Source organism: Lactuca serriola, chromosome 8 (assembly GCF_051521515.1).
Source record: "Lactuca serriola cultivar US96UC23 chromosome 8, Lser_US96UC23_V15, whole genome shotgun sequence".
Lineage (NCBI taxonomy): Eukaryota > Viridiplantae > Streptophyta > Magnoliopsida > Asterales > Asteraceae > Lactuca > Lactuca serriola.
In genome coordinates this window covers 276482028-276554116 of record NC_136415.1, presented here as the reverse complement: position 1 = coordinate 276554116, position 72089 = coordinate 276482028, and the positions used below count along the sequence as shown (strand labels likewise).

At 36.2% G+C, this 72089-nt stretch overlaps 4 protein-coding genes across 6 annotated transcripts; 3 read left to right on the top strand and 1 right to left on the bottom strand.

Moving 5' to 3' along the window:
- Window positions 1-2067: 2067 nt before the first annotated feature.
- On the top strand, window positions 2068-5384 carry LOC145065673 (polyadenylate-binding protein-interacting protein 7-like). Its single transcript, XM_079012711.1, has 6 exons — window positions 2068-2401; window positions 2946-3715; window positions 3848-4226; window positions 4345-4415; window positions 4601-4725; window positions 4824-5384. Exons 2-6 carry the CDS (start codon window positions 3026-3028, stop codon window positions 5128-5130), a joined length of 1572 nt encoding a protein of 523 aa, XP_078868837.1. The 5' UTR covers window positions 2068-2401; window positions 2946-3025; the 3' UTR covers window positions 5131-5384.
- A 38730-nt stretch (window positions 5385-44114) lies between these two features.
- LOC145071338 (cyclin-dependent kinase G-2-like) lies at window positions 44115-48442 on the top strand. Of its 3 annotated transcripts, none has more exons than XR_013690404.1 (6): window positions 44115-46276; window positions 47137-47272; window positions 47361-47449; window positions 47533-47546; window positions 47661-47772; window positions 47860-47966. XR_013690404.1 is itself a non-coding variant. In XM_079018239.1 (6 exons), the coding sequence occupies exons 1-6, from the start codon at window positions 44610-44612 to the stop codon at window positions 48138-48140; spliced, it is 2211 nt and encodes a 736-aa protein (XP_078874365.1). In that variant the 5' UTR covers window positions 44118-44609; the 3' UTR covers window positions 48141-48442. The 3 variants fall into 3 exon arrangements, 1 of the variants encoding a protein (XP_078874365.1); XR_013690403.1 differs by having other exon boundaries at window positions 47533-47557; window positions 47860-47884; XM_079018239.1 differs by lacking the exon at window positions 47533-47546 and adding an exon at window positions 48041-48442 and having other exon boundaries at window positions 44118-46276.
- A 13394-nt stretch (window positions 48443-61836) lies between these two features.
- Window positions 61837-65624, top strand: LOC145065629 (4-coumarate--CoA ligase-like 9). Its single transcript, XM_079012659.1, has 6 exons — window positions 61837-62973; window positions 63850-64039; window positions 64155-64300; window positions 64427-64494; window positions 65067-65169; window positions 65250-65624. The coding sequence occupies exons 1-6, from the start codon at window positions 61948-61950 to the stop codon at window positions 65379-65381; spliced, it is 1665 nt and encodes a 554-aa protein (XP_078868785.1). The 5' UTR covers window positions 61837-61947; the 3' UTR covers window positions 65382-65624.
- Window positions 65488-67643, bottom strand: LOC145065630 (adenylate kinase 4-like). Its single transcript, XM_079012660.1, has 6 exons — window positions 67395-67643; window positions 66661-66806; window positions 66393-66512; window positions 66139-66306; window positions 65890-65979; window positions 65488-65779 (listed from the first exon to the last, which is right to left on the bottom strand). Exons 1-6 carry the CDS (start codon window positions 67501-67503, stop codon window positions 65678-65680), a joined length of 735 nt encoding a protein of 244 aa, XP_078868786.1. The 5' UTR covers window positions 67504-67643; the 3' UTR covers window positions 65488-65677.
- Between the last annotated feature and the right edge of the window lie 4446 nt (window positions 67644-72089).

Below are 72089 nucleotides of genomic sequence, written 5' to 3'. Positions count from 1 at the left end.
AATTATTTAATAGTTACTAATTTATGATTGGTGCATACATGCACACAATAGTTAAATAAATAAATAAGGATAAGTAGGTAATTTGATAATTAGTTTCCACAAATAATAACATGTAATTATGGTAACCATTGACTTAGTTACCTAGGTATTTTTATCCCTTTTGAAAACCACAATGACGATCTTTTTTTCATTCTTCACTTATCAAATCCGATCGACACATCCCAAAATCGGAACTCCTCTTCTTCCTGTCTCATCCCTCCGGTCGACAGAAGCCAAATGACTCTTCCGGCGATTTGGGTCTACCCTCCATCATAGTGCGTAGCAGTAGTGCGGCCTGTGTTCCTGCTTACAAAATTATCCCTCAGCTCCATAAAGAAGGTCGATTCCCTGTAGAAGGCAAGTGCAAATTAAAAACCCACACAATACACTTTCCGTATGTGAAATTTACGTTTTTTTGTAGTGTTTTATGTGATTTTGGTTTCTGGTGACCACGGGTGAGAGCAGCTTGATGAATTTTGGGATTTTTTTCATAGATTTTCAAGGTTTGGTTATTGTACTTTACAGGTATAAAAATTTTTGTGTTCAAGCTTCTTTTAATTTTTATTTCCATGTCTGTGTGCAAGTTTTTGTATTTTTTATGGTGTTGGATTTTCATTGTCCACCAGGTGTTTGATAATTTGCTTCACTAAGTTTTGGAATATCTGATTATTGGAGCAAGGTTTCCGTCTTCATGTGTGTGCCTTGCTCGTAAAGATGGTATGACTTGTCAATATGTTTTCTTACTTTTTAACTAAAATTTTTCCAGGTGAAAGGGGGTATTGGAGATATAGTTGAATAGCATAGAGAAATACAAACTCCGAGAAGCTTTTAGGATGTGGGAATGATGAAAGCAAAGTCACTAAAGGTATGCCATTTCCTTTCATAATTACTTAATAAATGATGTTTTATTTATTTATTTAATTTTGTGTGTTTTCTTACATCTGAAAATCTTTGATATATATTCCAAAATTGGGCAGGAATGTATTACATAGAATACACACTTTAAAATCCAGGGGTTTGTTTGAATGTTAGATAGAAATCATTGGGGTGTTTGGGTTTGTTTCATTTGATAGAAAACAATAGTGTTTGGATTGGGTGTTTGACAGGGAAGGGAAGGAAATGAAAAGCAGTTTTTTTGGCTAATATACATATCAGAATGAGCAGTTTTTTGGCTAATATCTATTGGAATGGAATCAAGAATTCCAATTCTGTTGGAATGGAATGACGAATTCCAATTCTGTTGGAATCACAGAAGTTGATGCTTGAAGAATGGACCACAAAATTGAAACGGATCACATTATTCTTTTAGAATGTATTAGTCGTTGTTAGATTTTGATGTAATTATTAACAATTGTTACCCGTATTGTATAACAAATAATTTATTTTTTGTTTTTATTCTTCAATTGATTGTTCAAGAATTTGTTATTCTACAAGAAGTTTTTAAATTCATGATAAAAAAAATAAGTTCAATGATATTTTTATTATTTATGGTTCAAGAATATTTTTATTTTTGAATATATTCATATACATATTCTGTCAGAATGTCCGAATTAAAAGATTTATAATTCGTAAAATCGGATTTTTAAAATTAATAGAATCTATGATTCTTAAAAAATGCAATTTTTCTTTATTAAATCTATATTATTTGACTAAATTACCCTTGTAATTAATCAAGATGATTTTATCAGTTATATTTAATTTAATAATATATATTAACCACTTTATTAAAATAAGTAAATTTGATTTGCCTACATTTATAAATACAATAACATAATAATTATTTTAAACAAAATAACCTAAATATATATATATATATATATATATATCTATATATATATATATATATATATATATATATATATATTATTTTACCGTTTAATTAAATAATATATAATTTTTTAATACTGTACATCAGCTACAGCAGCTCCAAATGCCCTCGAAAGGTCATGATTCATGAACGAAAGGCAAGGGGTTGTACTTGTAGAAGCAATAAGCATGTACCATTTGTACCTAGGCTAGTGCAAGTGGTAGCGTGTCAACGTGTTTATGTGTGGGTACATGGATACTTGGATAGGTTGCTGAGGCTCCCTTCTCTTTATTTGTGGTGGGTGGATATCAGGGTTTCTTCCACATCAAATTATCAAAACCAAAAACACTCGTCAACGAACAGCTCTCATCTTCATACCCTCAGATTCACACATACATACGCGATAACCTCTCCAAAATCATCTCCATACTTCTTATCAGTCACTGTCTCTGCTTTTCGTTTAACAATTTACACATATTCTGTTCAGATTTATCTAACTTCCATCGTCAATGGATCGTTTGTGTATGATTTCGTCGATCCTCGAGCTTCGCAAAGGTATATAATTCAACACATACAGCTTGTATCATGATCAGATCTTGTGGAATCGTGTTAATTGTTTTTGTTTGTGATATCTCTTACTGTTGATGAACCGAAATTGTGGTTTTCGATTAAAATTGTTTTGTATCTGTTTTTCGTTTAGGGTTTAATTCAATGAATTATCAACATTAGTTATTGCAATTTGATTACTTTGTGCTTTGTTATTACATGATTTTTAGTATAATCAAGATCTTAGAAAGTTAGATTTTGGTAGATACGGTCTACATTCAATGCTTTTTGGTTTTGTGATGTTATACATAAACTACATGCATTATTTATAGTAATCTATTAGTTCGGTAATCCAATTTCTTCCTTGAACATTGCAAAAAATGCTGAAGTTTTCTCAAATTATCGACTAAAAAGGAAATGTGTGTAGTTACTTTAATGCTAGTTTTGTATAATTTCTGTTTTCTGTAATTCTTTCTTCATTAAGCCTGTGATCTTGACAAGCGAGTATGAGTTCCTGTGAGTAAATCTGCAGTCTAAAATATCTGTTTTGCAGGATTTGGGTAATGCTGGTTGCAACTGGGAGGTTCTTTCATATGCTGTTAAACTAACTTTATTTTCTTGCCACAAAGAATAATGAGCCTACTCAATAAAGGGGCTTCTGCCATTGATAAAAACCTTAGCACAACAGGGAAGGCAAAAACTTTAAATCCAGATGCTGCAGAATTCGTTCCATTTTCTCTAAGATCACCATCTGGAAACACACGTTCTTCAGACACATCTAATTTTGGCAATTTTAGTGCTTCAACGCCAGGGAAATCAATACTCAAAAGATCAGAATCTTCTGTATCAAATAATTCAGATGATGAAGCCCACCAGTTCTGGCGTCACCAACTACCTGATGATATAACTCCTGATTTCCATGTTGTGGGAGGAGAAGAAGACTCTAATGGAAATGGAAGCAATAGCATTTCCATTTCCATTCCCTTTTCAACTTTGTCTATAATGGATGTCAATGGAAGCTCAAGGTTCCCTGAGCAACATGAATTATCTCCTCATCAAATGAATGGTGGCAGGTTTGGTAATTTTCAGCAAATGCATGGTGATCAGTTGCTTGGTGGGATTATAGATGAGCCACTGCCACCCTATAATGGTGATAATGGGCAAGGGTATTTAGATGATATGCTTAACGAGGGTACAGAAGTAAATTCTCTTGGATTTTTGGCTTCCCAATTTCCAGGTTTTGCAGCTGAAAGTGTTGCAGAGGTTTATTATGCTAATGGATGTGACTTGAATTTGACAATTGAGATGCTGACTCAGCTTGAGGTTTTTTTTTTTTTTTTACTCTAAATAAGAAACTGTGTTTGTTTATCTTTATACAACACTTAGGGCTGTTTCTTTTCTTTCCTCAATAATTGTTGTATGTGTAAAGTGTTTTTGGTTTTGATTTGATTGCAGCTTCAAGTAGATAATGGTCTGAATCAGAATCCAAACTCCAAAGCCTTATCATCACCAAATCTGAGTGCTCTTGATTTCCGTGCACTTTCTCCCACAAATAATCATCACATTGCACCATTTTCTGGTCAACAAAATGTCAACTCTTATCTTTCTTTAGAGAAAGATCTACTCATGTTCAAATCATCCTCCACTTCTCCATCACTTGGAGCAACCGATTTTGCTTCAGCAGTTAGGAAAATGGCATCACAGGATTCGAGTATATGGAAGTATGATAGAAACCCTTCTCCAAATTCCACCATTGGATCAAGTAGAAGCTCTTATTCCAGTGGTTATGGGCCCCGTTCGGCTCCTGTTTGGCTTGAAACTGGTGATGCAGTTGGTAATGTTTTCGTTGAAGTTTAAATAATATTTTTTTTTTTTTAATTTTTTTTTTAGTTTATTATATTATATGGTTAGTTGTGTTGTGTCTTTGTGCTTTAACTTTGTTGAGATCACAGCAAATATGTATTCTGAAATGCGGGGTGAAGCTCGTGATCATGCACGTTTACGCAATGCATATTTTGAACAGGTATTTAACCATTTATATGAGAGTAAATGACCGTTTTACCCTTCAACCGAATAAATAAAACGTAGGGTCTCCTAAGAAATAACTGGTGAATAAGAGTATTTAAAAAAGAAATAACAAGGTTCTGAATGCTACTAATTATTTAATATTAAAAGTTTTTTTTCTTCTTAATTTTGGTTTGAAAATAGGCACGACAAGCTTATCTTATTGGCCAAAAGGCTTTAGCTAAGGAGCTGAGTGTGAAAGGGCAATCACACAACATCCAAATGAAAGCTGCTCATGGAAAGGCTCAAGAATCTATCTACTATCAAAGGTTAGTTTTGTCCAAATACAAAAAAATAAAATAAAAAATGAAAATACAATGCCCTTAAAAAATAAAAATAAAAAGTGGTATTATTTCTTCTCTGTTAGGAATCCGGTAAGTCCAGAAATGCAAGGGAATGGAAGAGGAGGGCAGGAAAGGATAATTGATCTTCACGGGCTACACGTGAGTGAAGCCATTCACGTCCTGAAACGTGATCTGATGACGTGGCGTAACATTGCCAGGTCAGCAGACCAGCGTGTCCAGGTGTACATATGTGTGGGGACAGGCCACCACACTAAAGGGACAAGAACGCCAGCTAGACTTCCGGTTGCTGTCCAGAGGTACTTGCTGGAGGAAGAGGGGCTTCACTACTCTGAACCCCAACCAGGGTTGCTCAGGGTTGTCTTGTATTGATTGCTTCATTGATTCATCAGTTTTTGAAACCCTAAAAAAAGGGTTTAAAAACTCATGTTATTCTTGTATGTATGTATGTGTACATGGAAAAAAGATTAGGAAAAAACTGGAAGTAAGGAGAGAGAGATTAGGAAAAAGGAAAGAAAAATGTATCTGTGTATTATATAAAAGGTGTAATCATGGGATATACAACTATGTTTTGGTAGGGATTTTTGATTGGAGATTTAGTGTAAAACAAAGAGAGTTGTTTGAAATCTAATCCCTCAAGGAGTAATCATGGAACGAATATAAAGTTTTGTCATCAATTAGTACTTGGTGACGTTCTTTTAATGTCTAAAAACATTTTCATCAATATTTTCACAAAAGTTGAACAAAATTATATTACAATAATATTTAATGTAATTATTTTAATAAATGCATTACATGTATCACATGTAAGGCTGGCGGGAGTCCCCTATCCTATCCCTTCCATCCTTAATTCCATGTAACCTTTTTTCCTTGTGATTTTCATTTCTCTCATCTTTAAACACAAGAAATGTGTCCTTAGTATCATTCCCATAGTACATGATTCTTTAAAATAGTTTAAGAAAATATAAGTTTATTTTAAGTATAACTAAAACTAAAAACCAAAATAACATTTTATTAATTTAGAAAAGTACAATGCTGAATGTAACCACGTAAATTTTCAAACCAAATTTTTCATTTTAAAACCACATAACTCTCATAACATATCTCACAAAAATCTCATTTATTTAATTTACAAAACGCAACTCCGTAATTGTTTGATTAATAATCCAGAATCCTCAAAACATAACTTTTTCTCTAGTGTGTACAATCGAACCGGCGCCCTCCCGCGATCCTGAGAAGAACCGAAACACATATCATATAACACGGTAAGCACGAAACTTAGTGAGTTCCTCAAAATACCACACACATCACGTTAGCCACTCGAGGCTAACTCAATACGACCCTCCGGTCAATGTGTTCCAGTGGAGACCCTCCTGTCCCACACTCGGGTGGACCCTCCGGTCCTAACTCAATAAGCTCATAATAATAATACTCATCATAAATCACAAAGACATAATGCAAAATATCACAATACACAGATAAGCACATAAGACATCTCAGTCACACAAAGATACCAGTCATGGTAAGTATAGTGAGAAGACTCACATCGGATGATGAATATCTCCTAAAGATGCTGCTGCTGCACACCGGCCTCTAACACTGGACCAAGATTCACAACTACCCAATTAAGATCTAAGTCCAAACCCTCACTATTTAGGTCTAAAGGTAGTCCACTAACTAACCCATTATTAACCTAAAACTCATTGGACTTACCAAAGCCCAATAATGAATGGGCTCTCCCGAGGCCCAACTCTCAAGTCCAAGTGACTAACCCAACTCAAGGGCCCAAGGTATATATATATATATATATATATATATATATATATATATATATATAATCCTCTGGTCCAAAACTTTAGTGCAACAAGCCCAAACTCCAGACCCAACACTCAAGGCCCGAAATGAGACTTAGCCCAAAAGTCCACAGTGAGGTTACGCGGGGCGTACCTCCCTTGGTACGCTCAGCGTACTCACGAATCCATATTTGCCATCGGGGACACTTGGTCAGTACGCAGGGCGTACTAGAATTACGCTCAGCATACTTGTCACGTTCACTCTTCCTACTCATTTGGTCTTAATCAGTTAAGAGCTTGGCTCATATCACAGATATGGACTCCCTAATAGCTCTTACTCTATAAATTCAGTGACTTTAAGCCTTTGCATGGCTGATAAAGTCCCAAACCCAAATACACTCACTCTTTACCCCCCCCCCCCAAAAAAATGCTCATATATCATGCATGGAGAGATCTTGATAACCAAGATCTTATTTTTATGACTCCAAACGACTAAAAGCATCTATAAGGACAAATATTATACTATGGAGTTCATCAAACTCATAGAGTTCCAAGCTTGGGACATAAAACCCTAAAAATGGACTCAAAACAAGAACAAGCACAACAATGAGCAAGTTTCGAACTTGATACCTCTGGAAGATGCACCAACAAGTGTATAACTCAGATCCAAAAGCTAGATGCTCAAGCTATTCTCTTTCAAGACTCCTTCTTCTTCCAAGGACAAACATAACAAGTCATCACCGCACTAGATCCATATAAGAAATCCACCAAGATTCAAACTTTATGCTTCCTGGAGTTAGATCAATATGATTAAGGCTTGGATCCATAAGCTCCAAGCCAAGCAATGCTTCCTCAAGGAACTCCTTCTTCCACAATAAGCACCAAAAACCTCACTAAATCACCAAAAAAACCCAAGAATCACTCCAATGGAGGCCTAGGGTCGATTTCTAGGGTTTAGAGGGATTGAGGCTGAAGATATTAGGGTTAGGTTATGAGATAAGGAGCTTAAATAGGGTCCAAGACCCAAAAATAGGGTTCAAGTCTTAGTGGCGTACACCCAGCGTACATATGGTACGCCTAGCGTACTCCGAAGAACATTCACGACCATCCTGGTCAGTACGCCCAGCGTACTGCCGTTTTCACTAGTACGCCCCGCGTATGCTTTGTGTACGACCAACGTACTCGGCTAACCCTAAAACCATGAAACTTTCAAAGGCCACAACTTCTTCGTTATAAATCTGTTTCCGATGATCCTTATATCCACGAAAAAGTAAAGAGAAGCCCCACACTTCTATCAACTTTATTCCTCCTGAAGCCCACTCGAACTCAGGTCCAAATTCATGAAAAGCCTGTATCAGCGCCTTTAACAATACATTTGGGCTCTAAAGCACAAACCAAACTCTTTCATCACACAACCTACCTTACCCACATCCCAAAAAGGCCTAAACATTTATCCTTCAAAGCCTTAAAACCTTCTCATACTCGGATTAAGGCCCACGGGCATTAAATCACAAAACAATCCGAAACAGAATGTTACAATGAAGTAATAAAACGAATCAAAAGTAAATAAATTCAAGTAGTTATACGATTGAAGTGATGGTGGGTTTCGGTGGAATGCAATTACAAAAGAGTATCTTCAGTTATTTCTTCCTCAGTGGGGAGATCGGCATCATCAATCAAACATATAAGATCGTCATCTTTAAGTATCCTATTGAGTAATATAATGTTGACATATGTTATATTTTTAATTTTTTCGATATGCATTGTCATGCAAGGAGTCAAATTATGCCCCAACGGGATTTTAGGCTACCAAAAGCTTTTTCTAAATCCTTTCTTTCTGCTTCTTGTGCCACTTTGAATTTTTTTATTTTATCGTTGGGTGGATGTGTAAATGATTTCACAAAATTTGTCCAGCTTAGATATATCTCATCTGCAAGATAGTAACCATGTTTGTATCATGAATCCTTCACCTGAAATGCTACACTTGGTGTCCACCCGGGTGCTTTTCCATATACCTTCTTGTCGAGTAGTGGAAAATTTTATAGGACATTTATGTCATTATTCGAAGTAGCGACACCAAAATATGCATACCATATCCATAGATCTTACAAAGCCACCACTTCAAGTATAATCGTTAGATACTAGTCATTAGAGATGTTAATCAATCCAAAAACCAATTAACGATTGAATGGGGAACTAAGAACCGGAGTGAATACCACTAATCGGTTCCAACCGGTTCCAGTTCTACTAGGAAATATGTTATATAAGAAGGTGTTCGAAACCGAAAGAACCAATGGAAATTTATGAATTTCGGGAACAAGAAACCGGACCGAATACCACAAATCAGTTCCAACCGGTTTTGGTTCTGATTCGGTTTTTTGGTTAAGAAACTCATCCCTACTCGTCATTACATCTTATGTTTTGACATTTCCATGCCTTTAGACAATTCCCCCAAGACCGAAGTGTACAATAAATCCTACCTAACATTCCTTGAATCAATGTTTGGATTCATGTGTGGCATACAAATGTTGAAAATTATTCGATGTTGGTTTGCATAAATATTCATCTCCATACATCTTATTAATATCATAACATAACTGTTAGATGATTTCACTTGAAGTTCTTTATGATATATTCAAGTTTCCATATCTTCAACAGTGCACATGAATTATTGCCTTCATATCCGGAATCATCTTCTGAATTGCTCGTCACTAAATATGGGAATATCACCAAAATAATCTCAGACAAGACGCTCATGGGTTGCTTTACATCTTTGTTGACATGACTTCTTGTATTTTTGACACACTTTAACTTACATTATCCGAAAGAAACAACAATATTTTGGTTCGACTAGTTGTTGTAACATCATTTTTAGCACATCAGTTTGGATGAAGATAAGAAAAGCGGGTTGTTTTCATGCATATCTTTGATGCGCAAACAGTCATTAGAACTAGATGATAACCCCATTTGAATAAAAAAATTGAGAATTTTATATTAATATGTGAATTGGGAAGAGGTTTTAAGTGTTACATATATAAGTAAAATGTAGTGTCCCGATTTTTAGAATAAAATTTTTAATTTTAAAATAAGATAAATGCTCAATTTTCATAAAGTTATAATAAATACAAACCATTTTCTTAGTAACTATAAACCAAGATCGGAGTTATAAGAAAAAAGTCGTGAAATCTCAAATCATAAAACTCTGTAGAGTAAAAGAAGTTTTAAAGATATTTAGTATCGAAGTTTTACAGTTTCAAAGGTTGTGTTCTAGTCTATATCAAAAATTACGTATCTGTGACAACCCGAAATATCTATCTTGAACAAACCCTACATTTCAATCAAGTCAAACTTGCTTCTGCTAACTTTTAGCAATGTTTGGATTTCGTGTGAACATTCTAGGCTTAATGTACCAAAGGAATGAGTGAAAGGGAATGCCAATTGAACTTCTAATCCATCAAGCTAGGTTTAAACCCTCAAAAGAGGAGTTCGCGGCCAAGACACTTGAGTTTACGGTCGTAAACTCAAGTTGGCCGTAAACTCCTAGTATATATATGACACTTAGTCATTTTTCATTCATTCTTCACCTTTCTAGCTAGAGAAATCGGATTCTCTCCCAAGGATCTTCAAGATTTTTCTTCCAATCTTCACAAATGTAAGTAAAATTCTTCCATCTTTGTGTTATACATCACTTCTTCTTGATTCATCCTTGAATCCATCCACAAATTCCATCTTTTGATCTATATCTTTAAGAACACCAAGAACACAAAAGTGTTTTGGGCCTAAAACACCCCTCTTTACCCTTCAAATTGTAAGTCCTTACCTCCCTTACATGTTTATTAGTTAGGTTAATGAGTTAAGGACTTGAAATCATCAAAAATCCAAGATCAAATGGTGTTTACGGCCAAGGCAATCTCCCTTGGCCGTAAACCCTAATATGTGGTGCAATGCTGCCACAAACCTTTCCTTAGCCTTGGATCTTGGTCTAGAACACTTCCAACTCGAGTTTGGCCCTTATAAAGGAGTTTACTCCCCAAGGTGTTCTTGGGCGGTAAACTCACAGATCTTAGTGTTTTCCTATGATTTCTAGTGTATTAAGCATATATGAAGCTTTAAAACAACACTAGATAGAAGTACTCACTTTCCGGAACGAAAGTCCGAAGATCCTTGAGAGAGAAGTCGGCTTTTCTCTAATTGGAATTGGAAATAATGAATAAATATGGTTCAGATTTCTATATATAGTCCTGGGATTTTTGGCAGAAAATATTTTTATTCCGGGATTGAATCCTAATATCCTAGAGTTTTGGAATAACGGTGTTGCACAAAACCCTAGTGCATCCACTCTCCTGATATCTCCTTAAGTGTAAATCCTGAAATACTCAAACTTATACCCAAAAGTCTGGATTTTCATTGTAACTGTTCTAACTTCTATTGACTTCATATGGTTTGTTCAGAATGGAAATTTCGGGTTGTCACAGCTTATAAGCTCGAGCTTCCGGAGGAGCTTAGCTGGATTCACAGCACGTTCCATGTTTTGCAGTTACGGAAGTGCATCACGGATCATGAGACAGTAGTATCGTATGACGACGTTCAGGTCGATGAGTGTCTGAACTACGTGGAGAGGCCTATGGCCATCTTGGAAAGAAAGAAGAAGATTTTGTGGAACAAGGAAATACCTTTGGTGAAGGTGCAGTGGGAACATCGGAGGGGGTCCGAGTGGACATGGGAACCGGAGGCGGAGATGCGCAAGCACTACCCAACATTGTTTATTCCAGAGGACTTCAAGGACGAAGTCTAGTTTAAGTGGGGGAGAATTGTAACGCCCGATTCTCAGGTATGGATTTAAATAAAGAATTTCTTTAGTTTTAAGTCCTACTCAACGAGTAAGGCTGCCCTACTCGTCGAGTAGCAGCGAGGTGGGATCGCGACTTTAGTGATCTACTCGCCGATTCCACAAAGGGACTCGACGAGTAGGAGCTGGCAGATGAAACCCTAAATTTCGGGGTATTTCACCATATTTAAAGGATCATTGGCCATCCCCAGCCTCCCCTTCACTGCCTCTTGTCCCTTTTAAGTCCAGATCGTGTGTGTGTGTGAGCTCATCTTGTGCATTTCAATCTTGAAGGAGGGATTCTTAGAGAGAAAAGAGCTTAGAGACCAAGCATTCAACAGCAAGGAACTTGAAGGACCAAAGATCTTCTGTGATTAGTATCTTCTGGGAGGTATAAGTCGTTACCCTAGCCTCATTCATTCTTTTGGGCACCTTCTAGGGTTTCATAGTGTGTTTGGAAGATGCCCCTTCTTTGCAACCTCAGATCTGAAGTTGTAACTTCAGAACTGAGCTCCTTTGGGCTTCTTAGTACATAAAGTTTCCAGCTTGTGCAAGAATGAGACTCTCCCAAGGTGTAAAACCACATTGGAAGCATAGATTAGTCATTTAGAGCCTTTAGAACCTTGCATGTGAGTAAAGTTTGCAACTTTACGTGATAAACATGCCTTAGAGGCTTGGATCTGTAACCTGGAGCCTTTCCATGGCTTAAAAAGTGTTTGCATGGATGGAGGTCTGCGAAGACTCAGCGAGTTGGATGAATTTGGCCGTGAACTCGACGAGTTAATGAACAACTCGTCGAGTCCGTTGAAGTTTGCCTTGAACTCGACGAGTTGATGAACAACTCGTCGAGTCTGTTGAAGTTTGCCTTGAACTCGACGAGTCGTTAGAAAACTCGGCGAGTCGACTAAGTTCCCCGATTCTTAGACGCGTATGAGCTCGGCGAGTTGAAGGAGGACTCGACGAGACAATCAAGGATTTAACGACTTCTCGAGTTCAGGAAAGACTCGACGAGTCGGCGAATTGCACTCGACGAGTCGAGTCAACATGGACTGTTGACTTTGACTGTGGACGTTGACTTTGACCAAGAGTTGACCAGATGACTTTTGAGGGTTATTCTGATAATTTGGAAACTTATGAAAAAGGGTTGTATGGTAATTATAGGTTGTGAAGTTCGTGTTGGTAATCTGGGAGTGGAATCGTTCTAGTTTCTGACGTCAGTTGCGAGGTGAGTTATCCTCACTATACTAAGGGGTCTAAGGCACCATGGCCGACCCATTTGTAACGCCCGCAGATCCGGGCTAGTCAATTTAGAGGCTATAGGGGTTGAAAACGACTTTTAGACAAAAGATTATTTAGAATAAATAATCTTAACCAAGTTGTAGAATATGCCATAAGGTTTCCATACATATAAAGAATGCCGAAATCCGTGTTATAACGAAGAAGTTATGACTCGTCGAAGTTTTTTCGGCAAAACCGGCACGGCACCGGGAAGCGTAAAAAGTGAATTTACGATAGAAGAATTTCTAGCACCCGAAGGAAGCCCCGAGGCTCCCGGAGTCCCGAGAAAAGAGCCTTTCGGCTCGGGAACGCTGCTCTGGCAAAGCCCGGTTTTCGAGAAAACCCACTGTAAGTGAGCTACGCCTAACCTATCTTTAGTATAGCTTATGTTTTAATATAGTAATGTTATTAGGACCTTATAATCAGTATTTGGGCTATTATTATGAGTTATATTGAGTGTTATTTAACGCTTATATAATAATAATAATAGTTGGACTATTAATTAGTCGCGGTTAACGTCAGACTAAACCTATTCATATTGATACTAGGTTTTGTCGAGGAAATTGTTTTAAGAGTAACGAAGTACTGTCCGAGTGACGAGTCACCACCTAATCAGGTGAGTTCATAGTTACTTTCAGCTTACACATAGATATGAAGTATTTTATATAAATTACATGTTATGTGTGCATATTATCTGAATACTTACTATCTATGCTGGATGAACGTTTTATACATGCTTTCAATGATTTAAACTGTATATGTATTTTATATCTACAAAATGTGTTGGGTAAAACATGGGTAGATGTAATAGTTGCTGTGTGACAAAATAAAATAATGAGAGGCCTTGTTATAGATGTTATTGACGATCCAGTCATCTAGCGAAGTATAGATGATGACCACGGACTATTCTAGACAGTCCAGTGGAACACTAACAGGCTCGCAACATGTAGGTGTTTATTCGAACTGTGTGTTTATTCGGACTGTGTGTTTATTTGAACTATGTGCTCACCAGGTGTACTCCATCCCCCACATGGTTGCCTTTAGGATATCTATTGCTGAGGAATCCCCCTAGCAGTAGTGTCCATCCCGATGATAGTCCTTAGACTAGGTCCCTTGTGTTAGATGTTTAGGGACGTAATGTAAGGATAACGGGAATGGGTAATTGGGTTGATTGTTTGATGTTTAAACATAATAATTATATTATTGTGGGTTGAAAACCCTATGTGCTCACCAGGTTTCCCAACCTGACCCACTCAGTTTATTTATATCACAGGTGTTGATATGAAGTCACATTACATTGAGAGATTAAAGAGATGTAGATCACTAGTGTAAATAAAAGTAAGTTCTGTTTATGCTTATGTTTCTGTATTGACAATGACATCCCAAACGTTTTAAAATGAATAAAATATGTTTCTTTTAAAATGTTTTGCTAATGTATTTATCGTGTTTTTCTGGGAACAAATTCCGCAACATTTTTATGAAAAAAGAAGTACTCTGATTTTTATAAAGCATAAACAAAAATCGGTCTTTTCTGACCGTGAAAATTGGGGTGTCATAGTTGGTATCAGAGCATTAGTTTAAGCGAACTAGGAATATGGATTTATTTCTAGACTTAAACTTAGAATGCTAAGTGATGATTGTAAGGTGTGAGCACTAGATTATTTTAGGAATTATGCCTAAAATGCTTTTATGTGCTAAATGCTTTGTGCCTTATATGCTATTAGTTATTCGGATCTATGGTCTGTTGCCGACCGGATCTGGAAACCTTATGTGTTTAGGATTCTAAACATACGAGTACGATATTAGAACTAGCATATAAACGTTTCGAAGTGATAAGGATGATTTAAAACGTTTATCCTAAATAAAGATCTAGATTCACCTTACTCGGTGTATAGATCAAGATGGCAAGGACCTGTAGCGGAAACGTAAACGCAAATGGAAATAGGAACCAACCCCCTCAACCTCCAGTGATACAACAAATACCTGTTGTCAAAGAAGTGCAAGCGATGATCCAGATGATGTTGGATCGCCAAATGGAGGAAACAATGTGTTTGCTTCAACAGAATCGAGAAGAATTTATGGTACCAATTGAATAGCACGAGCTGAATGATGGGCAGTCAGAAGGAGGAAACTACAATGGGACTGTTGGTCAAACCAACCCACCAATAGTTGGGCAGAACCACCAGGAGGGAGGAAATAACAGACGTGGATGCAAGTACAAGGATTTCATGGCATCAAAACCCCCGAGTCTTTCTGGAAGCCCATCACCGGTGGAAGTTATGGACTGGATCTCCGAGATGGAGACAATGTTTGAGAGTTGCGAGCTTAGCAACAAACAGAAGACCGCCCTTGCGGTCCCTCTGTTAAAGTCTGGAGTACTAAGCTGGTGGAAGCTACTAGCTAACACGATGCCCAAGGGAGAGGCAAACAAGATGTCTTGGGAGGATTTCCTAGTACAATTAAAGATGCAGTACTACTCTGAGCAGGACCTTCTGGAGATCAACAATGAATTCCAGAATCTGAAGAAGGGGAGGATGAGTGTCACCGAGTATGCTGCAAATTTTACGGAGAAGATGAAGCTCGTTCCTTATCTAATTCCAACTGAGCTCTCCAAGGTCAACAAGTTTGCCAACGGATTACCGGTGGACTTTGGTCGAATGGTCAAGCAAACGACCACTCTGAAAGCCGCCATCTGGGCTGCTAAGAATGTGGAGACCCAGATAAGATAGAATGGTCTGGAGAGAGCTGAAGTTGGTGGGAAAAGGAAGCATGAAGATTCTTCAAGGTCCAACAAGGAGAGAAAATTCCCGAAGTCTGGAGGAGGAGGTGAAGCAAGATGGTGTGATAAATGCAAGAAGAAACACTTTGGAAAATTTGGCTAGGAGGTGACATGTTTCAAGTGTGGAAAGACCGGACATTACGCCAACAAGTGCACCGCCAGCAAAAGGGTGTGTTATGAATGCCGTGAAGAAGGGCACGTTGCTAAGGATTGCCCGAAGAAGAAAGAGGCGGCAAGACCAAACATTCCACCGAAACCAAAGGCAAGATCGTTCCATATGATCCTTGACGAAGAAGATGGAAATGAAAGGGATCAGGAATGAGGATCTATGAAGTAGTCGTGTGGTGTAGCCTATTAGATGCATAGTATAGGTTGAACTTGAACACCTATGTAATCGTTTCAAGGAATAATATAAAACCTTCGTTTTGTTATCTAATGTGTCAAGTTGTTATGTAATTTTCTTTTATGGTGACTTGGGTGAACTACGAGACAATACTTGGGACGAGTATGAGTAGGTGTGAATGGTAGTAGAGGCCTATACTACCGGAAGCACAAGACTCACACTTGGATCAGGGAAAGTCACAAGGTTACCAAGAAGCTAGTAATTGATTTCATTTTATTCAAGTATGTCGTTACCATTGTTTCGGTAATGACTAAGAAGATTGTTGTTATCCCAACCCTAGTGGTCATATCACATTGAGTCCGACTACGATGAGTAGGTTACGTGGTTCAGAGAACCAAGTTTGATGTAGCGTCCGACTTAAACCAAATGATTGAAATCAAAGTGATCAATAGAAGTATCGCGCTCGTTGTTAAAGAAGTTGGTAGCTAGAAATGCTACATGTGATTATATCACATTAGACCATGAAGGAAGGCATATTCCATTCCGGAATTTGACTCTAAGAGACCTGAGTGTAAGCGTTGCTACATACGGTGATAGGTCATTAGAATATGACACATCAGTTAATTGTAGTAATTAAATTAACTTATCCTAAGTTTTTTTAATAAGAAGAAGGAGTCTCTGATAAAGAATGAGGTTGTGACACGAAGGTCATGATTGAAAGTCTAACGAGCAAGTGCAAGATCAAGCACCACCTGCAGTCAAGGAGTCCAGGAGATAGATACTCATTCGAAGAAATGAGGAAGTTACGATTATTACCTAGGATGAAGAAATAAAGTATAGAGTCATTATTCTATCCTGTTTCGTTGATGATTTCGGGACGTAATCATCCTAAGGGGGAAATAACTGTAACGCCCGCAGATCCAAGCTAGTCAATTTAGAAGCAATAGGGGTCGAAACGACTTTTAGACAAAATACTATTTAGAATAAATAATCTTAACCAAGTTGTAGAATATTCCACAAGGTTTTCGTACATATAAAGAACGCCGAAATCCGAGTTATAACGAAGAAGTTATGACTCGTCGAAGTTTTTCGGCAAAACCGGCACGACACCGGGAAGCGTAAAAAGTGAATTTACGATAGAAGAATTTTTAGCCTTAGTAGCATAAACCAAAGTCGTAGAATATGTTAAACCAAGAAAATCCATAAAAAGAACGCCCAAATCTGACTTCGTATGAAGAAGTTACGATTTTTCTAAGATTCGGCTTAGTAGTGCACGACCCGAAACTCGAATTTTAGTTCGAGCGGGTTTTGGCTTACGCGACCTAAATGATAGTTGAAGATCTCATTAATAGGAACTCAACGGTAAAAAGATAGACGAAAACGGAGTCCGTATGAAGGAGTTACGAATTCTTCGTGGTCATTTAACAGTCTAAACACCTCCTACTGTTAAATTTAAGATCGGTCGAGAATTAGCCAATGGAGTCTAAATGAAAGTTGTAGATCTTGATTTTACCTACGTGTGGAAAAAAGAACGTCGAAAACGGAGCTCGTATTCGAAAGTTACGGGGTTTAGAAGTCGGCAAGGTGCTGCTGCAAAAGGGGTGACGTGGCTGAATATGGGCCAAGGCTTTCTCCTCAAGAAAAGCCATCAGGTGACGACACGTGGCACTGACTCGGTGAGTCAATGAATCGACTCGGCGAGTCCACCAGGATTTCACACTATAAATAGAGGTGTCGGGTTCCATTCCTCCCCACACCTTTCCAAACCATTCTTTCTCTCTTTAGACTCTATCTCTATCCCCCTAACCCCCCTAAAAGCCTAGGTAAACCCCTAGCACCCGAAGGAAGCCCCGAGGCTCCCGGAGTCCCGAGAAAAGAGCATTTCGGCTCGGGAACGCTGCTCCGGCGAAGCCCGGTTTTCGAGAAAACCCGCTGTAAGTGAGCTACGCCTAACCTATCTTTAGTATAGCTTATGTTTTAATATAGTAATGTTATTAGGACCTTATAATAAGTATTTGGGCTATTATTATGAGTTATATTGAGTGTTATTTAACGCTTATATAATAATAATAATAGTTGGACTATTAATTAATCGCGGTTAACGTCAGACTAAACCCTATTTGTAGAGTCTATGTATTGTAAAAAGTCGAAGTGGTTGTTTCTTTAGTTTGGCATATTAGTTACTTTACTAAGTCACAGTTTTATGCGAAGTGTATTGTAATAGACTTAGTATATTTTTTGTACACTCAGGTTTCCTATAAATAGGGACTCAGGATAGAAGTAGAAAGAACTTTTAACTCGTGTATTCTTTCTTCTTAAAGCATTGTAATCAGTCTTCATCAATATAAGATCTGATTAATATTTACTCGTTGTGTTCTTACTTTTCATTCATTCAATCATAATTGCTTTCATAATCTCGATAACAATTCTCTTCAATTGGTATCAGAGCAGGATTTAAACTGCATCGATCTGATTTTCGTGTTAGAATCATTTGCTTTTTGAGTAGTAACTTTACTCAAAATTTTCCGCGCATTTTGGTTTTGAAAATCACATTTGATCTTCATATTTGAATTGATTCTGCCATTGAATTGTTTAGTCGTGTGATCGATTAGTAATTTGTGATCATTTCAGTTGATCAATTCTCAAATTCATCAAGTTTTTCAAGCTTTCTGAAATTTCCATGTTCATCAATGGCGAACTTCAACATGAATACAATGACTTCTTTCTCTCACTTGCTTGGTTCTTCAACCAAAATTCCGATGTTAATCCCTGAATACTATGATCAGTGGGCTGATAGAATGGAGGATTACTTAAATGGAATTGATGAAGAACTTTGGAATTGTATCAATGGAACAGTGCAAGCTCCTGCTAATGTTCAACCAATTGGACCGTCTACTACTTCTGCTGAAGTTGCTGAACAACAAAACTGTTTGAAGAAAAATGAAAAGAGATGCATGAGGGAACTAAGAGGTACTCTACCTCCTGTGGTTTACAATTACATCCGTAGTTGTAAAACAGCCAAGGAGATCTGGATCACTTTAAAAGAGAAGTATCAAGGTAGCGAAAAAACGAAGATCAACTCTGTGAAGCAATATCTTGTTGAACTGAAGGAATTCAGACAAAAGGATGCTGAAACGCTTGAAAGTTACTATGATCGTCTGAATGAGCTTGTGTATCACTGCAATAGGTATGGAATCACTAGGTCTCTCATGGAGTTCACTTTAACATTCATCATGGGCCTTCGCAAAGAATGGCGAAGTGTGAGTATGATGATTAAGAATCAACAGAGTTTTGATACAACCAGCTTGAATGATCTCTACAATCAGCTAAAAACACACGAAAGTGAAGTTTCAGAAATGTATGAAGAATCAAAACAAAGTATAGGAGGACCTTTGGATCTTGTTTCAAAGGTATCAGAAGTAGAAATTAATGAAACAAATGGTTCAGACAATGAAGGCTTCTTAATGAACTCTGATGATGAAGCTGTGGCATTCTACTCAAACAACAGAGTTAAGAAATTTTTCAAAAAGCCTTTTAATCCAAAAGGAAAGGTAAATGATGCGAATAGTGGAGTTTCAAAAGATGGAGGAGAAGAGAAGAAGAAAATGGAAAAAGTTGATGAAAAGAAAAAAGATGATAAAGATGAGAAGAAACTGAAAGGTGATTCTGGAATCTATTGTCACTACTGCAATGGTGCAAATCACTTCGCAGCTGATTATATGTTGCGAAAGAAAGAGGAGAAAAAGAACAAAGTGAAAGGTGAAGCTTACTATTCTGAAAAGATTGAAGAGTTGCGTGTAAAGACAAAAGGAATGTGACTAGTTGCGAAGGGTGTGTCTGATGAGGAAGAAAGTGGAACATATCAGATCTGGTCTTCAGGATCTGATGATGAAGAAATGAGGCATCCAACTCTTGGAGCTATGTTCGCAAGCTTTGAAGAAAATTGCGAAGAGGATGTTTCAGGTCGGTGCTTCGTATCCAAATCCACAGACAAATCACCAATGACCACCAAGGTACGTGCTATTCTTGAATCTTTTAATATTCCTTTATCTGCTTATGATACTGAAATTACTTCTTTTGATGATATTGTTGCTTATTTTGATTCTGTTATTGTGTCTGCTAGTACTGAAGCTCAAAATTTAAATATGTAACTAGTTGAGACACGAAGAGAGTTAGAAATATAACGAAGCAGAGTAGACAAACTTGAATTGCAAATAAAAAATGTAAATTGTGATAGGGACAATCTTGGAAATGAAGTTAGGTTGTTGCTAGCACAAAGAAATATATACCGTAACTCTGCTAAGCGTTTGTATGCAAAATTAACTGCTTTACATCATTCATCTGACATTAGCAAAGAACAACATAGGAAAATTTTACCTTTTCTTGAATATGATCGTGAAAAAGTTGATGTTGTGTCTTATGATTGCGAAAACACAATTGCTCAATTTGACAAAATACCTGATGATAGATTCGCATATGGTATTGTCAAAATTGATGAATTTTTGAATGCTGATGAGTTGGTTAGTATTGTCAATGAAAGTTTGACAAAGAATGAACAAGTGAAAATCTTAAAGAAAACCGAAACCTCAACTCTTGATTCTCAACTCAATTATGCTGATATCGATGACAATTCAGATAATGTGAGTGAAATCAGTGAGATTGAAGAGGAAGAAGAGGTTGATTGTTCTCAATTGTCCATCATTAATATCACATCTAAGATCAAAGGTAAAGAAATTATAGTTGATTTGATTGTCAAAGATGACATTGAAAAACCCTCTACATCGCAACATTGTAATTTTGATAATGTGGAAGTTGAAAGCTGGAAATCTGATGCCACTGATGAAAACAAAGAAGACGTGAAAGATTCACATGAAATACCTCCACGAGTTGTGGTTGATCAAGTGTTTGAAAATACAAAAGAATTTGACAAAATTTTAAATGACAAAGGCGCACATTATTTGGAAACCAACACTGTGGTATATCCAAATTTTGTATGCACTGATAAAACCATTTTTCCAAATCAAGTTTTTGTCACTACTGGGAATGCTAAGAAAATTCATCCTGAATTCAACAAAATGATTGAAAAAGATAATCAAAGGTCAACTACTGAAGGTTTCTTCGCAAATCAAAACACAGAAGAAAACAATTTAACTCAAAATCCTTATGTTTTTCAAAGACAAAAATCATCACAAAAATGGGTGGTTAAAGGTGAAAAAGCAAACAAAGTTTTTGAAAAAGTTGAAAAACCAAAGGTTGAAGTGAAATTAAATTCTCATGAATTTAAATTGATGGTTGGAAATTATTCAACAGAAAATAATGTATCAAAAAGAAAAGCAAGAAAATCAATCTTTTGGCAAGTTGTGTCCAATGATAAGTCTAAAGTTGAAAATGAACAAATTTCAAAGTCAAAATCATCAAAATTTCAAAGCATAAATAAACAAGAGGATACAAGTCTTCATAAACAAATAAATTCTGTTGACAAAATTCCAATGAAAAATAATGATAAACTTGTTCGCAAATATGACAACAATCGAAAATTTGAGACTTCGCAAAAATTTGTGAAAAATCAAAAGTTTCATAAAGTTGGCAAATTCACGAATAATTCATCATCTTTGAATGTCACAACTCAAACAAAAATGAACTTTTCTCCTAAAAAACCAAATTTTCCAAATCCTTCAGTCTCAAAACCGACCAAAGTTTCGTATACAAAAGGAAAATCTGATGTAGGTATGATCAATCGTTGGCTTGAAGGGAAAGGAAGACAATATCAAAATAGGAAGTTTTCAGAGCAACAAATAAAAAATGCATTTGACAAGTTCGCAAATAACTCTTCCACTGGTAGTTCGTCATCTTATAATTCGCAAGTTCCGGTACAAAAATGGAAACCAGTTATCAAAGTTGCGAATGTTGTGAAAGATGAGATGAAACTTAATGAAAATCCAAAACTGTTGAACAACTATATTTCAATATCTCGATCTGATGATGTTGATATAATTGATAGTGTCATAGACAAAGTGAAAACATGGTTTTTAAATTCAAAACATTTGTTCAAAAATACTAATGGAGGACCCAATAAGTCTTGGGTTCATAAATTTTTTCAATAAATGCAGGTGATGTGTGACGAGTAATATGATGGGAAATGGTACATTGATAGTGGTTGCTCTCGTCACATGACTAGAAGAAAGGAAAACTTGCGAGATTATCGAAGCTTGGAAAATGCAGGAGTAGTCAAATTCGGAAATAATCACAAATGTCAAGTGAAAGGCTATGGGAAAGTAACAAATGGACAATTCACTGTTAACATGGTTGCTTATGTTGAACGTCTTCAACATAACTTGATTAGTGTTTCGCAACTTGTTGTGGGTACTGGAAACCAGGTTGTGTTTAATGAAGAAGGAAGTATCATTGCAAATGCGAAGACAAATGAAGTACTTCTCAAATCCAAAAGATATGGTGATATGTTTACACTGGACATCAAACCAATCGTGGGCAAACCTGTTGTGTGTTTACTATCAAAGGCATCTAATGATGTCAGCTGGCTATGGCATAGAATATTGTCACATTTGAACTTTCGCAATATTAACAAACTTGTCACTGAAGATTTACTTCGAGGTTTACCTATACTAAAATTTGACAATGATTCTCTGTGTGCAGCTTGCGAACAAGGAAAACAACATAGAAAAGGTCATCCGATTGTGATAGACTCAAAAATCATAGAACCATTGGAACTTCTTCACATTGACTTATGTGGACCGTCGACTGTTGCTACAATCAATAAAAAGCGGTACATTTTAGTTATTGTTGATGATTTTTCTCGATTCACATGGGTATTTTTTCTCAGGTTAAAATCTGAAGTTGCTCAGACGATGATTGATTTTATCAAAAAGATTGAGATTAGCCTTAAAAAGAATGTTCGCAAAATTAAAAGTGATAATGGTTCTGAGTTTAAAAATCAAACTCTTGATTCATTTCTCATAGGCAAAGGAATTTCGCATAATTTCTCATCACCATATACTCCACAACAAAATGGTGTTGTTGAAAGAAGAAATCGATCTTTAGGCGAAGCAGCCAGAACCATGTTAACATATGCGAATCTACCGCAATATCTTTGGGCTGAAGCAGTTTCCACTGCATGCTTTACTCAGAATTGATCATTCATTCATCGCAGATTCAGTGTCACTCCATATGAAATACTCAACAATCGAAAACCTAATGTCAAATTTTTTCATGTTTTTGGTTGTAGGTGTTTTATAATGAATCTAAAAGATAATCTGACCAAGTTCCAAGCTAAAGCTGATGAAGGCATATTTTTAGGATATTCGTAAAATTCAGTTGCATACAGGGTGCTAAACAAGCAAACAAGAAAAGTTGAAGAAACTTTCAACTTAACTTTCGATGATTACTATCTTAAACAAACGGGTAGTAAATTTGGAAATAAATCAATTCTTGTTGATTCAGATACACAAATTGATAATTCTAAAATAAATGATTTTGATTATGACTTAATTTTTGGAATTCCTGACAGGGCCATTAATGCGGAAAATAATGCTCCTGATAATCAAACATCAGAATCCTCAAAACATACTCATGATTCAACAATCACTACAAGTTCAATATCTTGCAAAAGTGTGCCTGAAGTTCATATGGAGGGGGAGCATACGATTAACAATGAACACAGACAGCAAACTTTCGAGGGGGAGAATGAAAATATGAATCATCAAGTTGAGGGGGAGCATTCGCAAACTCAACAGAATCATCAAGTTGAGGGGGATCATTCGCAAATTCAACAGGTTCATCATTTTGAGGGGGAGCATCAAGATGAACATCATGTTGAGGGGGAGCATGATGAAACAGAGACAATTAATCTTGATGAAAATGATGAGTTTCATGAACTAAATGATAATTTTTATGTTGCAGGATATGAAAATGAAGATATGTATGAAGATGCACCATTGGAATTTAATCCTGATTTTCCACCACTTGAGAAATGGACAAGAAATCATCCCAAAGAACAGGTAATTGGCAATCCACAAGATGGTGTGTTGACAAGAGCTCAAATTCGTGTGAAAAATGAGGTACTGAATGTGAACCAAGAACTATGTATGTTTAATGTCTTTATTTCGAAAATAGAGCCAAAGACGGTAAAGGATGCTATGGAACACTCAGATTGGGTTGTTGCTATGCAATTTGAACTGGCTGAATTTGAATGAAACAAGGTTTGGAGATTAATTCCTAAACCTTCTGATGTTTCAATTGTCGGGTTAAAATGGATTTTTAAAAATAAAACCGACAAAGATGGCAATATTATTCGCAATAAAGCTAGACTAGTTGTTAAAGGTTATTCGCAACAAGAAGAAATAGACTATGAAGAAACATTTGCTTCTGTTGCAAGACTCGAAGCAGTTCGCATATTTTTAGCTTATGCAGCTCACAAAGACTTTGATGTTTTTTCAAATGGATGTTAAGTGTGATGGGTTTTAGCCATATGAACATTCCTATGTGCACATACAAACCCTAATGCTTGGATCTAGGTTTCTCTAATTGAACATGCATTGAATCCAAGACTTCTAATGACTATTAGAGTATAATAACATAACAAATCAAATTTGAAAGATTACCTTGAATCACTTGCTTGAATCTTCTTGTCCTTGGAGCTTTAGAGTCACAATTGTCACTCCTTTAATGGCTTACAAACACCAACTAGAAAGAGGATGATTATAGAGAGAGGGGAGAGGAGGAAAAAATCGGCCAGGGTTTCTTTAGAGACAAGGGTGTCGATTTCCCTTAACCCCTAGGGTCTATTTATACTAATAAGGCTCCTAGGGTTTCACCCTTAAACCCTAATTGGATAACTTAGGCCCTAAGCAATCCAATACCCTAATGATAAGCGTTGGATGACTTTAAGGTCTATCCAAAGCCTCAAAATCGTCCCCCCTTATCCATAAGGGATTATAGCCCAAAGTACAACTATCATACAATTGATAGTTTATGCCCCTTTATTCAATTAATCTCTTTAAGTCACCAAATTAATTCCTAATTAATTTATGACTTATATTAATCAAATAATAATAATATTATTCCTTATATTATTCTCATAATATGTTAATAATATTTCTTCTCTCATTATGAATCATCCTGTCAGGTTGCTATGGTGAAGGCAACCCAAAAGGACCATGCACAACCGGGTCAATTACTTGTCTAATATAGTTACAACCTTAGACACTATTCCAACAGTCTCCCACTTGGATAAGTCTAGTAACTATATACAAGTATAATCCGATTAGCAATCGTAGCTCTCAAAGACGCTGTCAAACTCTGATCTTATCAATCTTGTCCTTTAGATAAGGGATCGTACAGTCCTCTGTTTAGATATCATGCAGACATTTACATGGAACCAATTGTCTAGCATTTGGTTTCTCGATATCAGATTTATTTGACATAGAACTCAATCGAACACATCAATTCAGTTCTGACCGGGCCCGACACATAAGTCAAATCAAATCATCGAGCGGCCGATATATCGCTTTTACCCTCTTAGGATAAAAGTAATAGATAAACTTCGACTTATATGCATTTGCTTATTCATTAATCAAATATACACAACAATGCGTTTTATAACATCAAGTTACTGATGCGGTTTCGCATTATCAATGTACAACCAATCAACAAATAACAAACCATATATCTAGGTTTTAAGACCATATGATATTATCGTCTTGCGATCACCCTTTTTATCACATTCCATAAGGTGATTCCAGCAAGCGCGGGTTTGTTCCAATGCTCAAAACTAGTTCATAAGCACTCATGAACGTTGCAGCAAACTTTTGCTATGTCTAATACCATTTACACAATCTACACACCAATTCATGACAATCTTCATTCATACCTACTTCCAACATATGAACGATTGTAGACAATTTGAATAATTCGATTATTCTTAATAAACTCAATTATTCTGGAAGTCAAAACATGCAAAGTGAAACAATAGCTAAACAATTAACATAAGATAGTAACATTACTCATAAATAATACTCTTTTATTTAATCATCAAATGTTAATTACATTTATCTATTACACGTTTCCAATACTATCTAATCTATACTAATATCATCCTTCAGCCCAATACTCCTAGCATGCTGCAAGTGCTTAACCCTGCTCAGTCCCTTCGTAAGCGGATCTGCTGGGTTATCTTCTGATGATATCATCTTCACCACGAGTTGTCGTTCTTCTACTCGATGTCTAATAAAGTGATATTTTCTGTTGATATGTCTAGATCTACCATGATCCCTCGATTCCTTGGTCAAGGCAACCGCTCCTTCATTATCACAGAAAATCTCCATGGGCTCCTTTATGGCAGGTACAACTCCAAGATCACCGATGAAGTTCTTCAACCATATTGTCTCTTTGGACGCTTCGCTCGTTGCAATGTACTCTGATTCGCATGTTGAATCAGCTACGGTTTCCTGCTTGGAACTTTTCCAAGTTACTGCTCCTCCATTCAGGGTAAAGACCCAGCCCGACTGTGAACGGTAGTTGTCCCTGTCGGTCTGAAAGTTGGCGTCACTATACCCTCGCACCTTCAAGTCATCATTCCCTCCGAGGACTAAAAACCATTCCTTCGTCCTCCGAAGGTACTTAAGGATATTCTTGACCGCAATCCAATGGGCTCTGCCAGGGTTCCCTTGATATCTACTAACCATGCTCAAAGCAAAGGCTACATCAGGGCGAGTACAAGTCATAGCGTACATGATTGAGCCAACTGCGGAAGCGTATGGAACTCGGCTCATTTCTGCTATTTCAGCTTCGGTACTCGGACTTTGAGTCTTACTCAACTTGGCATTACTTTGTATCGGTTAATTTCCCTTCTTCGAGTTTTCCATACTAAAATGTTTTAGTACTTTATCTAAGTAAGTGTTCTGACTAAGTCTTATTAGCCTCTTACTTCGTTCTCTCACTATCCTTCTTCCCAGAATATAGGAAGCCTCTCCGAGGTCCTTCATAGCTGGGGTTGTTCATTATTCGGATAAAACCGAATTATCCAATTGGACAATTTGGATTAGACTATTTGGTTTGGATATTTGGATTTTTGGATTCGTTTTCAACAAAACCGAAATATTATTTTGGATTGGTTTTGGTTTATAAAATGAGAACCGAATAGTCCAAAAAAACCAAATAAACATTTATTATTTATCTATTTATAATATATATATATATATATATATATATATATATATATATATGTATATATATATATATAGTTATTTATTAGTTTTGTACTTTAATTTTTCAAATAGGTTCAAAACGTTTCATCCGATAAAAAAACATTAATAAACATTTTCTCTTAAATGTTTTCTGTCTATAAAATATTTAACTATAATATATCTTCTTATTAGTTCTTTATAAATTTCAAAAATAATTTGTTTTTGCTTCTTGTTATAATTATATATCCTTTTAAAATGTTTTGGTTTTTGAAAACCGAATTATAAAACCGATCCAACCGAATTATAATTGGATTGGATCGGATCGGATTTAAATTTAGTTTGAACTATTTTGATCTATGTTTTGAAAACCGAAATCAATTTGGATTCACTTGATTGGATCGGATAAAACCGATCCACCCAAACGAACACCCCTATTCATAGCGAAGCACTTCCCGAGCCAGGACTTAACCTCCTGCAGTGTCGGAACGTCGTTTCCTATGAGTAGTATGTCGTCAACATACAAAACGAAAAAACTTACTATACTCCCACTGGCTTTGACATATACACATGATTCATCTTCGCTTCGTACAAATCCAAACTCTTTGACTTTCTCATCGAAGCAAAGATTCCATCTGCGAGACGCTTGCTTAAGTCCATAAATGTGATGGGTTTTGGTCATAAGACATCCTATGTGCTCATACAAACCCTAAAGCTTGGATCTAGGTTTCTCTATTGTACATACTTTGAATCCAAGACTTTGAACCCTAATTCTAGCATATGGAAATCGGAATTCACATGTAATTAGGTTTAAGAACATACCTTGATTGTTATATAGCAATAACAATCCAATTCCTCCTTGAATTGACCTTGGAAAGCTGAGAGTCACAAGTGTCACTCCTCTAATGGCTTACAAACACCATAAGCAAGTGGAGAAGGTATAAAGAGAGAGGAGGGAGGTTAGAATTCGTCCTTAGATGCTCTAGGGATCAAGTCCACGAATTCCTAGGCCTTAGGGGTCTTTATATAAGGTTGGGATTAGGTTTTCAGTCCTTATCCTTATCTAGTTGCTTGTCCACCAAGCAACCCTAAGATAAGTCCTAGAAATCCTTATCCTAGTCGAATTCTAAGGGATTTACACCTCAAATTCGTTCACCATACATATAAGATAATCCTTACCTTATTTTGTAACTATCACATAATTACAATTCAGCCCCTCTAGTTTAATTAATTACACTTGATCACAAAATTAATTCTTAATTAATTATTGACCAATATTAATTAAACAAATATGATTTCTCCTTTAATATATTATTCTTATAACATATTAATAAATCATAATAACCTCTCTCTCTATTTATTTCTCCAATCAAGTTGCTTTGGTGAAGGCAACCCAAAAGGACCATGCACCATCGGGTCAAGTACATACCAAAATAGTTATGGACTTAGACACTAATCCAACAAAATGGACTTCTCAAGCTTACACACTCTATTCGGATGCTTCGGATCCACAAAACCCTCTGGCTGAGCCATGTAAACATCCTCAGCCAACTTCCCATTAAGGAAAGCAGTCTTGACATCCATTTGCCAAATCTCATAATCATGAAATGCGGCAATTTCTAGCATCACCCTAATAGATTTTATCTTCGCAACTGGTGAGAAGGTCTCATCATAGTCAACTCCGGGAGTTTGAGTAAAGCCCTTCGCAACCAATCACGCCTTATATGTGTGTACGTTTCCATCCACGTCGGTCTTCTTCTTGAAGATCCACTTGCACCCAACGGTCTTACGTTCGAGCACATTATCAACCAAATTCCAAACTTGGTTGTCATACATGGACTGGATCTCGCTGTCCATTGCCTCTTTCCATTTCCCAGACTCCGGGCCTGCCATGGCTTCCTTATAGCTATTAGGTTCATCTAGATTTATTAGTGTACCATCACTAATATACGTGTCCCCTTCGGTAGTAATATGAAAACCATAAAACTGGGGTTGAACTCTAACTCTTTCGGAATGTCTAAGAGGTAAGGACTCGTCAATCGGTTCAACCGGAGTTTCCTCCTCGGGTTGAGCGCCAGCGGTAGAAGTTCCTTCATCAATCGACTCTTGAATCTCTTCAAGCTCGATTTGCCTCCCACTGTCTCCTTGGCTTATGAGTTCTCACTCTCGGAAAACTCCTCTCCTCGCAACAAAGACAACATTGTCCTTCGGTCTATAGAAGAGATATCCAAAGTATTTCTGCGGGTAGCCGATGAAAATACATCGCTCGCTACGAGGTTCGAGCTTGTCATGAGTATCTCGTCTTACGAAAGCCTCACAACCCCAAACCTTGATATGTGCTAACGAGGGAGCTTTCCCTGTCCACATCTCGTGAGGTGTTTTGGCAACCTTCGTAGTAGGGACTCGGTTAAGGATATGGGCGGCAGTCTCTAAGGCATACCCCCAGAATGAGATAGGTAGTGAAGCACGACTCATCATAGAGCGAACCATGTATAACAAGGTTCGATTACGCCTTTCTGCCACACCATTCAACTGCGGTGTCCTAGGTGGCGTCAATTGTGAAACTATTCCACACTCCTTGAGATAGTCGTGGAATTCAAGACTTAGGTACTCTCCTCCTCGATCGGATCGAAGCATCTTGATTTTCCTGCCCAATTGATTCTCCACTTCATTCTTGAACTCTTTGAACTTTTCAAACGTTTCTGACTTTTGCTTGATTAAGTAGATATACCCATATCTACCATAGTCATCGGTAAAGGTCACATAGAAGTGGTTCCCATCCTTTGTGGTTGATCTAAACGGTCCACATACATCGGTATGTATAAGGTCCAATAAACCCTCACCCCTTTCACATGTACTAGTGAAGGGTGACTTGGTCATCTTTCCAAGTAAACAAGACTTGCATGTGTCATCTTCCCTAAGGTCGAATGACTCCAACACTCCATCCTTTTGGAGTTGGGCTATGCGCTTCTTGTTGACATGTCCAAGACGACAATGCCACAAGGATGCTCTATCCATACTATTGGAAGAATGCATGCATAAAACATCATTTCCTAGGTTATCTACAATCATAATAGTTTCATAAATTCCATTACATGGTATTGCTTCAAAATATAAGACACCATTTAGATAAGCACAAATAGAACCATTCTCATTATTAAAAGAAAATCTAAATCCTTGTCTAAACAAACCATGAAATGAAATGATGTTTCTTGCCATTTATGGCGAATAGCAACAATTTGTTCAAATCTAAACCATTCCTAAGCACTAAAGAATACACTCCAATCTTGGTCACAGGCGACGATCTTCTGTTCCCCATGATTAGATTTATTCTTCCATGCTCCACATCCCTATTTCTTCTTAGTCCCTGCAATTCAGAACAAATGTGGTAACCACACCCAGTATCGAGGACCCAAGAAATAGCATGAGATGAATCATTAGATTTAATTGTATATATATACATGCGAAAGACGGCTTGATCTTTCCTTCCCTGATGGCTTGCAGGTAGTCTGGGCAGCTTCTTTTCCAATGCCCTATTTTGTGGCAGTGGTGGCACTCTGCCTCCTTTGGGTTAGGTTTAGGCTTAGCGGGATCAACTTTGGTCCCACTAGAAGAGGAACCATCTCGGGACTTTCCCTTGCGGTGGCTCTTAGACGGAGCCTTCCTTTTCTTTCCTCTTCCTTGCCCAATGGCCAAAACAGGAGCAGCGGGTGGATTGGGAGTGGGTGCAACAGACTTGTCCTTGAGGTTGCTCTCAGCAACCCTAAGGAGACCTTGGAGCTTACTTAGTGTGACCTCTTCCTTGTTCATGTGGTAGGTCATCCTAAATTGATTGTAACACGGAGGCAAGGACTGAAGCACCATGTCGATTGCCAAGTCTTCCCCAAATTCAACATTCAACTTGCAAAGACGATCGACATACCTTTGCATCTTTTGCAGGTGCACGGTTAGAGATTCTCCATGACCCATTTTAGCGGAGATCATGTTAGTGAAGATATCGTAACGTTCATGCCTCGCGTTTTGGTGGTATCTCTCCAACAAGTCTTGGTGCATTTCGTACGGATACATGTCCTCATAGGACTTTTGGAATTCAGCGTTCATTGTGGCTATCATGATGCAATGAACCTTCGTCACATCACGTTCATGAGTCTCAAAAGCAGTCATTTCAGCCAGAGTAGCAATTTCTGGGTTGATCTTCTCGAGCTTCTCATCGAGGACATACTCCTTGTCCTCGTAGCGAGCAATCGTGCGAATGTATCTTATCCATTCGCTAATGTTCGTCCCATCAAAAGTCACCTTTTGGCAAAGGCTCATCAATGTGAACGAGCTAGCAGCAGTGTTTTTCGCGTTCGACATCTACAAATAGAAAGGACAAAGATAGATTAGAATTTGAATCCCTAATTATCACCCAATAAGAAAAATTAGGGCTAGGATCCAACAACAATATTTACATATTAGAAAAGGGATACCATAATATAACATACAAACAATTTGAAGGTAAGTGAATGACGATTCACTAATTCTCCACCATGAAAACCTAACTTTAAGTTCTAAATGTATTGAGAATTCTTAGGTCTTGATGAGGCCTACTAACGGTAAGACTAGCATTTTTAATTATACATATATATATATATATATATATATATATATATATTAATCTTGTAATATCATATTAGTATAGGGTTGAATTTTAAACTTGTAAAATTCTAGGGTTTGAAATTTAAATTGTCTAAATTAAACTTTTAATCACAAAACGTAAATTTCAAAACTTGAGGGCAAGTTTTAAACTTTTCAAAACATAGGGGGTCAAATAACAAATAATCTAAATTAACATTTAATCACATAATTATCCATATTTGATTTATTTAATTATTTCTTGCAAAACAATTTACCAATTTAATTAAAATAATTAATCAATTATCATATAAGGAAATTAATATTTAATTAATTGATAAATATCTTCAATTAGGTCAAGAATATACTCAAATATATCATAAAATTGGATTTATATTGACCTATTAAGATTATGGTAAGTATCCAAAAGATAAACAACAAGAAATCCCGAAATTAGCTCTTTCTGACGCTCGAACTCGCCGAGTACCACAATGGACTCGCCGAGTTGAGCCTACTCGCCGAGTCCACTATGGGACTCGTCAAGTTCATCAGGCAGAAACACAAAATTCGAATTTTGCAAGCAACAAACAAGCAACCAATGCATCAATTCAATAGAAACCAACCTAGCTCTGATATCACTGATGGGTTTTAGCCATATGAACATTCCTATGTGCACATACAAACCCTAATGCTTGGATCTAGGTTTCTCTAATTGAACATGCATTGAATCCAAGACTTCTGATGACTATTAGAGTATAATAACATAACAAATCAAATTTGAAAGATTACCTTGAATCACTTGCTTGAATCTTCTTGTCCTTGGAGCTTTAGAGTCACAATTGTCACTCCTCTAATGGCTTACAAACACCAACTAGCAAGAGGATGATTATAGAGAGAGGGGAGAGGAGGAAGAAATCGGCCAGGGTTTCTTTAGAGACAAGAGTGTCGATTTCCCTTAACCCCTAGGGTCTATTTATACTAATAAGGCTCCTAGGGTTTCACCCTTAAACCCTAATTGGATAACTTAGGCCCTAAGCAATCCAATACCCTAATGATAAGCCTTGGACGATTTTAAGGTCTATCCAAAGCCTCAAAATCGTCCCCTCTTATCCATAAGGGATTATAGCCCAAAGTACAACTATCATACAATTGACAGTTTATGCCCCTTTATTCAATTAATCTCTTTAAGTCACCAAATTAATTCCTAATTAATTTATGACTTATATTAATCAAATAATAATAATATTATTCCTTATATTATTCTCATAATATATTAATAATATTTCTTCTCTCAATATAAATCATCCTGTCAGGTTGCTATGGTAAAGGCAACCCAAAAGGACCATGCACAATCGGGTCAAGTACTTGCCTAATATAGTTACAGCCTTAGACACTATTCCAACAAAGTGTGCATTCTTAAATGGAGAACTTGAAGAAACAGTCTATGTTGAACAACCACCAGGATTTATAAATGATGAACATCCTGATCATGTCTACATTCTAGACAAAGTAGTGTATGGATTAAAACAAGCACCAAGAGTCTGGTATGCAACGCTTACAAATTTCTTGAAATAATCTAAATTTAAACAAGGATCAGTTGACCCCACATTATTTCGCAAGAAAGTTGGGAATCATCTTATGCTTGTTCAAATTTATGTTGATGATATTATTTTTGGCTCAACTGACCCAACATTGTCAATTGAATTTGAAAATCTAATGAAGAGTCAGTTTGAAATGAGTATGATGGGAAAAATTAATAATTTTCTTGGATTGAACATAAGACAGAACAGGGATGAAATTTTAATCAATCAAGAAAAATACACGAAGAACTTGCTTGAAAAGTTTGGAATGACCAACAACACGAAACTGATTGTACCAATGGCAGTAGGAACAAGACTAACTCCTTCGTTAGATGCTCCTGTTGTTGACTTAACACTTTATCGAAGAATGATAGGGTCTTTATTGTACTTAACTACAAGTAGACCTGATATTATGTTTTCGGTATGTAATTGCGCTAGATATCAAGCTAATCCTAGAGAACCTCATTTGACTGCAGTGAAAAATATTTTTCGCTATCTTAAGGGAACAGTTTCGTTAGGACTTTGGTATCCTTTAAAATCGGGATTTTTCATTCAAGCTTTTTCAGATTCTGATCTAGGAGGATGTACTTTGGATAGGAAAAGTACAAGTGGTGGATGTCAGCTATTGGATGGGAAGTTGGTAAGTTGGCAATCGAAGAAGCAAACTTGTGTTGCTATATCAACTGCTGAGGCTGAATACATTGCAGCTGCTGCTTGCACTTCGCAAATCATTTGGATTCAGAGTCAACTTCGTGACTATGCGATAAACATGAAAAAGATTCCCTTGTATTGTGATTCGCAAAGTGCAATTCGCATTTGTCATAATCCAGTACAACATTCAAAGACAAAACACATTGCTCTTCGATATCATTTTATCAAAGATCATGTGGAAGATGGGAATATTGAAATTCATTTTGTTAAAACCACTGAACAACTTGCTGATATTTTTACTAAACCTCTTGATGAAAAATCATTTGTAAGAATTTAAGCAGGTTTGGGGATGATAGATGCGAATTAAATTTCAAAATATCAAGAATGAAAGGTCCATTCAGCAGTTATGAGTCAGAATCGTTCGGAAGTTACTGTTCATCCAGAGGCTTCGCATGGCTTTGCATCCACATTTCTTCGCATTTGCACACATGATAACTAAGGTTAGGTTTACGATTCATTTTGTATTTTTTTTTTAATTTTTGAAAAACTTGAAAAATCAAAAATATTTTCTGTTTATTCATTTTCGTTTTTGAAAAATCAAAAATCCAAAAAGATTTTATTTTGTTATGAAAAATTTAAAAATCACAAAAATATTTTTAGTGTGTTTTGAGTTTACTCCAGAGCTTAATGCGAAGAGGTCATGCTTATATGTTTCTATGGGAAGGTATCAATTTTTTTTTAAAATTTGTACTAGTTAGGATGTCCCTAGAAGCATGTTGCAGCATGTTGACTCAAACCTCATATGACTCTATGTGTGAGAAAAGAAAGCCTTAATGAAATTATCACGTGAAAATTTCTTCCCAGTAAGGCTTGTATTCGCATAAGTCAAAAGAGCTACCTTACTCCTCTCATATGAGTTAAGAGTTTTATGTTTGGTCCACAAATAACAGAGGTACATTCGATCTTATAACCAATCTTTTTCATCTCAAAATTCTTCACACAAATCACACACAAAGACGTATGTCCGAGAGGTCTCTGATCAAACCCATCGAGACTTAGATATACAAAAATTTTGTGTTTATGATCTGACATCATGAGTCTGTGATGAAAGTGAAACCCAAACATCCTAAACTTTGAGGAATTGATGGGGAACATTGTTCCAGATATTAACGAAACTTTTGTTTCAGTACCAAAATTTCGAAACTCCAAATCATATTCAATTCGCATGTGTGGTCTTGATCAAACATTCGCAACCCACGATATTTGTTACCCAACAAGATCCAGTACAACAATTTTATGAATATGATTTCTGTGTGAGTTTCATTCGCAAATCCTAGTCATGATAAATATTTTCAAAAGCCAACTTGTCACTGACTACACTGGTCATACAAGTAATTTCAGTTACAATTTCTCACCTTATGTTAAGGTTGATATGTAATGAAATTTGAATCCAACCCAAAAATATCTTTCAAAAGAAGCTCTTTGATACTTATCAAAAAGTATTCGATTGTAATTCACGGGAACATACACAAGCTGTTGATCATCTCTCTTGATGGTTAACGAAGCAACCTTTGCCTGGGGTTTAACTGCCTTCGTGTCAAATTGAATTTTTGACATCACAGAATTCCAAATTTTTTTTGTTTTTGTTTCTCATCTTATTTCTTTGGAACACTGCACTCACGAAATCCTTGAGGTTCTGAGTAATACCAACTCAGGCTGATGATTTCGCAAATCTGGCATATGACTTCACTTTATATCCCAAAAGTGAAAGAGCCTTGCCTCCATGCGAAGGGTTTTAACGGTTCCAATTCTATAACGGGAAAATTGACAGGCTGTGTACTCAAGATGGTTGGTATTCTGTCCGGTTTTATAGGAGATGTGACAGTTAATTTTTGCAGCATGGCTACCTTTTGCTGTCATGGTCCGATTATCAAGGTGCCACATCGGATAACATTAAATGTATCCCGCTTTAATTTCAAATTGATTTGGGTTACCTATAAAAGGGGGTTCAAGATCATTGTATACAGTTACGCGAACAAAACTCTCATAATCCTAAAGTGCTTCAAACTTCTTCAACTTCATCTTTTTCAAACCCTAACAATGGCCGGTACTCAATCAAACACTGATGAAGTTCTCTCACAATCACTCATGAAGATCCAAAGCACCAACTATCTGGTTGATCCCAATGTCTCATCATACCCAGAAGGATTGAAGACGTTAATAGTTGCACTGAAAAGATCTCCTCTGTCCACCGCCATGTTCAGTTCTTTCTCAGTTCCGATGACATGGTTGTCATTGGCAACATCATCGGCTTCATACAACTATGCCACTGATGTTATTTTACCTTCAATCTGATGAACAACAAAAAGGTTAAACTGACAAAGAAACTGTTCATTGAGTTCTTGAACATTCCTAACAACCCTCCATTTTTCAAACCCCTCAATTCCCAAATCATCTTTATGTTCAATGAGATGGGTCATCAGCCAGCACTTGAGAAGATTAGTGATTTCCGAAAATCTGGATTACCCTGTATGTGGATTTTTCTATTTGGAATTTTTCTCAGATGTTTGACAGGAAGAACAGTAGGTCTTGACAGGGGACGTATGGAAGTCTATGCGATGGTGATGGGCTTATACTACGATATTAGTGTAGATTATGGAACTCAGTTGTGGAAGGAGTTCGTAAAAAGTTTGGAAAACATGAATTCTGAGAAAGGTATATCTTGTGCAAGGTATTGGAGCCTTATTCTTGAAAAGGCATATGAAAAAGAAGGAATTCAAGTTCCAGAGGGTGCTGAGGTTGCGGAATTTTCGTTGTATCAATTTCCGAAGGAGGTGGAAGATGATGAAAACATCTTTACACATGTTGCTCGCATTCTAGATGTGATGCTTCGCAAAGTATCATCCACTCACAAAGTGTTGGTAAGATACATGAAGATTTTTGATCCAGCTGTGCAGACTGGGATCTTATTAGAAGTCACTGCCAAAACCTCAAAGAAGAAGAAGACCACTAAGAAGGATGAAAAAGTTCAATCTTTGAAACATAGTCAAGAAGAAGAGGTTCAGATAGATGAGACCTCGTCAAAATCGAAGAAGGAAATTATACCCTCAAAATCTGGGGTACTGAAAAAGATTCGCAAAACCGAAGTAAGCAGTAAGGGGGTGACAGTTCGCAGTGTTCCAGCTCCTGTTTCTCCAGGATCAAAGAGGCAAAGAGCTCAGGATGTTGCGAAACAGATGCAACAAACTCTTTTGAAGATGCGAAAGTTGATCATTCGTAACGAGTCTTCTGGTGAAGAGGTGGTTCCAGACACTCCACTTGTTTCTACGCCGGTAATCGTTTCTCTTCCACTTGTTTCAATTACACTCGTTTCGCAAATTTCCACACAATCCATTCCACTTGAAATAGTCACTACCAAATTAGTTTTTGAGGAGGTACCTATTTTTGATACAGCTGTCACCGTATCTGATACGGGGGCACCTATCACAAGTGTTGCAACCACTCTGCCCATTAGCCTACCTGCTACATTACCTATTTCATTACCAATGGTATCACTTCCAACTTCTACACTTTCTACCTCATCCATTTTGACCATCCTCTACAAAATCCATTCACAACCTTATTTCCATCACAATCACCCGAAACTCCTCAACCTTCGCAACCCATGTCCGATGATGAAACTGAAGGAGGAGCTTTTGGAGGGGTATTTGAGGATATACATTTTGATTCAGAGGAGGAGGATATACCTGATCATATACTTATGACAGAAAAGGAATTCAAAGTCCTGAATCAAAAGTTGAATGCCATTATTCAGTCACAAGCTGATTCTGGTAGAACATCCTCTATCTCAGGATTGGAGGTTGATGTTATGATCAAAGCTGCTGAAAAAAGAATACTTGATAAAGTTGATCAGACAGACAAGAACAATGAGCTTCGCATTAAAGCTCAAGGGAGTTCATTCAATGAAGTTGTCAAGGATTTACAAACTATTGCAAAAGAACACCATGTTCTGTTTGTGCAGGATGTAAAGAAGGTTCGAGAGGATGTGAACTTCAAGATTGAAGAATTAAAGACTGAACTTGCGAAGGAGCTTCGAGATTTAACTTCTCAACATATTGAAGTACAAAAGAAGGTTGATGTGGTTGCCACAGACATCAACAAAGTTATTGCTGCTCCTATCTTTGAAGCGAACCACAAAGAAAACAAGGAGAAGTTTGATCAGTTGATTCAGCTAATGACTGAGTTGAAAACCTTGGTTTCGCAATCTTCATATCCGTCCATTCTCACTCCTGAATTCTTGTCTCTCAAAGTCAATACTTTGGAACAAGCAATTCAGAAGGCACTTGCTCCTATTGCGAACTTTACCTCTTTACTACCGAAGAATGCCCCACCTGCTTTCACAGGGGTGCAAGGGGGAGAGAAGAATACAAGTAAAGAGGATGATGCAAAGACTGTGGAGAAAGTGATATCTACTCAGCTCAAAACTACTCTTCCAATATTCACTATGCCAATTTCCTCAACAACAATAACCACAAGACCAATAGCCAAAGGAATAACTATTGGGTCAAAAGAAGGAAGTTCTAGTGCGAAACCTTCAACTGATGATGTGGGAAAAGGGAAAGGGATTTTGTATGAAAAGTCGAAGGTGGAGAAGAAAGCTGAAGCAGAGGCTGAATTGGAAAGGCTGAGGCAAGTTCAGAGCATAATGAGGCAAAGGGCAAGTGATCCTCCCACAATGAATAAAGGAGATCCTGCGAAGCTTTACTCTTATGAAGCTATAGAGTCGAAAGTGGTGGGGAGAGAGATGTATGAATTTGAGAAAAAGCCAAAGAGGAGCTATGACATTGCGAATTCGGATAAATGTCAGTTGGATTTTCCGATTAATGAAATGCTTTTCATAACAGCTCAGTACAAGATTAGCGAGAAGTTTGATAATGCTGATGACTACATACACATGAAAATCAGATTTCATGCTGTATTGGGAAAGAATCTAGATGAAGTATGGTCCTTAATGAAGATTAAAAAGGTGTTGACAATTAAGAAGGATACGATGTTTGAAGACATGCTTCAGAATTTTCGCTATTTTGTCATTCGAGCTGATAACAAATAATATGACTTCACAATAGCTGACTTCCCTCTGATGAACTGCAATGATCTTATTCAAGTGGCTCTTATTTTGAAACATATGGAAGACCACAAGCTCAAAGGATCTGAAACTGAAGTGTTTAGAATCAGGTTCGCACATGTCAAGACCTTTATCGATAACTACTTTGATTGTTTGGCATTAACCGATGAAGAACTCGTAACGACTTTGGGAAGAGAAGTGAATGTTCCTTGGGAAGATACCTTGACCCAGTCAGCATTATCTAAGTATGTTGTTGGTGAAATATGCCTGAAACCTTTTGGCATGGTATTTTCAGGGAGAGATACGAAGGGGAAGCCCAGGAAATTTTTGTTCAAGGTCTCGGAAGTTGAAAGATATACTTTTCCGCAATACACGAATTTTATTGTTCGTATGAATAACTGCAAGAAGAATAATGAAGGAGATAAGAGGGAGCTTAAGAAGGTAATTTCTTGGTATGGTGAAGTGCGAAAGACAATTCACTTAGCTGTTAAGAGGCTTATGGACTGAATATCTTCGACTGTTTACAAAGGGGGAGATTGTAGAGTCTATGTATTGTAAAAAGTCGAAGTGGTTGTTTCTTTAGTTTCGCATATTAGTTACTTTACTAAGTCACAGTTTTATGCGAAGTGTATTGTAATAGACTTAGTATATTTTTTGTACACTCGGGTTTCCTATAAATAGGGACTGAGGATAGAAGTAGAAAGAACTTTTAACTCGTGTATTCTTTCTGCTTAAAGCATTGTAATCAGTCTTCATCAATATAAGATCTAATTAATATTTACTTGTTGTGTTCTTAATTTTCATTCATTCAATCATAATTGCTTTCATAATCTCAATAACAATTCTCTTCAATATTCATATTGATACTAGGTTTTGTCGAGGAAATTGTTTATAGAGTAACGAAGTGTTGTCCGAGTGACGAGTCACCACCTAATCAGGTGAGTGCATAGTTACTTTCAGCTTACACATAGATATGAAGTATTTTATATAAATTACGTGCTATGTGTGCATATTATCTGAATACTTACTATCTATGCTGGATGAACGTTTTATACATGCTTTCAATGATTTAAACTGTATATGTATTTTATATCTACAAAATGTGTTGGGTAAAACATGGGTAGATGTAATAGTTGCTGTGTGACAAAATAAAATAATGAGAGGCCTCGTTATAGATGTTATTGATGATCTAGTCATCTAGCGAAGTATAGATGACGACCACGGACTATTCTAGACAGTCCAGTGGAACACTAGCAGACTCGCAACCTGTAGGTGTTTATTCGAACTGTGTGTTTATTCGGACTGTGTGTTTATTTGAACTATGTGCTCACCAGGTGTACTCCATCCCCCACATGGTTGCCTTTAGGATATCTATTGCTGAGGAATCCCCCTAGCAGTAGTGTCCATCCCGATGATAGTCCTTAGACTAGGTCCCTTGTGTTAGATGTTTTAGGGACATAATGTAAGGATAACAGGAATGGGTAATTGGGTTGATTGTTTGATGTTTAAACATAATAATTATATTATCGTGGTTTGAAAACCCTATGTGCTCACCAGGTTTCCCAACCCGACCCACTCAGTTTATTTATATCACAGGTGTTGATATGAAGTCACATTACACTGAGAGATTAAAGAGATGTAGATCACTAATGTAAATAAAAGTAAGTTTTGTTTATGCTTATGTTTCTGTATTGACAATGACATCCCAAACGTTTTAAAATGAATAAAATACGTTTCTTCTAAAATGTTTTGATAACGTATTTATCGTGTTTTTCTGGGAACAAATTCCGCAACATTTTTATGAAAAAGTACTCTGATTTTTATAAAGCATAAACAAAAATCGGTCTTTTCTGACCGTGAAAATGGAGATGTCATACCATTTGATATGTTACTTTGAGCTACGTTAGATGCTGAGTATGCTTTCGTGTTGCATGATAGTGGTTATGCCTGTTAGGTAGGTCAGTAGGACTGCATGTGTTATTATATGATTATTGGATACTCGTTTCTTGTGATTTATGTAGGATGGGTTGAGGTTGTACTGCTTCGTGCGGTAGCCAACAAACCCTAGGAGCATTCCAGTTATGGGCTAAGGGAGACTCGTACTGTGGGCTCGTGGGTATTACAGTCTGTAGGGTTGTGGACCCGTTATGTGCTGTTCTGTCTAGTTGTGATGATATGTTATTGCTGACATGATTATGTGGACTGCATGGTATCGGTATTTTGGGGGTAACTCACTAAGCTTTCGGGCTTACAGTTTCAGTTTATTATTTCAGGTACATCAGGGGATCGAGGCAAGGCCAAGGCGTGATCGTACAGCTCCTCCTATTATGTTATGTTTCTAGGAAAGACTCTGATAATCAATATTTTGAAAACAAAGTTGTAATGTATGGATGAACTTGACATGTTTTTAAAAGTTTAAATTTGTTTGAACTTTTGGATGTTACAGACCATCCATGAAGCACCCAATGGGTCCTAGCCCAATCTAGTGAATCATGGACCTTAAGCCCACTACATAAGAATGAAAGATTTACATAATCAATCCCCATATATTTAATTAGTCTCCTTTTGATCACAAAATTAATTCCAAATTAATTCTTGATCAATACTAACTAAATATTAATATATTAGAACTTATAATATATTAACAAAGCATAAGTATTCTTTTCTCATTTGTCTATCCAATTATTCCGATGTCATGCAATCCAAATGGACCATGCTAAACCAGGTCAAGTACATACCCAATATAATTATGGACTTAGACACTTTATCCAACACTTAAAGCAAAATTAAACTTGATTATTGATCCCTTACCTGTATTTTTATTGGATACATTACATCTCACAAGGGATACCTTTACTATCGCCAACCTTCATCTCGTCTTTATGTCTCCAGACACGTTGTTTTCAATAAGTAAGTATTTCCATATGCTCACTCTTCTCCTCCAACATCTCATCCAATCCCCTCCAATCAACCATCTACTCTCGTTGATCTTCTTGCTCACATTGTCGCCTTACCTGCTACTTCTCTATCGATTCCACTGACTCCATCCCCACCACAACAGTTGCCATCTTCCTCTTCTTCACCACTCCTCTATAGTCCATCTCACCAGCAATCAACTGTGAGTTCTCGTGCCAATCATAAACAACCCTCCACCTCATATTATAGGGTTGTTGATCGTATTACTCATTCCATGATTACTAGAGCTCGCACCAACTCTTTGAACCCAAAAACATTCACAACTACTGCTATCTCTTCTACCCCTGACATAGAACCAAAATATTTTGCACAAGCTGTTAAATACTCTTATTGGCAGCAAGCTATGAAACTCGAACATGATGCCTTTATGAGAAATAAGATTTGGTCCCTATTCTTATGTCCTACTAATGTTAATCTTGTTGGTTGCAAGTGGATTTTCAGGATAAATATACGTTCAAATGGAAAAATTAAAAGACACAAAGCCCGCTTGGTGGCTCAAGGTTTTAGTCAAGAAGCGGATGTTGATTACTTTGACACTTTCACCCCCTTTATCAAGCAAACTACAATCCGATTTGTACTCTCAATTGCTATCTCAAATGATTGGTGTATTAGACAACTTGATATCAATAACATGTTTCTTCATGGAGATTTGAAGGAGGAAGTCTATATAAAACAACCAAAGGGGTTTGAAGATCCATCTTATCCTACTCATGTTTATCGACTCCACAAATTCTTTACTGCTTAAAACAAGTCCCACAATCCTGGTTTAATAAGCTCAAACACTACCTTACTAGTCATGGATTTCACACATATCAATCAAACACATCATTATTTGTCCATCATCATCCTGACTCGGTTATCTACATTCTCATTTATGTCGATGACTTAATCATCATAGGTTCCGATGCAAGTCATATTCAACGCTTCATCACTCAGTTACATTAAGTGTTTACCCTCAAGGATCTCGAAAATCTAAATTTTTTTCTTGGGATTAGAAATATCTAGAAACTCCTCGGATATCACTCCGTCTTAACAACGCTATATTCATGAAATTCTTCATCACACAACATGACAAAAGCGTCCCATGTTACAACTCCATTTGATCCTCAATCTACTCTTCACCTTCATGGTGCTCCATTTCATGACCTAAAATTGTCTCGACAAGAGGTAGGATCGCTTCAATATGCAATAATTACCCATCCCGACATCGCATATGCAGTCAATCGGGTGTGCCAATTTATGCATTCACCAACAGATCTCCACTAGCAAGCTATAAAATGGATTCTTTGGTATTTAAAAGGGACTCCTCATCATTGTCTTCACTTCACACCGACCACAAACACAATGTCTTTTAGCATACTCTAGTGCCGAGTGGATTTTGATAAGGTTGGCGATCCCAATATGGTTATGCTATCTTTCATGGTTCTAACCTTATTATTTGGACTTCAAGAAAACAATGAGTTGTTGCTCGTTCTAGTACCAAAGCTGTATGTATATATATATATATATATATATATATACACACACACACACACACAACCACATAACTATTATGGTTAAAAGGCTTAAAACAACTTATCACTGATCTCCATGCTCATATTCATCATCCCCATCTGTTGTTATGTGATAATGTAAGTGCAGTCTTCAAGAGCAAAAATCTAGTAATCAGTATAGTACCAGGTCGAAAAACATTACATTGAACTTTCACTTCATTTGAGAACATGTTGAATATGGAGCACTTAAAATCGCATGTGTCTTCTATGGATCAATTAGTTGATATCTTCACTACACCGCTACCAAAGGATCGCTTATCTCTTCTTCGAACCAAGCTTGAAGTTCGTCCCGTCCTAGAGCTTGTGGGGGGCTAACAACGTGTTAAATACATTCAATGTTATAGGAGTTCTCTTTGAACTCATCAACCGAATATTTCTTAGTCTTTTGTATATAGTTATATAGTTCCGTATTTTTTTGATTCCTCTGTTTATAAATACGTTTGTAATTCTCTTTATCAAATAACTTTTTATAAAAATGAAAGGTTGGACTAAAACCTCGAAAAAAATAAATAAGACAAGAGAAGATTTTTACACTTTTATCATGATTGAATTGGGAAACCGTTTACCTCGAACCATTGGACCATTTGTGTAATCTCCTTGCTCTATTTTAAATAAGCGATCCCAAACACCCCTTACTCTTTAAATCTATGGGTCATTATTACGCGTATACAGGACGGATACAATCCTAAATCACCATCGATATCTTCAAGGCCTTTCTCGCATCCCTTTACTCTCAAAAATCTTTTAGAACCACCGAGCCCCGCCGCCATTTCTACAGCCGCCGGTGCCGCTGGTAAGCGTTAATGTTATCGTAAACGCTCACATGGGAAGGAACTACTGGATGGATAGAAGCTTTTAGGTTTCGTTTGCTAATTCCCTCTTTTTTGTCATATTCTTCGATTTCTAGGGTTTCGTAATTGATCAAAATCTGCCAAACTTTTGGTACTTGATTCGATTATACATTGATTTTTATTTTCTTGTTTTCTCTTGTGTATTATCGTATTCCGATCTGTGCCTGTTGACCTCGAATTACGTATAGTTCCGCCTTCGCACAAAAAAGTAAAAAGATTGAGAATTTTTTAAATTTCTAGGGTTAGGGTTTTAGAGAGGTAAAATTTTGTTTTCTTTTATATATGAACAAGTATATGGCGGCAGGAAGACATGGAGGATACCGTGATAACGAATTTAGGGAGCGTGAATCTGATATCGATGTGTCTAAGCGGGAACTTTCTTATTCTAAAGGGGACTACGACCGTGTAAGGAATGGTAGTAACCAGGGTTATGAGAGGGGTAAGAATCTGGTCCGCCATAGTAGAGGCGGTGGTAGGGCTAAAGAAAGGGAGTCGGTGAATGGCGGTGGTGGTGGTTATCGGAGTTATTCAGGAGGAAGTGGCGATGGTGGAGGTTCAAGGCATGGTGATTATGGCCTCAGAGTTGGGGATCGTGAACCTGGGGAGTTATCTAGTGAGAGTGGTTCTGATGAAGGTGTTGATTTGGAAATCAATGGTAAGAACAGTGATGATTCTAAAATGGAGAATAATTCCCAATCTTCTTTGTATAGCAAGAAGAGAAAGTTCTCACCAATTGTTTGGGACAGAGATGATAAGGAAGCTAATACTACCCTTACCCTCCCTCCTCCACCTCCAGTTCCTAAATCACACCATAGATCACCTAACTTTGTTCCTCCAGATGTACAAAATGCAGAAAGTAACAAGCTTCAGAGTCCACATCAGTCTCCAGGTAATACTCCAGTTGATATTGGGAAGCAAAAGCATGATTCTTCTGGATTTGAACCCCGTGTTGGTCTATCTTCTTCCCCTGTCCAGGAAGATCATGTAGGCTTATCTTCTTCTCCTCCCCAGGAAGACATTATTGGGAATGCAGGTCAACCAGATGATGAAGAGTACATGCCTGCACGTACTATAAGATCCTCTCGATGGGCAAATGATGCCAATTCTCCAGCTGATGAAGGTCAACTTTCTGATGCATCTGTTGAAGTTAGATCACAAAAGCAGTCATCAAGTCCAGAGGCTGGGGAGCATCATAGAGAAGCTTCATTGGAGTCAAATGAAGATAGAGAAGGTTACAATGTTGGATCTTTAAGTGTGGATGGTGATTATGATTATCCTGACAATGATTTGGAAAGGAAGGACTACATGGAGATAGATGATGATATCAAGAAAGATGGTGTTAGTCTAAGCCAATCGGAATCAGAATCTGATTCAGAGAGTGAAGATAATACACCACCAGCTCCTCAAAGAAGTGTGAATATGCTGCAAGGATGTAGAAGTGTCGATGAGTTTGAGAGATTAAACAAAATAGATGAAGGAACTTACGGGGTTGTGTACAGAGCCAAAGATAAAAAAACAGGAGAAGTAGTTGCGTTAAAGAAAGTCAAAATGGAGAAAGAAAGAGAAGGGTTTCCTTTGACTTCTCTAAGGGAAATAAACATTCTTCTTTCATTCCATCATCCTTCAATTGTGGATGTGAAGGAGGTGGTTGTTGGGAGCAATCTTGACAGCATTTTCATGGTTATGGAATACATGGAGCATGATCTGAAGGCATTGATGGAGACAATGAAACAGCCTTTTAGCCAGAGTGAAGTTAAATGCCTTATGCTTCAGTTATTGGAAGGAACACAATACCTTCATGATAATTGGGTTCTTCATCGTGATTTAAAGACTTCGAATTTACTTTTGAATAATCGAGGTGAGTTGAAGATTTGTGACTTTGGATTGGCTCGACAATATGGGAGTCCTTTAAAACCCTACACTCATTTGGTGGTGACTCTTTGGTACAGGTAAGAAACAGTATATGGTAATATTTCACTTCATTTTAAATGCAAATTTGTCTTTTTTGCTACATCATGTGCATTTGTTACAATCTTTAATCGAATTCATGCATTAAAACTACACTTGGAATGTTTCTTTTCCCCCATTAAGTCATGTATGGATACATAAAGTCTGTTTCTATTTTAGACTGAATAGACCATCTTAATGAGACTAAATGACCCTTTTACCCTTACATTCAAAATTCGCAAAATTCATCACTTTTTAATTAAATGTATTCATCATTTTGAAAAATTACCTAAATATAGCATTGCATTTTCATTTCCTTTTGAAAATCTTTCCAAAAATAGCATTGTATTTTCATTTTTTTTGAAATACTACCCTAATATAATATTGCATTTTATTTATTTTTTTTGAAAATCTTCCTAATTCTTGCATGGCACCTTCGTTATTTTTGAAAAACATACCTAACTTTTTTAAAAAAAAAAAATATGCAAATATAACATTGCATTCTCATTTATTTTATTTGAAAAAAAACCCAAATATAGCATTGCTGATTTAGTGTTTTTAATCCCACCAAGATATACCATTGTATTTTCATTTTTTTTAATAGAACTACCCAAATATATAGCATTGTATTTTTATTTTATTTTGAAAAACTACCCAAAAATCATCACTTATTAACAATATTCAGTAAACCATCTGCAAGGCTTTCTGGCTTAATTCATCAAGTAAGTCAAAAAGAAACAGTGATCAATCTATAGCTTTTCAGATTAAGTTCTCAACCCATTCGTTAAGTCAAAAAGAAGAATCAGTTTTTGTTTCATAATTCTTATTTGGTGTTTTTTTTTTTAAAAAACTTTAATAATAGGGCACCAGAACTTCTCTTGGGAATAAAAGAATATTCTACAGCAATTGACATGTGGTCTTTGGGTTGCATCATGGCTGAACTCTTATCCAAACAACCATTATTCAATGGGAAAACAGAGTTTGACCAGCTTGACAAGGTAAGTTTGACCAGCTTGTAACTGACCTATGTTGTATTACTGTTTTACCCTTGATAGTTTTAGTGAGTAAATGAGTAAATGATTGCAGATATTCAAAATACTTGGGACACCAAATGAGACAATATGGCCTGGTTTCTCTAAGCTTCCAGGGGTGAAGGTGAACTTTGTGAAGCATCAGTAAGTGTCGAGTTTCTTGAATTAAATATTTAATGTTAAATTAAATCTTTCAAATTTTCTTATTTTTGCCACTGTTTTCCCAGGCGTCCAGCTTTGGGTGATTTTCTGGTCTGCCTTTCTAGCTTCCATTGGTGACCTGACCAATTTAGTTTTACCAAAACTACCCTTGGTTTTATTTACCATTTTCTCTTTTTCTTTTTTCTTTTCTCAGGTATAATTTATTAAGGAGAAAATTCCCAGCAACATCTTTCACTGGATCCCCTGTCCTTTCTGATGCTGGCTTTGATTTGTTGAATAAACTTCTTACTTATGACCCTGACAAGGTATTATTATTATTATTATTATATACTCCATTTTATTAATTAAAAAGGTTTTTTTTTTTAAATAAATAAAATTTGGGATTTATGCAGAGGATAACAGCTGAAGCAGCTTTAAACCATGAATGGTTTCGGGAAGTTCCTCTTCCAAAGTCTAAGGATTTTATGCCAACTTTTCCAGCTCAGCATGCACAGGACAGGTATCTTATCTTAACTCTAGAATTTCACAATTTTATTAAAAAGACAAAAATGCCCTCTCACTTTTTTTTTGTAGGCGTGTGCGGAGGGTAATGAAGAGTCCAGATCCCTTAGAGGAGCAGCGTCGGAAGGAGCTTCAACAAGCTAAATTTGGTACAGGTGGTTTGTTTGGCTGATAAGGGTAAATTGGACATTTTAGAGCCCATGAACATGACATGACACCCAATTGGGTTTAAGATATATTATTATTATTATCATCCATCATGCTATGATGTTTTTTTTTTTTTTTTAAAATACACATCATTTGGGTGAATGCATAGCATAGAGGTTGACTTCTTTATTATGCAAGTTTGACTTTTTAGTGGAAGGTTCTGTTTTGTGTTCTGTATGTAACATATATTTTAAGTTGTAAACAATAACAGTTTAATAGACTACCATATAGTAGGGGAATTATTATGGGTTTATTTTATTTTGTTAATCCACGTGTCGCATGGAGATAGAGTGCTAGCTAAAACTTTTTCATTCATGGAGTATTTTTTTTTTTTTTTTGAAGGTCAGAGTAACAATAACAATTTTTAGTATAAAACATCCTTTTTGCCTTGTTGATGTTTTGGATGCCTTTTGCCTTCGCATTTTTGCAGCTTGGAACTTAATAACATATTTTCGTCTATTTTTACAATCTACAGGTACTTTTTGTCCCTTTATGCTTAAAAAATATAATATGTATTTTTTCTTATTAAAAAAATATAATATATATTATTCTTTATAAAATGCTACATGATTTTTATTAAATTCTACTCTTGTTTTCTTAAAAAATATAATGTTCAAATCTTAAGTTATGTAAATCACGAAAATTTTGAGATATAATCAAGTAATGTATAGAAAGAATATTAGAATTCTAAGTTGTATTTATTATAATATGAAAATGAAAATTTATTCTAATTATAGGCCGACTCCGCATGATCACTGAATTTCTAATGAGCCAATTGTGTCTGAATCGTTGGTCCATCTTAATCTGGGAAAAAGCTATTAAGGGGTTGGATTGTTGTGAAAACATACGTTGATTACTTCTTTTGTACACTTTATTTTTTTCTGATTTAACATGGTATATATATGTTTCTACTTATTAGTTTAAGACAAATATCAAAACTAAGTTAACATAAAAGATATTTATTGCAACATTTTCTGACTGATATACCGTGTTAGTTGAATTATGCAGAGTTATTATCATGGGATGGTTTAAGATATGTTGGTAAAAGTTCTATTGTTTATAGTTTAATAAAAAAAAAACCATTAAAAGAAACTAATGAGGACAAAAAAGTAGGGGATTTGAAGACTTTGTAGACAAATGTTGACCATATTTTTTTGATTCGAGAAGCCCATATCATGCATTTTACTCAAATAGCCAATGAAATATCACACTCAAGAAATAATCTAAGTTGATGTTAAATATACAAAGGGGTATAGAATTACATCGTTCAAGTCTTCATCAATTAAAATAAATAAACAATAAAATGAATCGTTCAGTTTTATGGGAATTTAACTCACAGGCTGTGTAGACCAAAAAAGTTATTACAAGTCCATTGGGTTAAATAAAAGAAGATATTTATTTAATTTTGGTATAAGAAAGAATAAAATGTACTTTTTGTTGAAACATTTGTTAGATACGAAAATAAGATACATATTGTATTATAAGGCTGGAGGGAGTGGTGCCACCGAAACCGCACTCCCTCTCCCGCCACATAAGCGTCATGTCATTTTTTACTACACAAGTGTGGTTTTTTGCCACACCAAGGGAGTGATGTCACACTTTTATTTTATTTTTGTTTTTTAGCTATTTTAAATGAAACTTCTTTTTTAATAAAAAAAAATAATTTTTCATTAATTGAAAATTAAAAAAAAAAACATTACATTAAAAATTCAAAAAACATTACATCGCATTACACACACAAAAAAAAAACACATGCCTTTAAAATAATCCTAAAGCCTTAAAAAACAAATGAATATCGAGAAGATGACATTTTTGAGAAAGATTGGTGATTTTTTTTAAAAAAGATTGAGAGAGAAAAGGTTGTATTGTGGTTAAAAACAAATGAAGTGCGCGCGTGTATTTATATATATATATATATATATATATATATATATATATAGAGAGAGAGAGAGAGAGAGAGAGAGAGAGAGAGAGAGAGGAAAGAAAGGCAAAAGAAAAAAAGCATTCAACCGTCAAATATACCATTAACCTATCACAGACCACGGTATTCTACAGCCGCAACGCGGCCAAAATCACACAAGACCGCAACCTGGGGACGGTGTGTGCGGTCCAGATGGCACAAACCGCGGTCCCAAACCGCAGCCACACCCTTCAGTCTAACATTTCCTCTTATAAAAAAAAAAAGAAATTAATGTATCATAATAACACCATGTGTATTTTACATAATAACGGGCCTAATCAGTTTTAATTTTGGTCACTATACTTTATGTGGGCTATATGTATCATGGAGGTGCATCTTCGTTAAAACCGAAATAGTTTTTTTTTTTTTCTTTTCTTTTTCTTTTTTTTTTTTTTTTTCAAAAAAGCCAGTTTTGCTTTTAGTTGTTTTTTAATAGTTATTTTTAATTGAACACTTTTAATCCAACGACTCTTCAAATTTACCATTCTACTTCGTTCATTGTTGGTGATATCCTTTGTGCAACCGCTTTATTTTATTTTATTTTTTATTATCAGGTGTACTATTTGATGGGTAGTAAAAACGCCCATTCAAGTGAAACACAATTGTATATCATCTCGATGTCGTCTAAATAACTCTTTAAGAAAATGTATACTTCCATCGATCGAATATAGGTTCGTCGTTTATTGTAAAACATAATATAAAAAAAAACAAAGAAATTTTAAATATGATTTTGACTTAAAATGTGAGAGCGGAGACTTCCTTTGACCTAATTAGGGTTGTAAATGAACCGAACGAACACAAATGAATGTTTGTTCATATTGGTTCGTTTAAGTTAGCCGAGCAAACGAACGAACATGAACGACTAAACCAACGAGTTTTATTGTTCATGTTTGTTTTTTAATAAATTACGTTGTTCATGTTCGTTCGTGTATGTTCGTGAACATGCTAAACAAGCATAAACAAACGAACATAAACGAATGAAGATAAACAAACATATAAGATCGTAATGTAATCAAACACAATTGCACATATATGAACATAAAAAGAACTTAAACGAACGAACATGAATGAACGTAAACGAACAACATAAACTAACGTTCACAAATATAATTGAACGAACAGGACCATTGTTTATGTTCGTTCGTTTAACTAAACGAACGAGAAGTTGTGTTCATGTTCACTCATTTATTAAATAAACGAATATAAATGAATTTCCCGTCGAGTGGTTCACAAACAGTTCATTGAATGTTCGGTTCGTTTATAGCCCTAGACCTAATAATATTTGTATTATTTGATTTTAATTGATATTTAGAACAAAACATTTTATTTTTGCGATGATGACCTTTATTATGATTTTTTTTAAATTTAATTTGAAATTTTATATTGTTTTTATGACAAATATAATATAATTATTATTTTATTCCGTCTCGAGTTTATGCCTTCGGTTTACCTCGAGGCTTAAGCCTCATATGAGGTGAAGGAAAAATTTCCTATTTTTAAATCTTGCAGCATACAACAATACTCTGCGGTAAATCTCAACTATGCAAATTTATTAACTCTTACAACATTGATTAAATAATAATCAACATATTTTATCCTATACATAACACAATAATATCCACATATATAGATATCAATTATCTAGGAGAGAAGCATGATTACTCATCTTGAGATGTTTTTAGCGTATGGATTTCTAGTCTTTGAAGTTTCGCATTGAGATGTTTTAAGTGTATGGATTTCTAGTCCTTGAAGTTCCGCATCTACTCTTGTTTCGAAAATTGTCAAATAATACATCAACTTAAATATCATAACTAAAGATAAAACTCATTTATGCATAATCGAATTACATCTTCATCATACTCATACGGTTTAATCACTTCATCAAAATTAATTATACTCCACATATAACTTTATCATAATTTACCCAATTATGGTTTATCACCACTATTCTAAATTGTAAGAGATTAGCCATACTTTTAACATATAATACTTGAAACAAGATCATTAGGATTATTACAACATTGTCATCAAGCTTTCTTTCCATGAAAGCATACACGAAAAAGGATTTACCACTTCTCAAATTGCACCATTAAACATCACATAAGCTTGATGAGAGGATGTAATATAATCCATGTGATGGTGTTTGATTCTTGATTTCTTGTACCTAGCTTCTCATCTAAGTATTTTGATGGAATATATGCATATAAACAAGAGCAATAAAGGAAATGAAAGCAGACAACCAAAATATATACTCCACAGGAGGATCAAAGGTTCAAACAATCGATTGCAACTTAAAAAAACACGAGTAAAAGAAACATACAAACATACCCATGCAATTTTTTTTCTCTCTTGCCAGTTTTGAAGAATGTGTAGAACCCAAACTAGGATTTATCTCTCTTAGTCTCACCCAAGAAGCATATCAACAACCACTTGACATCCTTGAATAATGAACACCTTGAACACTAAACCCTAGATGATTATGATTTCTGATCGCTAGCCGCATAGGGTAAGATGAGGGACTGCGGTGTATACTCGGAGTAGATTGAGATTAAAGATAAGGTAAGAGGCATAAGCAAATGTCAATTTTGGGATTAGCCTAATGGCTGGTTTAGGAATCTCTATTTATAGGGGATGATATGTTTCCCACTTGGATAATTACTTGGTCACAAAGTAATTACCCCTAAGATTTTAACTTCAAATCTTACACTCTAAACCCCTTTAGATTTATAGGTTTCCATTAATTTGTTAACCATTAATAAAGCAACAAATTAGATCCTCATAAATTCTCTCATGTTAATGATTGATTAAATTTGTTCTTGCATGTAACTATAACGATTAGGAAATTTCCGTCATCGACCGTCATTAGAGATTAGCATTGACAAATGATGATAATGGAACTTTTCATATTTCAAGAAAAATATGATAAGTTAGATAATAATAATAATGTAGCACCTGGTTCCTGGTACGTATTCCTTGTAATTAATATTTCTTAAATAATGCATTTTGCCTTGGACTCGGCGAGTTGAAGGACCAACTCGCCGAGTAGAATCGGGATGAGACGCGGGGTCTAAGCTTTGGACTTGGCGAGTCGGTTCCCGGACTCGGAAAGTAGGCCCTGCTTGGGCAAAAACCCTAACCCGGGTGTTTGCACCCTATTTAAACACTCTAACTCGACCTCCCTTGTCCCTAACACTTCCAGAAGAGCTGTAGAGCGAAACCCTAGCCCCTTTTTTGTCCTTGTGAAGGAAGTTTGAAGCTTAAGAGAAGAAGAAGGAGGTGGAAGAGTGCAGGGAGGGGAAGTAGATCCAACATCTACCCGACAAGAGGCTTCCATTCAGGTAGAAAAGTCCCTACCTTGATCACTAGTCCATTAGATCCCCTTTTTGTCCCTAATTGGTGGTTTTCAAGCCCTAAAACACCAAACTCCATGTGTTTGTGCTCTATGATCCGAAAGGACTTCAGATCTAGACCTTATGGACGTATTAGAAGTATAAAGTCTCTGTGGTTGAAGTGATTGAGGTCCTTATTGAGTGTATGACCTCATAAAGAGCTTGGATTTGCCTTTTTGAGCTTATAGGGCCATGCATGCACGTAAAGTTTGCAACTTTACATGATAAGCATGCCCTAGGAACATAGATCTATGGTTTAGAAGCATTGCATGTCTCAGATTTGGTCTGTATGGGAAGTGGGTCGAAGGGACTCGACGAGTTCTATGAAGATGGTCGTAGACTCGGTGAGTTGGATGAACAACTCGGCGAGTCCTATGAAGATTGCCTGGAACTCGACGAGTTGTTCTTCAAAACTCGGCGAGTCATATGAACTATTACTGAGTAAGAGGGGTTTAGGTGTTGAAGGTCCAACCCTTCGTATCTACACGCGGAATTAGCAATTTAACGTGTTGCAATAGTCCCAGAAACCCAAGTCCTCATAAAGGATGCTCTAGTGAGGATTTGGAAGTGAGTAGGAGATATGCTCGGGGGGGAGGGGGGACTCGGCGATTCGGATCGCGAGTCGGTTCTATTGTCCCAAGTAGTGAGTTAAGGGTGAATCAGTGAGTGAGAGGAGGGACTTGTCGAGTAGGACTGGGGTAGTAGGAGAAGGACTCGGCGAGTCCAGTCAACTGGAAGTTGGCTTTGACCATGGAGTTGACCTTGGACCCGGGGTGGGTCAGTCATCTGTCCTAAGGGTATTTATGAGTGACTAATCTATGTTTATGATTTATAGCCGGAGGATTACCGGTTCGGCAGTCAGGCGCTTAGCAAGCAGACTTTCAGCAGCTACTTTTCGAGGTGAGTTACCTTCCAGTAGCAGTGGGTCTACGACCATAATGCCGGCCCACCAGTAGGAGTTGTATGATTAGATGATTGTCTCTGTGATATTCATCTAGGGTTGCTACTACCAGTGATATGTTTATGTGCTAGTATGATATGATGCTACATGCTAGTGACAGTAGGGGAGATAGTCCCTAGATTACCGGTCGATAGGGTCGAAGGGGCAGTCATGCCCAGTCATGCTAGATAGATTATGTGATATGTGTTATGTGGTAGTAGTAGGGAGTGAAATAGTCCCCAGCATCCGATCGAGAGGACCGAAGGGTAGACCAGCACCCAGGTATGCTAGTCAGTATCCGGTTGAGAGTACCAAAGGGGAGACCAGCACCCAGGTATGCTAGTCAGTATCCGGTCGAGAGGACCGAAGGGGAGACCAACACCCAGATATGCTAGTCAGTATCCGGTCGAGAAGACCGAAGGGGTAGGTCGGGCACCCAGATATGCCTGACAATATATGTATGTTATATGGTTATATGGTATGTTGTACAGTGGGGGAACTCACTAAGCTTCGTGCTTACAGTTTTCAGTTTTGGTTTCAAGTACCTCTTCTTCGAAGGGGAAGGAGCTGTCGCGGTAGCGGCACATCATACCCACACGTTGGTTTTCCGCATTATGAGATGTTCTGGGATTGTACTATGACATTATCATTATTTTCATGTGTTGGGTTTTTAGACATGAAATATGTTTTGTGAAATGATGTGATCGGATGATGTTTTACTACAAATGTTTTACAAACCACTTAAATTAAATGAAATTTTTGGGCGTGAAAATTGGGTCGTTACAAGTTGGTATCAGAGCCCTGGTTTGAGGGATTCGGACACACCCTCGGGGTCCTTTTTCCACCCGATGTCGAATAAAGTGATATTTTATGTCGATATGTCGAGATCTACCATGATCCCTTGGTTCCTTGGTCAAGGCAACCGCTCGTTCATTATCACATAAAATTTCCATATGCTCTTGTATAGCCGGTACAACCCCAAGGTCTCCGATGAAATTCTTCAGCCATATTGCCTCCTTGGATGCTTCGCTCGCTGCAATATACTCTGATTCGCACGTTGAATTAGCTACTATTTCTTGCTTGGAACTTTTCCAAGTCACTGCTCCTCCATTTAGGGTAAAGACCCAGCCCGACTGCGAACGGTAGTTGTCCCCGTCGGTTTGAAAACTGGCGTCACTGTACCCTCGCACCTTTAAGTCATCACTCCCACCGAGGACTAGAAACCAGTCCTTGGTCCTCCGAAGGTACTTAAGGATATTCTTGACTGCGGTCCAATGTGCTTTGCCAGGGTTCCCTTGATATCTACTGACCATGCTCAAAGCGAAGGCCACATCGGGGCGAATACAATTCATAACATACATGATTGAGCCAACTGCGGAAGCGTAAGGTACTCGACTCATCTCTGCTATCTTGGCTTAGCTACTCGGACTTTGAGTCTTACTCAATTTGGCATTACCTTGGATTGGTAACTCCCCTTTCTTGTAATTCTCCATACTAAAAAGTTTTAGTACCTTGTCCAAGTAAGTATTCTGACTAAGTCCTATTAGTCTTTTACTCCTGTTTCTAACTATCCTTATTCCCAGAATATATGCAGCTTCTCCGAGGTCCTTCATAGCGAAGCACTTCCCAAGCTAGGATTTAACTTCCTGCCGTGTCGGGATGTCGTTTCCTATGAGCGGTATGTCATCGACATACAATACGAGGAAGCTCACTATACTCCCACTTAGGGATGAGCAAAAGGACCGGGGAACCGGCCGAAACCGGTCCCGGAACCGGAACCGGTCCCGAAACCGGCACCCAATGGAACCGGTCGGGCCGGGACCTATACTACAATTTCGTGATTATTTGGAACCGGGACCCGGTAAGAACCGGCTGTTGGAACCGGCCCAAAACCGGGAATCGGCCCGGCTAGATAAAACCCTTGGCTACTTGGCTGTCGCTTGGACTTCTGCTTACACTAGTCGAACGTAACAAAAAAAAAGATCATGATTCCAACTCCCCAAGTCACGAAGATACGAACTGGCGAACACTACTGGCTATTCTACCATCGACGATATCTCTTCATCATCATTCAATTCTTCATCTCCAAGTTTCAATTGATCTTCAATTCTTCATCATCACTCATTGATTTTCATTTTCAATTGCTTCAATGATTCAAACTATGGATGTTCATGAAGATCAAGTAAGAGCATATATTTATATTTCATGAGTTAAGATTATATATTTCAATATTTGCTTCAATGCTTCAATGATTCGCCAAATAATGGCATGCATGCAAGTTTTTTTTTCTTTGCTTTTGTTGTCTCTATTCCAAATATATGCATTCTTATCCCTACTTAATTAAAAGATCTTGATTCTTGATCATAGTCTCATAGTGGAGTATTCCTTTACGGATGAAAGGTTGTACATATAATATATGTTTCATGTTTTAAGCTCCATTTAACAATGTACTTTGTAGACATACATGCAAGATTTTTGTTAGATTAGTTTATTGTTTATAGTATGAATGTAATTATGTAAGATTGTCAAAAGTACGAAATTGTTTAGTACTTTTGTTATATAATTAATGTGTAAAATTGACAATGTAGGATTTGGATGGGTTACCAAATGTACCATCATCAAGATACCGAAACTCGGATGTTTATGATGCCAATATTGAAGATGGTAATCCGGATAATTGGATTGGAAAAGACTTTGATGACCAAGTAAGATTAGCATTTAGCTCATTAGCAATATTTACTTCTTTAGCAATCTGTCCAAATTTTGAATTGTGCATAACTCATTCAATTTGACTTGTTTTGATCTGAATCTTTTTCCTACATGTATATTAGGATTTGTAGTTGAGTTTAGACTATAAAAACGCTTGATTTGGTTAAAAATTGAATGAGTTACAAGCCTCGTAAGGAAGGGTGTCAAATCTGATTTTTTTTTTCTAACAACAATAAAACATGATCTGATTTTGTTGTTCAAATGTGCATAAATCATTCAATTTAACTTTTTTTGACCTGAATCTTTTTCCTACATGTAGATTAGGATTTTTAGTTGAATTTAGACTATAAAAACGCTTGATTTGGTTAAAAACTGAATGAGTTACAAGCCCCGCAAGGAAGGGTCTCAAATCTGATTTTTTTTCTAACAACAATAAAACGTGATCTGATTTTGTTGTTCAAATGTGCATAACTCATTCAATTTAACTTTTTTTGACCTGAATCTTTTTCATACATGTAGATTAGGATTTGTAGTTGAATTTAGACTATAAAAACGCTTAATTTGGTTAAAAATTGAATGAGTTACAAGCCCCGCAAGGAAGGGTGTCAAATCTGATTTTTTTTATGTTTATTTTTCAGCATTTAAACATAATATGACTTATTATATGTTTTATTTTGAGAATATAGGATTATGGAGAAGATTTAGAAGAAGATTATATAGAAGAAACACCGGCATGGAATGTTATACCAAGTGATGAATCAAACCAAGAAGAGGAGCCACAAGAACAACAACCTTCAAAAAAACAAAAATTTGCAACCCCACAAAAACGAAGACAACCAAAAAAAACCAACACAAACAAAAAAACCACCACCACCACAAAAACGAACACAAGAAAAATACCCAACAAAACCAAAACCCAAAAACAAAAAAAGACTCAAAAGGAGTTAAGGGACCGGATTAACCCAACCAGACGAGGTGAGGGTAGAGATAATTGTACCGCTCCTGTTTGGAAATACTTCGAGATAGAATGGATAAAGGAGGACGATGAAATTGAAAGAAAGTGGGCCGAATGTAATTATTTTTTACATTTACTAGCCGCGGATCCAAACCGGAATGGGACAACTTCAATAAACAAGCATTTTAATGCGTGCAAGTTAAATCCAGACAACATACCGAAACAAGTTGATGACAAACAACAAAAGTTGTCATTTACGAAAGCTCCTAATGGTGAGGGTCATGTATACACATGGAAACATGATGATACTAGGATCCAACTTGCCTTGCTAGGCCTTTTCACCATCGGGGAACTACCATTTAAATTCATTGAAAACGAGGCATTCATAGAATTTGTAAACGCCCTTAATGGTAGGGTGAAATTGCCTTCAAGGAATAAAATTTCTCGTGATGTTGTGTCATTCTATTTAATGGAGAGGCAGAAGTTGTACAAACATTTGAGCAACCCCAAAACAGCCATCCACTTGACAACCGACACGTGGACATCCTCGTGTCAAAAGATAAATTATATGGTTGTCACGGCCCACTTCATTACCGAAGATTTTGTCATGCACAAAAGGATAGTCAACTTTAGAGAGGTTGATACTCACAAAGCTGAAGACATGGCCCGGGAGTTGCTAATTTGCATAAACGAGTGGGGGATGAAGAATGTCATGACGATGACTGTTGATAATGCCAAGACGAATGACGTGGCAATCAACATCATTGTGAAAGAACTACCGGGTATTTACGAGAATGGTAAACATTTTCAAATTAGGTGTATGGCTCATATCATAAACCTAGTTGTGAAGATGGGGTTAAAACACGAAGTTTATCATGTAAAAAACCTACAAGATGCGGTGAAATACATTAGAGCCTCCCCGCAACATATCAAGACCTTTAAACAAGCCATGAAGGATGCGGTTGTAGAAAGTCAAAGGTTTTTGTGTGGTGAAACTCCAACAAGGTGGAACTCTACCTTTGAATTGCTAAGATCAGCATACGATGTGAAAGACGCATTTCTCGAATATAGCCATCAAGGTAAATAAAATCAAATATATTTCAGCACTAAAAGTAGCAATATTTACTTCTTTAGCAATCTGTCCAAATTTTAAATTGTGCATAACTAATTCAATTTAACTTGTTTTGACCTGAATATTTTTCCTACATGTAGATTAGGATTTGTAGTTGAGTTTAGACTATAAAAACGCTTGATTTGGTTAAAAATTGAATGAGTTACAAGCCCCGCAAGGAAGGGTGTCAAATCTGATTTTTTTTCTAACAGCAATAAAACGTGATCTGATTTTGTTGTTCAAATGTGCATAACTCATTCAATTTAACTTGTTTTTGACCTGAATACTTTTCCTACATGTAGATTAGGATTTGTAGTTGAATTTAGACTATAAAAACGCTTGATTTGGTTAAAAATTAAATGAGTTACAAGCCCCGCAAGGAAGGGTGTCAAATCTGATTTTTTTTTTCTAACAACAATAAAACGTAATCTGATTTTGTTGTTCTTTTTTGTAGATCCAATGTTTCAGAAAACTGTGGGAAGGGTACCATCACATTCAGATTTTGAGATGATTAAAAAGATGATGGAGTTCCTTGAGAAGTTTAAGAAAAAAACTGAAAAAGTTTCGTGTTCAACAAAGCCTATCTTCCATACGTATACCCGGGAGATCCTAGATATAGAGCAACATCTTAGGAAACATGAAACCAACCCGGATTTTATGTTTATGGTACCGGATATGAAAGATAAATATGACAAATATTGGGGTGACTATGATACTATAAGTGATTATGTCTTCTTTGCGACATTGTTAGATCCTCAATGCAAGTCAAAGTTTATGAAAGTTGTTTTTACCCAAATGCTTAAAGCCAAGAACAAAGATAAAAAGATGTCCGCTGATGAGATAGAATCCAAAGCACGTGCAAAGGTTATTGATATCGAATGCAAATTGGACAAGTTTTTCAAGACATACTTGGAAAGGTCAAACATGACCTCATCGTCTCAACAAGAAACTCCCGAAGAAGTTGTTAATTTTGATGACGAAAACGAATTCTTTGGAAGCTATATGACTTCGGGAAGTTTCCCCTCGACTTTGTCAGAAAGTCAATTGCGACGATACTTAAACGAGGACCCAATCGAATTTGACAAAGGATATGATATCCTCACATGGTGGAAAAATAACGCGGTGCGGTTCCCGATCGTTGCTCGAATGGCAAGAGGTATCGACCTTCTTTTACTCTAATTTACATTTTTAATTTATAAATTTGTGTCGTGTATTATACACTAATTTGTTTATTAATAGATATTTTGGGGATGCAAATTTCTACCGTAGCATCCGAATCCACATTCAGTAACGGTCGTCGAGTAATTACCGACTACCGTACTAATTTGTCCGTTGTGATTGTGGAGGCATTGATATGCACTCAAGATTGGCTAAGAAAGAGTAGCTTGCCTATATATGACTACGGCGAAGTGCACGATGTGTTAGCTAACGATGACCTCGCTATCGGTAATACACTAATACTTGTTACATCTTATTTTTAACTTCTTATTAGTATTTGCTACATTTTAGTAAGTAATAACATTTTCTTTTGTATTATATATAGACATTGTGGATGCTATACACAACTTGAAGCTAACGGGGAAGAGATCGGAGAATTAGTCAAAATGTCAAAGAAATGTTGGAATCCACATACTAGACTTTGTTTTTTTTGTTGGTGAAACTTGGAAGTATATTTTGAATGTTGAATGTTTGAATGTTGGATACTTAATAACATAACTTTGACGACATCCATGTTTAATTTGCTTGTAATAATTTAAATACAAGATTCATGGTTAATTTGCTTGAATGTTGAATCGTTTATTAAAATGTTGATTATTTATTAGTATTTAAACATCCACTTCTTCACAAAGAACCAATAAAACGCAAAGTAATTTAGTCGTTGGAATTACTCGAAAAACCGGCAAAAACCGGACCCGAAAAACCAATAAAACGCAAAGTACTGTAGTCGTTGGATACATCAAAATTTAGCCGGTTCCAAACTCGAAAAACGGCAAAAACCGGACCCGGAACCGGAACCGGTAGAACCGCCGGGCCGGTTCGGTTCTTCATTTTGGCCGAAGCCGGTTCCCCGGTCCGGTTCGGTTCGGGCTCGTTCCGGCCGGTTTGGTTTTTTGGCTCATCCCTAAATTCATTTCTCTTAAAATAACTTGTTTTATACATAGCTCCATCTCAACTATTTAACGATTAATTTTCTAAAATTAATTAAAACTCGATAATTTATTATTATCTTATTCAATACTGAATAAAGAAATTAAATATTATTTTATCTTATTCTTTTCTATTTAATAATAATAGTCATGTTAGCACTAATTTTCTTTTAATTTAATTTTCCTTGATTTTAATATTTGCCTATGTAAATAAAAAAATAGACTAACGGAGGGTATTTGATTTCTCTGTCTAATAGAAATCATCAAGTGGTTTCTGTTGTATCTGTGCTTACCACTTCTAGAATATATATATATATATATATATATATATATATATATATATATATATATATATATATATATATATATATATATATATATATATATATATATATATATATATATATATTGATTGAAATTAATTATAAAAATTTAAATAAGGCATAATCTAAAGAACTTCATAATCAGATTGATCGCAATGGCCTTTGATTCTCTGTTTGTCTCCATTAATCAATAAGTTTTCAATAAGAATTCAAGGTCACAAATTAGCTTCAAACGAAAATGACAATCTCGAATTCCCAGTTATCAATCAATTCCCAAAATGGATTTTGCTCCAAAACCCAAATCTACCATAGCCTTAGACCTCCATATCCTCTACCTCCACAGTCCACTCCTTTTTCCATAACCGATTTCATCTTATCGCTCCTCAAAACGACCACCACTACCACCGGAGCATCTATCATTGACGCCACCACCCGCCGCTTCATCCCTTACTCCGACGTCCCGCTTCTTGTACGCAACCTTGCAGCCTCACTCCGCCAACCACCATTGTCTCTCTCAAATGGAGCGTGTGCTTTCGTTATTTGTCCCAATTCCGCCAATCTCCCGATTCTCTACCTTTCTCTCTTCTCGCTTGGTGTTGTTGTTTCGCCTTCGAATCCTGCTAGTTCGATTCAAGAGATTTCTCGCCAACTCCGCCTCTGTAAACCGGTGGTTGCTTTCGCGACGTCGGAGTCAGCTAACAAGTTGTTAGAAGTTGGATTTCCTAATCCGGTCGTGGTAATCGACTCGAACGAATTTGAATCGATGATGCGAACAAAACCAAATGGATCTGAAACAAAAATTGAAGTTTTGCAGTCCGATACAGCGGCGATTTTGTACTCCTCGGGGACTACAGGGAAGATCAAGGGAGTGAAATTAACGCATAGGAACATGATATCAACGATTGCCGGAGCAAACTTCGGACGTCAAGATAGATCTTCTCCGGCCGTGTACCTCCTCACGGTGCCGTATTTTCATATATACGGGTTAGGGTTATGTATGAGGTTGGTTGCGTTTGGGGAGAGTTTGGTTTCGATGGCGAGGTTTGATCTGCGTCTAATGTTGAAATCGATTGAGGAGTTTAGTGTTACTCATCTAGCATCGGCGCCGCCGGTGGTGGTCGGTTTGGTGGACGGCGATAATGACCATTTGGTAAATCAAACCAATTGGAGCTCTCTGGAAACTGTACTGTGTGGCGGAGCATCACTTACGATGGCCGTGATCGATAAGTTCAAGAAAAGATTTCTGACTGTGTCGTTGTTGCAGGTTTGTTGCATGACATCTTATCGTTAATTGTTCCCAAAAGACACTTTTCGTAATTTTTTATTGATATTATAAAATAATTACTTTAACTATTGAACTCAACAAAAATTTGAAAACAACTTGCATTTTGTTATTTTCTTTTGTAAAATACTACATTTTTTAGTCTTTTTCTAAAAAATGGGTCCAAGGTGACATACTTATTCGTTGTGTTGTTTATTTATTTATTTAAAGAACTAATATAACAATATTTTACTCTTTTTAGAAAAAAACAAAGTCATACTTTGCTATAGAGGTTTGTTTTCAACCAATTATGCTATTTTTAACACAAAAAGACATCCATACGTATCTCCCTTTTTTTCTAAAGAGATGCTCAATAATACCCTTATGATCCCTATTGGTTTATTACAATATTAATCCATATATACTTTTTTTTTTTGTAGTTTTTGTTACATTAACTTTATAAATTATGTTATAGATAATTATAAACTATCGTAGCTAATTATTATACTCTTTAAAACTAGAATTTTACTAAATAAAAAATTACATCTTTAATATTTTTAACTTAAATTTAAAATTTATCATAAACTATGAATTTGATTAAAAATATATAATATAACAAGTAACAAACATTTTAGTTAGAATATGATTATAATGTTAAAAACACAAACAAATCATAATAACATTTCAACTTAAGGAACCAAACCACTCACAAAACTAGTTGGTAGGTGGTGTTTTTATTTAGGTACAAATGTTTGATAAAATTATTATAAGCTTTTAAAATATATAAAACTACGTAACAAAAACCCTAAAATGTAAACGCTCATAAAAGATCTCAAAAGGTAACTGAAGTAGTTTTTGGATTGTGATTACTGTGTTCAGGCGTATGGATTGACGGAAACTACAGGTGGAGTCTCACGAATTGCAGGTCCATATGAGAGCACAATCGCAGGCACCGTAGGGCGGCTCATAGCCCGTTGTCAAGCCAAGATAGTTGATCCCAACACCGGTGTTGGTTTGCCTCCCATGAGCCATGGTGAACTATGGCTTCGAGGTCCCTTCATTATGAAAGGTTAAATACATAATTACAGCTTCTTTTTTTTTTTTTTTTTTTTTAAATCCTATTATGGGAAAAAGCTTATTACTTTTTCTCTTTTATTAAAGTTGTGGATAATTTTTTTTTAAAGGCTATGTGGATGATAAAGAAGTTAGTGATACAATGGTGGATTCGGATGGATGGTTGAGAACGGGTGATCTTTGTTACTTTGATAATGAAGGCTTCTTATTTATTGTGGATAGATTAAAAGAGTTGATCAAATATAAAGGTTATCAGGTACATTGATTATTCAATTTTCATTGTTATTTTGGTTTTGGTTTTTTAGATTAATCAAAATACAAATTCATATCAAAGCATTGTGTCTAAGATCTTTCTAAGTTAATTAAACCACGTGACATGTAGGTGCCTCCTGCAGAACTGGAGCACATTCTACATACGCACCCTGACATTACCGAAGCAGCTGTGATTCCGTATGTTTTTCTCCCCTCAAAGATTGTTTTTTGTTACATACAAACAAGCTTTCTAAGGTTATTTTCAATAACACAGATGAAACTGATATGCACAAATTTTGTGTGCACTTGCAGACATCAAGACAAAAAATAGCAATTTTTGCCACACTAACATTTTTCCATCGGGTCACTAACAGTCAACTAATGATAATCGGGTCATATCAAAATGGTCAAAATTATTGGGTGTTGGTTTAATGCTATATTTTTCCATACCAAATTTACTAAAATCATATAATTTATTGAACATAGAGGTCAAACATATACAACATTTTTTAAAATTTATCCCAAATATCAATACAAATATCAAGAAGAATACCCCACTCTTCATAATAGAAAATCCAACAATGAGTACAATGACATTTGTTACATAGACAAGAACATGACATGACAACACTCATGTTAGAGAAAAAAATGCAATTTTTTGTCCTATCCAAGGTGGGACAAGGACCTGTTCAACATCGAAAATAGCCTTAGAAAACTTGTCCAATGTTGTTTTTTTAATAATGTCCGATGTAACAAACACAACCTTACAGGTATCCAGATGAGAAGGCAGGACAAGTACCGATGGGATTTGTTGTTAGAAGAAAAGGAAGCACCATTAACGAAACACAAGTCAAAGATTTTGTGGCGAAACAGGCAACTTTATTTATTCATTCATTTCTTCTCTCCTTACTGTTTATGTAAATAAATTATTAACAACCATTGCAAACATGTAGGTTGCACCATACAAGAAACTACGAAAAGTACGTTTCATTGATTCGATACCAAAGAATGCTCCGGGAAAAGTACTAAGAAAGGAGTTGATCAAGATGGCTCTCTCTGTCTCTGATGTCACTTCTAAGCTTTAGTAACTTTACATTATAATATGCCATAATTAATTCATATTATTACAATGGCAAATAAATAGTGTTTTAAGTCAAGATTTTAGGAATATCAAGCAAATTAGATTCAAAGTTGGAATAACAGAGTTTTATTCTATGTCAATGTCAGCAACTGAAACAGCTGGCTGCCCTCAATCCTCATGGATGGAAAAATGGAAATTGTAGCAAATAAAGTTTGGCCGATCCGATAATGTATCGGATTACATACAATATTCAAGTAAAGTAATAATAACAATCAAAACAGAAAAGACTAAATCCTTCCTTTAAGAAGATAAAACTTTCTGAACCTCAACAGTTACCTCCTTTGGGGGTTTCTCTGCTGGAAGCATTGCAACCACACCCTTCTTACTGTAGTAGTCTATAACCTACAGTTCGGTAAAAAAAAGTAAAAAAGTAAAATGCGTTGTCAGATACTTAAAAAATAATAAACGAGAGATAAAATGTAAAAAATTAGGACTCAAAAAGAAACACTTACTGGTTTAGTTTGCTTATGAAAAGCCTGCAGCCTTGACTTGAGAACTTCGGCAGTATCATCTTTTCTTTGCATTAATGGCTCTCCAGTAACCTTCAAAAATACAAAAACCCACAAATTACCATCACATCATAAACATGTTATGACAAGTTAGATTGCATCTCAGTCTATGAGAAATGACGTAAATGCCCTCCTCAAACCTCATCATTAAAAACAACCCTAAAAAGCTTATTATTATTAGTATGTGCTTACATCATCGACTCCATGAACCTTAGGAGGTGCAAATTTTGTGTGGTAGGTCCTACCACTAGAAGCGTGGATCCAACGGCCAGTAATTCTTTCTTCTAAAATGGAGTCATCAATTGCAAAATCAAGCACCTTATCGATCTTAGTTCCTTGTTTTTGAAGCATCTCATCAAGCTGCAACAAACGAGAGTAATTGGTAAAAAAAAGGTTTTAAATTTTGTAAGTAGAAGGAAGGAGATAAGGGTAAATGGGTAAATTACCTTCTCGGCCTGGGCAACTGTTCTAGGAAAACCATCAAGAATGAACCCTTTCTGGCATGATGGCTTCTTCATTGCTTCATCAATTATCCCAACCACTAGGTCATCCGACACTAGTTCACCCTATAAAATAACCATAAACAAAAAATAATCGAAAATATCAACCTACTTTCATTAAATACAGCATATCCTCTTTTGCTATTTCTTGCTTTTAGCCCTTTGCAAGAATGATCAGTTTGGGCATGTTACTAAGTCAAAGCAAAGCATATACCTTCTCCATGGTTTCTTTAGCTTTAATCCCGAGTGGAGTTTTGGCTGCAACAGCGGCTCTCAACATATCACCTGTTGCCAAGTGGCAAAGGCAGTATTCATCCTTAATGATGGGGGATTGAGTACCTTTGCCCGATCCAGGTGGACCTAACAAAATATATTTCATTTTCTCATAAGCATTTCATCAAACACATGGAAGACAATACAGATCTGATAAAAAAATATCATCCAAAACCTTCAACAAAGCAGATAAAATTTATCAAAAAGGCTTACTTTTGCAATTTAAACTTCTAACCAAATCAAATTCATACCAATAGTCTCATATCTCGAATGCAAAATTCCAAAATTGGTATTATTTTTTGCCACAAATCAAGTCTTCATAAACCAAAATTCCTAGGAATTCACGTCTCAGATCAAAAGTCAACGTATAGACTTCACATTTGGACAGATCTTAGAAACACAAAAAAAAAAGACCACCATGAACATGCAGCAGACTAATGGAACATTATACCGTTATACCCTACAACTTTCGTAGGTCGGAGCTCAACAAAATTATAAGATTGGAGATTTGAAGCGAGAACGTGGTTTAAGCTCATAATTTGGGGATAGAATAATTATTATACTCGAGACCATGGAACTGTAACCCAATTCGAGGAAACATTTACAGATCTCAAAACAAACCCTAAAAGGAAGAGTTAACATAATCTGGAAGACCGATATGTAAAAAAAGTGTACCGATGAGGATGAGGCGTTTGTCAGGCTTAGATGAACACTTGAATCGGCGAAGAAGTTCGGTCATCATGTCCATTGAAGGTACATCTTCCAAGGAGGTGGTGCTCGCCATTGACTTCTTCACAGGTCGTTTGGGTTTTTGATGGAATAGCGGTTAAGGAAGAACGTCAATAGTAGGTGGTGTGGGGATGGGGTGAGGGGAAGGGTAGGTGTACCAACCCCGAATAAAATACTACGCACAGTCGAGAACGAGAAGAAGAAGAAGATGACGACGGGGTTTTCAAAGATTTGTATACGTCGAGGAGGCCACTCTTTTGACTTTTTGACCCTATAACTTTTATTTTACAAAAAAAAACAAATTATTAAAATGGTCCTTACGGTTTGCAAAAATTTTACGTTGGGTCCTTAATATTTTTTTGTATTCTCTTAGTCCCTTGTAGAGGCAAAAAGACTATGTTGCCCTTTATATTTCTTTTTCCAAATTTTTTATTATTTATTAATTATTCCAAATACATTAAATAATTAATAGACACATGGGTCCCACTCTCAACCTTAACCAACCATCTCACTCTCTCATCGCTCATCTCTCCCCTTAACTATCACTCCATCATATCAATAATCAATCAGATGAAGGAAACACCTCTGGAACTCGGCCCAACCACCACTGGAACCATTAGATCGCGGTTGTGAACCACTAGATCGCGACAGAACCACCAGAAACCTCTGTAATTGCCAAATAGTACGTATTTGTAGACTATTTCTTCGCATCCCTTCTCTTTACTCCGCTCTCTCACCAGAACCGTTGTCGCGACCATCGTCAGAAACTTCGTCGTGAAATCAGAAATATGAATATAATCCAAACAAATCCATTCTACAATCTAAAGAACTAATTAACTAAGAAAACCATTGTCATCGTGTACTCAAAATTAAAAGTTGTATACAAAACTTGAAATCAAATTTTGTTTTAGAAACTGTTCTTAAAATTTGCTCCAAAAATTCCCAAAATCAAGCACAAAGTCAGTTCTCACTACTTTGGTCGACATCCACAACAAGATGAACGTGTAAGGTCATTGAAGAGAAGAAGGGATTCGACGGCAATCCGACGGCAAAGTGCAGGCCTAGTCGTTCCAGACGAAATATATGTAGGCGGAGGAAGCACCGACTTCTTCTCAGAATCAACCTCATATATCCCCGCCTCTTTTTCGATAATAGCTCTCTACTAGACGAAATATAGTTGTTCTTCATGGTCCCATCATTCCTCCTGTTGTAAAGTCGAAATTGTTCCATTAAATCGATACGATGTAACACCCCAAAATATGAAGGTAAAAATTTCATTTTTAAAACAACCAAAACACCTATTTATCGTTTACTCAAACACTCAAAGGTATTTTATAATAAAAATTGTTATCAACGTACAATCCCAAAATCTCAAGGTTGCGGAAAATATAGGTGTATGCGCTACGATCAAGTCGGACCCTTCCCTTTCGAACCAGAAGCACCTGAAACCATAAACAACAACTATAAACACAAAGCTTAGTGAGTTTCCTAAAATAACACATACCAAACACATCATACATATCATAATTATCATACATGTAGAGGAAGGTGCTATGTGCTAACCATAGTCTTACTATTATGCCACGAGCTATATCGTGGTCTTTCCTTGCCAGGGCGGGGCCAAAACCCTTGGTCTTGCAGAGACATCACAAAGACAACTAGCATACAAATTGTGACATCCCTAAATTCACGGTCATTTTAAAATTTTTATTTATACTTATTTGAAAATCAGAGTTCTTGAATTTAAAGAATAATATTGCGGAATTCGTTCCCAGAAAACATGATAAATATATTATCAAAGCATTTTCGAAGAAATGTATTTTGTTTATATTAAAACTTTGGGATGTCATCGTCAATACAGAAACAAAGCATAAACAAACCTTACATTTATTTACACTAGTGATTTATATCCCCTTTAATCTCTCAGTGTAATGTAGCTTCGTATCGACACATGCGATACAAATAAACTGAGTGGATCAGGTTGGGAAACCTGGTAAATACATAGGGATTTCAATACCACAATGTTATATCATATATATATATATATATATATATATATATATGAACTCACAATATATATAATTTCACCTCATATAAGCAATTTTACCCCACCTCGTCGATCCTCACGAGGACACGATCTATACTCTCAGATCTAAAATTAACCTCTTTACCTGATCCATACTTCAAGATTGGGTATATCTAATCCATGCTCTCGGATCAATAATTATGCCCATTCCATACTCTCGGATTAAGGACAATTGACTATGTCTAATTCATGCTCTCGGATTAATGACAAATAACTATGTCCTCCCCATACTCTCGGACTAAGGATGAATGACTAAGTCAAATTCATGCTCTTGGATCAATGACAAGTTTTAAAGTTCTACTCTTCGTGTATATCTCACTCGTACTCATAAGGAGATAGTACCCAATATTCCTCTTAATTAATTTAGGTTTACACTATATCCTAAATCATCATATTTTATCATATATGCTCTTAACACGTATTTTAGGCAATATCAAATATTTCACACACAAACATATATTTAATACTTTAATCAATACTTATATTAAAATCATGTTCATGAAAGGGACTATGCATTCACACATAAACTCTTTAACAAATGTTTAATACTTTAATTAATACTTGTATTAAAATCATGTTCATGAAATGGACTATGCACTCACACATAAACTCTTTAACAAATATTTAACTTTTTAACAGATATTTAATACTTTAATTGATACTTGTATTAAAATCATGTTCTTGAAATGGACTATGCACTCACACATAAACTCTTTAACAAATATTTAACTCCATAACGGATATTTAATACTTTAATTAATATTTGTATTAAAATCATGTTCATGAAAGAGACTATGCACTCACACATAAACTCTTCAACAAATACTTTAACTATTTAACAAATGTTTAATACTTTAATCAATACTTATATTAAAATCATGTTCATGAAAGGGACTATGCACTCACATATAAACTCTTCAACAAATATTTAACTATTTAACATATATTTAATACTTTAATTAATACTTGTATTAAAATCATGTTCATGAAAGGGACTATGCGCTCACACATAAACTCTTCAACAAATATTCAACTATTTAACATATATTTAATACTTTAATTAATATTTGTATTAAAATCATGTTCATGAAAGGTACTATGCACTCACACATAAACTCTTTAGCAAATATTTAACTCTTTAACGGATATTTAATACGTTAATTAATACTTGTATTAAAATCATGTTCATGAAATGGACTATGCACTTACACGTAAACTCTTCAACAAATATTTAACTCTTTAATATATATTTAATACTTTAATTAATGTTTGTATTAAAATCATGTTCATGAAAGGGAATATGCACTCACTTGTTAAAGTGATGATTCCAAACTCAGGCAGCGTTTCGCTTCTAACAATTATATTTTCCTTCGACGAAACTTAGTATCATTACCGCTAGATTTTAGTCTACTATTTATAGCGACTATTTACGAGCAAAATTGTTTTATAAGTGTTAAACAATACTTTTCAACCACTATGTACAGACAGGGGCCAAACATGAAACACCGGAGGGCATGACCATTTTGACATTATAGCACTTTTGAAATCCAATAACCCTATGCGACCCTTCAAACCAGATTCTCCGTACCGCGAGTAGTTATAAGATATTATAATAACACTTTATATTTTATAATACTTAGCACATATATTGTTTATAGGTTCATAATAACGACTTATGACTATAAATATAAGTTACACTGAAAACAGAATAGTGTAGCTTAACTTAACGGGTTTTTAACGAAAACCGGGAAATTACGCAGGCAGAACTCCAACTCTAAAAACTTCTTTCGTCGGTTTTTTGATGACTCGGAGTTTCTCTATCGCACCCTAAAACTAGGAGAAATTAAACAAGAAAGAAAGAAGGATTCCAGAGAGAGTTTAGAGGAATGGTGTAAGAAAATATGAAGAATTCATCCTTTATTTATAAAGGGTTTGATCACAGAGTAGGCCTTAAGTTTCGTCCGTATCTTCCACGTACTAGCTCTTTTTTCTACGTTCCTTATATCCACACATTGGTACTTACGAGTACTACAACTTTCATTTAGAACCTGTCAGCTAATTCTCATTTTATCTCAGATTTACAAATATGTATCAAATTTATCACGCTCGAAGAGTAGGGACTAAGTTTCGTCCATATATTTAACATACGAGCTCTATTCTCGATGTTCTTTATATCCACGTGTTTTTATTTACGAGTATTACGACTTTCATTTAGACCCCATCGGCTAATTCTCATTCTATCTCATATTTACAAATCTGTATCGAATTTGCCATGCTCGAAGAGTAGGGACTAAGTTTCGTCCATATCTTTCGCATACGAGCTCCGTTTTTACTATCTTTTTATCGTTGAGCTCCTATTAACGAGATCTTCAATTCTCATTTAGATTGTTTTGGCTAAAAATCGACCGATCTAAAATTCGATTTCCGGATTGTGCACTGTTATGTTAAATCTTAGAAAAATCATAACTTCCTCATATGAAGTCAGATTTGGACGTTCTTTTTATGCACGCTCTCAGTTTAATGTATACTACGACTTTCGTTTAGATCTCTAAGGC

What these genes read in the sequence shown, in the direction of transcription:
- LOC145065673 (XM_079012711.1), top strand. Translation starts at nt 3,026, where the DNA reads ATGAGCCTACTCAATAAAGGGGCTTCTGCCATTGATAAAAACCTTAGC. An exon ending in AGATGCTGACTCAGCTTGAG is followed by an intron (nt 3,716 to 3,847) that starts GTTTTTTTTTTT and finishes ATTTGATTGCAG; the next exon opens with CTTCAAGTAGATAATGGTCT. An exon ending in GAATCTATCTACTATCAAAG is followed by an intron (nt 4,726 to 4,823) that starts GTTAGTTTTGTC and finishes CTTCTCTGTTAG; the next exon opens with GAATCCGGTAAGTCCAGAAA.
- LOC145065629 (XM_079012659.1), top strand. Translation starts at nt 61,948, where the DNA reads ATGACAATCTCGAATTCCCAGTTATCAATCAATTCCCAAAATGGATTT. An exon ending in TGACTGTGTCGTTGTTGCAG is followed by an intron (nt 62,974 to 63,849) that starts GTTTGTTGCATG and finishes TACTGTGTTCAG; the next exon opens with GCGTATGGATTGACGGAAAC. An exon ending in TCAAATATAAAGGTTATCAG is followed by an intron (nt 64,301 to 64,426) that starts GTACATTGATTA and finishes CGTGACATGTAG; the next exon opens with GTGCCTCCTGCAGAACTGGA.
- LOC145065630 (XM_079012660.1), bottom strand. Translation starts at nt 67,503, where the DNA reads ATGGCGAGCACCACCTCCTTGGAAGATGTACCTTCAATGGACATGATG. An exon ending in CAAACGCCTCATCCTCATCG is followed by an intron (nt 66,807 to 67,394) that starts GTACACTTTTTT and finishes ATATTTTGTTAG; the next exon opens with GTCCACCTGGATCGGGCAAA. An exon ending in CTAAAGAAACCATGGAGAAG is followed by an intron (nt 66,513 to 66,660) that starts GTATATGCTTTG and finishes GTTATTTTATAG; the next exon opens with GGTGAACTAGTGTCGGATGA.
- LOC145071338 (XM_079018239.1), top strand. Translation starts at nt 44,610, where the DNA reads ATGAACAAGTATATGGCGGCAGGAAGACATGGAGGATACCGTGATAAC. An exon ending in TTACTTATGACCCTGACAAG is followed by an intron (nt 47,773 to 47,859) that starts GTATTATTATTA and finishes GGATTTATGCAG; the next exon opens with AGGATAACAGCTGAAGCAGC. An exon ending in GCTCAGCATGCACAGGACAG is followed by an intron (nt 47,967 to 48,040) that starts GTATCTTATCTT and finishes TTTTTTTTGTAG; the next exon opens with GCGTGTGCGGAGGGTAATGA.